Here is a 52,763-nt window from a genome sequence, read left to right as displayed (position 1 = left end):
TTTTATAGGCATTCATTACGTTCTCAATTCAAAATGTTTGTGTACCCTCTTCCGTCATGGCCTGTTTAAAGCCGTCTTCTCATTTTAAGCACAGGATTTGTTCTCAGAGTTACAGTGATGGGTGAGAAGTTTAATTACATCATCATCATGGATGTCGTCCATTTTGGTTATTTGATCAAATTTTTTTCCAGGAATTCCTACTTACAAAAACAAGAGTTAAGTGGAAGCATCTCAGCTTTCACAGAATTCACTTAAATGTAAACCTATTTAAAGGGCAACTTTAACAACTACCAAGTTCCTGGAAACTAGAATTTAACCTTGATTGTGAAACAACTAAAAAAAAAAAAAAAAGACTGAAAGATGTTTTTATTTTCAAATGACACGACCATCTTTATGCATCAACATTTCCTTGTCCAAAATGACAGAATACACAAATTACCAAATGTTGACTGTATAGCTTTTTTTGGTGCATTTCATATATAAATATATGTACAGTTACTTCAGATCCACATGATGCTAAGATGCTGCTAATCCGTGGGATTAGCAAACTAGTGAGCCATAAAGGTAATAAATAACCTTTGATGAGAAGATCTCACAAATTTATTTCACATTTTCTTTTGTCGTAACCACCCTAACATAAAAAAAAAACAGCATGGCCATGTTGGAGAAGTAATGAATAAAAAATAACATGCTGCTTCAATCAAAATACAAATGAGTTTTTCAGAAAAACAAAGGCGTAAAGGGTACGAAGCATAAAATACTATACAGTAAAAAGCTAAATCTGCTGTGCAGGTTTTAAGAATTTAATTCTCAGAGTCTCTGCAGGTTGTCCGATTAGCGAGCTGAGCCCAGGTGACGGCGTATGGAGAAGAGAAGCTAAGACAGAAAACAGCATTGAAAACGGATAACGAGCCATGAATCTAGTTTGTTATACTCATTCAAAAACCGGTTTGATGAGTTCTCTAAATGCTTTGTTTGCCAACCTTTTGCAATCCATATGTTGACTTTTTTTTTTTTCTTTGTTAAATGGCACCGTTTGTCAGACGCCAGAGCCCGCTTGGCTGTTATAATCAGTGGATTCCATCTTGAGGATGTAAGGGATGATGCTGTCAATCTGCACATTGCCGATGAGCCCGGCGAAAAACAGCTCCTCCGTGACAGCTGCGCTTATTAGCCTGAGGGCCGGAAGACGCAGCAACAGCTTGGATAACCTGGGAGTAATGAGGCAGAAAGGAGACATGGGTCTAAAAAACACATGAAGCAAGCACATCTGGGACAACATCATCAATCTGTCCCACTTTAAAACAGGCCTGGCATTGCTGTCCGCTTCGCGGAAGTACAAACCGATAAGAGTCCTCGGGGTACGTCCTCGTAACGTAGTCCTGCAGCTCCATGTACGCTTTTTCCTGGAACATCTCGATCTGCGGGATGTTATCTATGCCGGGGTGATCTGGCACAAAAACAGCGCGTAAGAAAAAAGGAAGGTACTAAACATGCATTATTAAAAACGCAGATCAAAAGAAGAAATCAAAAAACAACTTGATTTCACACACCAGGGCTGAAGAGAACAATAGCTTTGAGGTAGGCATATTCATAGGAATCCGGGGACAGCTTGGACATGCTGTTGCAGAACTCCTGCATCCTCCAGATGTGCTCCATTACCACTTTTCCTCTCTCCGGGGACAGCTTTTCTAAATACAAGACAAAACAGACAACTGCGTTAAAACAGAAGAAGAAGAAGAAGAAGAAAAAAAGAACTAAAACTCAGCACAATGAAATGACTTCCCGTTTCAGACATTTGACTCCGTTAATGGATGCTTGCAGCCACTTGCAGAGCCCTCCTACCTTCCTGTAAGCTGGTCTGCAGATGGTTGATAATGGCACTTAGAATGGTACCAACATTCATAATGTTGGAGCACTGTGCCAGGCCCAGGGCAAAAAGTTCATTCCAGCAGGCTTTCATCAAGTTAATGTCATTGTCTTGACCACTGCAAAAGAAGAAGTCACAGACTTATGCTTAATAAAGTGTGGGCAGAGAAGAGGAGTCTGATGCATTTTATTAGGATTTATGCATTTTCCTGGGTTGATGCACTTCATGGAGCGAAGGTTTAATATTCCTAGGGAATTATTCACATATTTTATTCTTTTCATCTTTTATCTTTCCTGTCAGCAACCTAAGAGGTTCCTGTTTTGTTATATTTTATAAATATGTCTAAGTTTATTCATATTGGAAAAACAGGTTGCTGTTTACTCAGTCAGTATTTAATACAGCTGACACAAAATAATGTTAAAATGTGTTTTCTTTTTTTAGCATCTTATAAAAATGTAGCCCTTTATGTTCTGGAAAGACGGCCGACCTGCTTGATACAACAGAAAAGTCAGGTAATTAAGAAAATGGCACCATATCAATTAATCATTAATCGGCTGATAAGATCAATCAACTTTAGATTAATGCAATCAACGACTTGCTTCCACGTAGCATTATGCTGCCACAACCATGTTTTACAATAGATGGCTGTGCAACAATATTATGTTGGCCTCACAGCGCATTGTAGACGGAGACCAAACCGTTTAATTTTGCTCTCTCTTTTCACAGATGGAACCGATTCACCACGTGGGTGACTGTGACACAAAATACACTGAAATTTGAACGAATTAGGGCCAAATCGAAACAATTCATCACTAAAACAGAAGACATCATCTTACCCTAAGGCTTGAAAGGCAGGTATGGAGCGTGCCCAGTGCATAGAGAGAAAAAGTAGCCGGGACGCGGACTCGCAGATGTAGTTGACATTGAGGTACTCTGGTACCGGCAAAGGCATCATAAGCTGGGGAGAAATCATTTCGAAGCGTAAAGGGGGAAAACACGACGACATTGTGCGTCTTAAAAGCAAAAAAAAAAAAAAAAAAAAAAAAAAAAAAAACTGGAGTGAATTTGTGTTGACACGAGCAGGAGCTTCAGTGCAACAGTTCTGCTTGTACCTTGAAAGGAATGTGGCTCTCAGAAAGCAGAGGCCCATCCAGCTCCACCACCGGACCCGACTGGTCCCCCGACATCAGCTGCATGGTGGTTTCTAAAGATTCCCCGGCTGAGCCGTCGTCAGGATGTAGGACTTTGGCCAACGTGTCGAAAGCTCTGGGCATAAAAACAAAACAAAATAAATTCAAGAATAGGCAGACGTTAAAAAGATAAATGTTTGTTTCTTACATTTAGCTTAAAGAAAGCCTGTCATTTATCATATAAAAAAAAGGCACTGGAATAGACACCCCAATACAAGATGGAACCTTTTGGGTAAAGCCATTAAGATTCATATGACTGGAGTCAGAAACCACAAGGCCCTGGAAGAAACTAAATTAAAGCGTCAAGAGCAAAAATAAAAAAATAAAACAGGCTCTGGTTTCACTCCGGACGAATCCAGTCATTACATTCAGTCATACAAACAACGACGACAAGCATCAAAGGCATCTGACTCTCACCTGGTGATGTCACTTGCAGTGTGATCTTCAACTTTGATGTCCGTCATGGAGCCGTTGCCGTTGCTGAGCGTTTCGGCTCCCATCGCGTCGTTCCCGCCGTCGCTCAGCTCCCTGGTCTTGTTGAGGTGGGCGAGTGATGTCACCACGTTCGCCAAAGTACCAAGGTCCCCTTGAGATAGATCATCCTGTCGAGAAGAGAGACTCTTCCACTATTTTTCTACATAGATGTCTAATAAATAGAGAAGTTACCTATGAATCTACTGCACATATTTCCAGGGTACCCAAAAATTGTACTCAAGTAAGATTTGCTCTACTTCAGTATATTTTTTGCTCAAGTAAAAATAAAAAGTAGCCATCCAAAAATGACAGAAGAATAAAAAAAGTATTTGGTAAAAAGGCGACTCAGTACGTCATCAGAAGAAGCAAAATGTAGCGTAGATATTTCTGGTATATTAAAAGACCAAAATGAAAACAATTCACGTAGTTATTACAAAATAACAAAATCAGGCAAAAGAAACATATTTCCAGATCAATTTCTTTCATATAAAACAAACCCAATCATGCCAGTAACTCAAACATATTAAACACTGAATGCTACCTTATCAGGGGATGCAGGAATCAGGATGGTGTTTTCCAGCTTAGGGAAGGGCTGCTGGATGTTGAGCAACATGCTAGACTCAAGCAAACTCGTGGATCTAAAAGTAGACGTTGATTATTGTTATTATTAGACAACCATATTGAATAAATTCAACCATATTGATATTCAACTATATCAGGGATTCCCCAGTGTATTATAAGCATGGCGGGCCACCAGGCTTTACTTGACCCTCCACCAGGCTAAGCGTTGTTTACTTATTTATTTTAACACCAGTAACAGTGATAGCAAAGACGGGTTTTACGCTAGATTTATAAGTAATAATGCATTATCAATCTTTAGAAGACAATTATCTATTTAAAAACAGATAATGGCATTTGGTTCTACATACAAAAACTACAGAATACTAGCTTTATTTAGTGCACCGCTATATTTTCTTTATTGATGTTTTATTTTTTTAAAATTCTGTAAATTTTTCCACATTTTTTTAACAACACAACACAGTGGGCAACTTGTAGGCTTCCCAAGCACCTTATCACCAGGCTTGGCTAGTTTGCTGGGGGAAACCCTGTATAGCAACTTTTTAAAATACCATAAACATTTTAAAAACTCAGCCGTTGCATTTTAAAATCATATTTGCTTAGAAATTTAAAATAGTCCATGTATAATATCCAGTTATTAAAGTCAAATTGAGTAATAAGAAGCTACAGCTGCTTAATAGTTGGGTGTTTGATTACATTCTGCTACTATTGTATTTAAATAGCTAAAAATAAACATGGAAAAGGAAGTTTTTAAATATGTCTCAAAACACGTTTTAGACATATCTAAACTATTTTACTTCTGTGTGCTATTCTGCTATAAATATGCAAACAGAACATCTATTGTTTGACATCAACACTGCATGTATATTTCAACGTCAACTGGACATATCATTACTGTGGTATCTTGGGGTGAATGTTATGTACCGAGCGGTTTCCTTCTCAGATACAAAAGTGGGCGTGGCAGCGAGAGGACTGCAAAGGTTCTTCCGGATGTAGATCTTTTCCGTGGAGGCCGCACAATTCATCGATTTTTCTCTGGTGGCGACTTCGACTGGCTTCCGTTCGCACTGCACAGCTGGAAGACGACACAGTACCGCACGGTAAGGCGCTGGAATCCTTGCCGACACGCTATCAAAGGTGAATAAGTAGTTAAAAAGGGTCTCTTACAATCCTGCTTCATGCCCAAAGCTATACAGCGCTGTAGTCGGCAGTACTGGCAGCGGTTTCGGTGTAGTTTGTTAATGGCACATTCTCCCGATCCCCTGCAGGTATACACCAGGTTCTTCCTAATGCTACGTTTGAAGAAGCCCTTGCAGCCCTCGCAGCTGACGGCTCCATAGTGACGCCCTGGGAGAGAAGGAAATGTTACAGCTTACTACAAACACACACAACGCTGGCTTAAAGTTCAGAAAAATACTGTCAGTAGTTGAGTAAAGTGTTATTTCTACCTGACGCCTTGTCCCCACAGACAACACAGTACTCCACCACAGGCTTGACGATAGACTGGTCCGAGCCGTCAGTCACAAACTGACAAACAAGCACAACACGACGGGATGATTTAATTAAATAAACACTGCGGTAGGTTTAGGCTGACTAAACAGACCCATGATTCAGTCATATGCTCTTCCAGAGGCTTGTTTATGGAAACAGAATCGGGGACGAAGTCGACGTGCTTTGGACAGTTACCTGAATCTGCTGTCCTGCCAGTTCGGGGGCGGCAAAAAGCAGCTGGTTGACCCCGGAGCCGTCCGAAGAGGCGAGGATCACCTTGTTAGGAGAGCCTTCCTGCTTGGCCAGAATCACCTTCCCGCCAGGGGAATAGTCGGCGTTCGCCAAGATGAACTGTTGCTTCCCGGGGGAGGATGGCTCAAGTGCTGTGACAATTTGGATCTTCTGCCCGGTCTGCTGATCAGTTACGATCTATCAGAGGAAATAACATACAAAGTGTAAGCGGAATATCTACGTTTTGTTTTTTGCAGCTAGAGCACACATTGATATGAATTGTGCAAAGGGCGGAGAGGCCTCTCGTTCACCTGGATTCGATGTCCTAAAGCCATGGTGTTGTCTGTTGACACAAGCTGAATCTTGTGAGTCTGTCCATCCATTCTAATACTGCGCACACCTTCATCCGCCACTCCTCACATCAGTGCCCCATGAGGCATACACACCTGTACGGCAGAAATCATCACAGTAAGAGACCAGTCATTTTGAAGTCCTATTCTGGTAAATAATGACATTCATACAACATATGCAGATTTGTGTTACTGGGATCTGGGGGAAACAGGCTTTTCAAGGTACAAATATTTTTATAATAACCTGATTAAGACTTCAATTTCCCATGGCTTTAAAATTTTATTGATATGTTGTAAAACTGGATTTATTATGAGCTATGAGCCATAATCATTGAAATAAACTTTGCAATACATAAATACACTTTATTGACATTCTAACTTTTTGATGCCCAGCAGCAGCAAGAAACAATAGATCCCGACATAAAGCAGCATGATAAACCAAAACAATGAAAGCACTATCTCAGCGAAAACAGATTCTGATTGCGTTACAATCAGACTTTACCTCCACCTTTATATGTTAGCATCTCATTCTCTCCCCTCTACATGGCACATGCCACATACTAAAGCATCGATCTGACTTGTATATCTGTGATTAAGTGTACCCTTGTGTCAGTTCATTCGAAATTGCCTGGGTCGGAAAGTATAAACAAACACTTGGTTTATTATGTTGGATGTCAGGGCGTGTTAATAATGTGGAGCCTGTGGGAAAGCAACCGAGCTACCGTTAGCCAAAACCCCGCAAAAACCGCTAAAGAGCTGAGTCCGGTGATATCAAATGAGTGGTAAAAACACTATAGTTACACATGCCACTGACAGCCGGCTACTTAAAATCTATACGGAAGATAAAGGTATTTCTTTTCCTGTCGGTGAAAGGTCAACATTGAAGGGTTAAAGCACACTAGGGTTCAAGGCCCGTGATGCCAACAGAGACAGTTCCGTTTGCGACAACCGGCCAAAATCCGTTTTGGGAGGCTTTGGATCTTCACCCATATCATCTAAATAACAAGACAACTGACGGGTTGACACCGTTAACTGTTGATATGACGATTATCTGCAATATGGATGTCTTTACTTAGGAATCTATGGAGCAGCGCTAGCACCGAAGGTAGCAATAGCTGTGTTAGCTGACGCTGCTAAGCTAACTAGCTGTCAACTTTTATCAACATTACCTTCGCTCAGCGTCTCTTAAAGTCCACCTACTGGTGCATGAGGCTAATAAAAAAGCATGACTTTGTAGGAGCATAGACATACCAGACCTCAGTGTAGCTCCAGACTATGGCAAGCTATGTTAGCTGGTTGTTAGCTAGTAGCTAATGGCAACTTCCTTCCTGCTTCTCCAACAGCGCGATACTCTCTCATGAGTCTCGCGTACTTTCGCAGTAACGAATGCCTCTTACCTTTTGAAAATCCGATATGTAATAAAATGTATTGCTTTCAATGCAATAATATTGGAAGTGTTTTCTGTAGTTGTCGAGAGGGTCAGAGTTCGTGACCTTTTTCATCCATAAAGGTTTGATGCGCATGCGCACTAACGTTGCTGCGGTTTATGTATGACAGCGGCTGCGGTATGTTGACGGTCTGTCAGCTCTGCATCTGACTGTCTCCTTTTACTGGCTGTCTATAAATAATGCTGCTGGCTCGGATTTAGAGTGTGAATTACAATAAAGGTAAAAATGACAATCTTGAACTCTACCTAGCTGTGTTTTGCTTAAATTCATTTTTAAATTACTTGCTTGAAATAGATAAATGTAGATTTGAGTTTAAGTTGATAATTTGTCCATCTAGTTTTTAAAAGTCTTAAGACACTTTTTAGATTTAGTGCTTACAATGTTCTTCTATAGGCTTCCTCTGAAATTTCGGATTGTTGAGTCCAATTGTTTTTTGTTTTTTTCAGGATTGTTTAACTGCATGTGTATTCCAGTAAGTTTCTGAATATTGTTTTGTATGGTTTAATGCAATAAACACTGAAACAGTGTAATGCTATATTCTAGAACTTCCTTGTGTTTGTATTGCTGTTGTAACTGCAGGCTCTTTTTAAGCCATCTAATTCACTTCAAATCACTGAAATTTGTTTATTCACTAGAAAAAGGACTTCAACATTTTTCTTCAGTTCTCAAAGTTGGAGCTGCAAATCAGCAAGTGTGGGGTCTTAATAGTCCCTTCAGAAATTAAGTCACTATTAATGCTTTACCATTATAATTCCATTTCCATTTTTCAACTATGAAAAACCCATTGACATCTGTGAGTCAGAAAAAGTCAAAAAGCCTATTAAATGTGGCGTAAAAATAGAGGAGCATTTCATAAAAACAATCAAATAATGGTAGTAGTGTGATGTTCTGTGTCTGCTTCAGGACTTGGATGATTTTCTGTAATTAAAGGAACCATAAGTTTGTGTCCTACACCAAGAAAACTCTAAAGGAAAATGTATATCTGTTCCTTAGTTTAGATACTTCTAGCCATTATTTCAAAATTCCCTCTGAAAAATTTCCAAAAGACTGGTTTTATAGCTCGAGATGTTGTGGACTGACCTAAAACAGACTCATGTTCAAAAATCCTCCAACATGACTGAATTTAGCCATTTCAGCAAACAAGAGTGAGTCATAACAATGTACAAACTACTACCAGATACCCTAAATAAAATGTAAATTACACAAAATTAGGACATATTTTCATAAATGACAGAGTATTCAACATGGTACTTTTCTCTTTTTAATAAACACCAGATGTTTACCCTTGCACATAGTGCAGTAAAGTGAAAAGCAGTGATACAAATATTCACAGACGTTTGATTTTATTTGCTTCTTTCTCAGTTTACATGCAAAATTTCATATGTGCGTAGTTTTAAGTGACTTAAGTGCAAAATATGTAAAATAATGTTACATTTTTACAGTGGGTGTTGAAAATGTGTAGCCTCTTACACAGTAACAGTGTGATGTCAGGGAACAAAAACAGCCGTTGCACAATTTTTTGGACCCTTTGAAGCTACAACAAAACATAGGTCCAATATTTTTCATAAATTTGCAGCTATCATTAACAAGTCATAAAGTGGTCCGAGACAAGAGCCTGACACTATTGAATACTCCTAGTACTCAATGAAATACCATAAGGAGTTTTGCTCATATATAAAAATAACATTTACAGAAATGTAAAAGAAAACCGAACAAGATAAAAATGGTGGGAGGGAGAGGGGGGGGAGTCGCTTCAACTAAAATGGTGCCTCCAGAAGACTTTCTTCTTCTTTGTAAAAGCTACGGAGCACTGAGGTAAAATACAAACCCCTCCACTCAGAGATCTTCAACAGATGTTACAACACGACTGCCTCTTTGAACGTGTCGATCCATCTATTCAAAAAAACAAAAAAGAGAAATTACTTTTGAAATCACAGCTGTCTCAGTGTGATTTCAAACCAAGCTGCATTTATCTTTTCTGCTGCACATACCTTTGGGCTGTTTGCACATCGTCTGCCCTGAAAATGTAGTGAAGTGTGTTTTTGTGGTATAGCTTAAACTGCTGCTTCTGAGAGGAATCTACTTTTAACACGAAGCCCAACAGGGGCAGACTCTCTAAGGCTGCCACATCCTGAAGGTAGAACCAAAACAAAGGTAAATATCAGGCTGGTTCACGAGTCTCTCTGCATCAGGTGAACATGGTGAGATGTGCATACCTCACTAGCGGCGTACGTGTACAGGACTTTGTCTTTAATGACAAACCACAACCTCTTCCCCTGCTTCTTATTGTGCTTGGACCTCTGCAGATAGCCACTCATGGAGGAATTATCCGTGTTTGCGGACACCTGAGACAAAGAAAAGTGAGTTTTTAGGTCTAAATTTAAAAAAGCTCTCGTGTTGTGACGGTATAAAAAGCTATTTTAGTGTCAGTCCTCAAAGGACATGTGAGAAAGTGAATATTTGTAATTGTGTTCTGCGTTTTCTGCAGAGTGCCCTTTAAAAGTATACATGCATGTGATTTATCTCCAACTTCCAATGCATTTTGTTGAAATTTATACCAGGCAATTCAAAGTTTAGGGTTTTATTTTGGTGTATCAGAGTAAAAAAGGCCTGATACAAAATGGGGCATTTTACAGATTTTTATTTGTAGAATTTGTGTAGTTTTTCTTCTACTTTGTATTGATCACAAGAGTGTAACTTGTGGCTCTAATGTAGTTTGTTAGGCCTTCCACACAAGCCCTGAATAACCTTGGATAATACTTATATTGTAACACATAATTTTTTAAGGTATACATAAAAAAAGAAAGGCTAGCTTTAGTAGTTTTTAGTTAATATATGCATCAAATACAGATTGTTCTTTTTGGATAATTCTTGACTGAAATGGAAGGAACTGTTAAGTTCCTCTCAACATTTTCTCTCCTTTGTTGTAAAAGATTTTTTCTTTGTTCTAAAACCTAAAAAGAAAAATTTAACCAAAAAGCAAACAGCTTTTCATATATTTGTATTTATAAAGCTAAAAAGTTAACTTTTTCTTCTTTAGCTTTATAATAAAACGGACAATATGTTAGGCTCCTCAGACTATTAAGGCTGCCGAGTTCGAGTATGTCACATGACTTTCATTGCAAGACATAATGAGCATGGAGCATGAATACGTTTGCAAAGCACTGTATGAATAAAGTGTCATTCAAATCAGGACAAAGCACATCAGTTACCTCTTTCAGGGCTGCAGGTATCCTCTTATGTTTTCTGTTAAATGCAACCGTTGCCTTGCTTCCAGGCGGCAATGTTGCTGCTGAGAAAATTTCATCTGTTGAACAGAAAGTGCTTTAAACTGTGAGAACGAGTTTATGAACCTCTGGTGTCTGCTTTAGGGATATACGACACCCTGAGAGTGTAGAAGAATATGCAAGAATGGCAATGTGTTGGTATCAAACAGTGACTCTAAACATGTTCAGGCTTACTTTTATGCTGAAGAACGTCGAAGCACTGGTCACACACTCGTGCTGACTGCTTCTTTAGATATGCAAGACAGTGTTTATTGGAGGAACAAGCCTGGCAAACCACCTGAGGGGATGAAACCACAAAAACATTTCGGTCACATGTTATAAATGCTAATACATAAACTTGTTTAGTTGTTTTGTTTAAGCACTTTAATTGTCAGTTCTGAAGTTTTGGTATGTTATTAACAGCAATAGTTCCCTTACATGTAGTAGAAAGATGTCATATCACAATTATTTGACTGGTTGCACTGTGTTTTATTTTGGAGCGTTAGATGATGGTTAAGAATGCAACACAACTTAGAAGTTCATTTGTAAACATTTTTAACGTGTCACTTCCTACCATTTCACACCTACACAACCTTTTTTGTTAAGAATGTATACAAATACTTTTGCAGGGCACTGCACATTTTCTACTGGATTTATCTATAGCCCTTATCTGTCAATAAAAAAATATTTCAGAAATCACACTTGTCCTTAAAGAGTAGAAATAAAAAAAAATTTAAAAAAATCCTGCATGTATTTGTCTGCGAACCTTTCCACATGCGCGGCAGTGGTGTCTCCTCCACGTCAGGGTAAAGTCACAAGTGCAGATCATGCACATGGTGGCCCGTGTGTCCGGGATCCAAATGGGGGCTGTGGATCCCAAAGGTGGACCATCAACGCATTCGCCCAAACATTCCTGGATGAAAGCAGAAATGATGCATTGAAGTTCCCACTCACTGCTGAATCATGCACGCTAAAGTCTGAGTGTTTAAATCACAGTGACGTAGGCTTTTAGATCACAAAACAGGACAAGCGTACGCTGAAAAATATTCTTACCTCAGCTGGCTTGTTAGAAGATATAAAGCTAATTTTCTTCTTTGTGTATTCACTGATGGCCGAGGAAATAGTCTTGAGCCATTCATCTCGCTCTGCGGCCGAACTTTAAAAAGAGAAAAGGTAAAACCCTCCACATAAACCCGACAGCGTGATCTCGTATCGGCGATGGATATTACAGTGATGAGAACAAAAAGCCTTTTTCAAACTTACCTTGCGGAGAGAATAAAGGAGCGCTCCACACTTTCTATGTTCAGCTCATTCTGATAGGCCTCTTGACTGGGTTTGCTAACCTGCAATTATCAGCATTGTGAACGGCGTTGGCAGCACGAAGCTCATCAAGATCACATGAATGTGATTACATGAAGGACGTAAGAAAAAGGCGAAGCTCTCACCTTCATCCCAGCCAGAGACAGCATGTTTTTAAGCTTGAACTGGCCATGCTGAACAGGGGTGGTGTACAGCAACACATCGCTAAGCTAAAAGACAGACAGACAAAAAAAAAAGATTCAGAACTTTTATGATGTAATACAGATGTAGCATAACGGATGTAGCAGTTTCTCGTTCTCTTATGTCACCACCGGGATTTGCAGCAGAGTAACTTTGGTTTCTCTACAGACTCAAAATAAGAAGAGCGATTCTTTTTTTTTTTCCTCCTCGCTGACAGATTTATCACGTGGAATCCTATTTTAGGACAAGTTAAAGTTTTAATTACATAGATAAATTATTGTGGTGCTCCATTTAATAATGTGATCCTGAGTGAATGACTTCTGAAACCTCATGCTTAAACACTGACAATCTTCCTGTTTGGATATGATTTCGGTTTGATGAATCAAAGACTTGAGGACTTTTTTTCTGATCTTATGTAGGAAAATATGTCTACCGCTTGAGGTTGTTATAAAATTCCAATATTGAAAGATTACATCATTTAATAAAGAGTTAAATAAATAATAATGAATTAGTTACTTATCATATGGTAATCTAATTTAAAATAGCACTAATCAACAAGACAGGGAGGAGAGGAATTAAAGGGAAGATTAATTTTAGGCTGAATGTCTGCGTGGTACTTAAAAAATAAAATAGAGTCGTTCTTTGTTGTGAGCTTTGATCTGACGACAGCTTAATTCTGACACATAAGCTCCTTATATTGGACCACGTTGTTACTTAAATCACAAAATGTTCTGCTGCATTTGGGGGGTAGGGGGAAGCCTTTCTTTCTGGACTGATTGTGGAGCTGGTTGAGATAAGTAGCACATTTGTACTTGCATTACTTTTTTTTAAATCCAAAAAACAAGAAATATGAAGGAGGTAGCAGTGAACTCTACCAGGAAGAACATCCTGGGCTGCATGACCTTCCTGGACAGTTTCATCAGGACGCCTTCTTTGATGAAGATCTGGAGCATAAACACCAGTGAAGACATGTTTATTTAATTTAGCTGCTTTGGTCCAACCGTTTTCAGTCATAAAAAGTCATCTGAAGACTAAAATCGATTCTTCAGTGCCTCACCCGTCCCGGCTGGACGATCTCATGGTTGCCGTTCATACGACACTGGACCTGAACCAGCTTCTGGAAGTTATCCTGGAATGAAAGCAGCAGCGTTTACAGGCGTTTCATATTTATCCAATTAAAATTCCCCATATGCGTCTTGGTGCAGCTCTCACCCCATGTTTCATGATGTCGTTGGCATGATTGGCCACCTCTTTCACAAGAGCAAGGGCAGCTAGTTGGATTGAGAAAACATGTTTATTCGTGTTTTCAGATGAAACACGTCGATTATCACGCAGTGCCTTGCTCTATATGATCCATTCAAAGCAGTTCCCTTCACAATTTGTCAAATAAGTCATTTTTAAAAAATACAAAGCAGGATGGACAGGGTTGATAGGAAGACAGTTAAAGCTGGCCAAGAGGCGATGCTCAGAGAAAACCTTTTAGAGCCTTTTACCTTTTCTAAACTAAACAAGTTATATTGATCTAGAAGGGTCCAAACCTAAATCCAATTATGAGTTTGTCTTAGACTTAAAAATTTATATCCACTGACATTTTCCTTCCACTTCATGATTATGGACCAGCACATAGAATCCCATTAAGAAACACTGCGGTTTGTAGCTGTAATGTCATTTAATGAGGAGAAAAAAAACTGTACAATATGAACACTTTTACAAAGAACTTAATTTTACATTACGCAATAAAACACGGCTGTGAGTTTACCTTCTGTGTCTTTGTAGTCCTCAGAGTCTGCTGAGAGATTTTTTAGGTAGTCTGCAAAAGAGGAAAAAAAAATTTTGATTCAGGATCAACAGCGAAGGCGCATGAAGAAAAAACTTGAATTTGCCACTCCGTGTTTCAACTAATCGCCTTTGGAGACGTCAATTCCAGGAACGTTGTGGAAATACAATCCTGGGCTAAAGGGTCTGTAGGTGCTTATGCAACGTAATAACACAACAGTGACGCCTGGAGCATTTTTCACATTTTTGGACTTGATCCATTTGACGCACAAAACACCTCGAAAGCTTCTGTTATGTCACTAAATCTGATTTGGGTAGATCCTTAATAATAGGTGGACTGTTGAAGCTAACTTTTACGTTTTGGACACTAGAGGGCAGAATGGGGTAGAAGATGAGACCTTGAAGGCTGGTTAGACACAAACAGTTAGGTATTCCACAACAGTGATAAGATTTTAAGCAAAATGAATGCACAAAGACCTTGTGACTCAGTAGCTGATGAAGATATTTGTGTTGTACGTACCTGTGAGCAGCAGCTGGTACTGAGGGATTCTCTGAACTGGCTTCAGCAGGTAATGCTTCACAGCCAGGTTGGCACAGCGAGGGCTCGCCTTAGTAAAACGAAAAAAAAAGAGACAGTTTTCAGGGGCAAAATTACATTCTTCTACTGTGACAAACAATGTAATGCCACCAACACGGCTACACCTCCCCAAACTGGTTTGGCCAGCGGGATTACCTCAAATTCTTTAACTACAGCGCCGAAAGCAGAGTTCTTCTTAGTCTGCTCTACCAGTAGGGTCACATTCTTGTCGAACTCACGGATGTAAGTGGAGTACATCTTTAGATAGGGCCCTTTCTTCAGGAAGATATCAGCCACCTGAGAGCTCTCATCCCTGCACACGAGACAAACCGAGTCAACTCGAGCTAATGAGGTGGCTCCTGAAGTTCTGATGGTTACCATTGTCTGCATATTTCTTTACAATCTCAAAAATTAAAACAAAAAAAAATGTTTGAAGATTTTGTTTTCCTGATTAACCCGATTTAGTATTTATCTGTTTATCTACAGTGTCTGAGAACTGCTTCACATATCTGTTGGACGGAGCTGACAGATCTTAGTCACCTGTAAGCCGGTATACCAGCCCAGGACGATTGGACCGACTCCCACAATTCCTTTGCAGTTCTTGGTTTTGCTTCAGAGCAAAACCAAGAGGCATCATGGTTTCTAGTTCCTTGACGTTTGGCCATTCTACAATGCCAATCTTATTGGTATGGAGACTATACATTGTTTGCTTGCTGGTATTTTTGAGGTTGTTTTGCTCAAATACCCAATCCAAACACACCAACTCTTCAGAGTAAAAAACAACAACAAGCCCTGTTCAAGTATTTTAATGTGTTTGAACTGATCCCTGATAAGCAACATACAAGCTTCATTGTTGAAGAAACACGTGCCTATGATGATACCTGAACCACCATTCTTCAGAGAAATATGGCTTTAAATCAATGTTTGGGGGGGTCACCTGATGCAGCCCTTGTCTCAAAAAAAAAAAAATAACAGTCTCGCTTTTATCAGCTGCACAGTTTCTCTCTCGTCCAGTCAGTGTGTTAGTTTAGAAATCATAACCTCTTAATTTTTTTCAACCACGATGGTCTTTCATGCTAACAACTTGGCTTAATTTTATACAAGTCAATTATTTTCTCCACTTGCATGTTGTTTAATGCAGTGTTTTCTAACCCTGGTCCTCAAGGCACACTGCCCTGCATGTTTTAGAAATGTCCCTGCTTTAATCCACCTCATTCTGCTGATTGTAGTTCAGCAAAGACCTGCTAATTGAAATCACCTGTGCTGAAGCAAGGAAACACCCAAAACATGCAGGGCAGTGTGCCTTCAGGACCAGAGTTGGGGAATACTGGTTTAATGCCTTCATCCTCAGACAATGGCCACTAGACTTGGATTACTTATTCATCATGCAGGGATATAATTGCAATCAATAACGCCTGACTAATCTGGTTAATGACTTCGGGCTGTTATTGTCCAGCTTCACTGACCAGGTGTTGGACAGTAGGAACATCTATGTAGCAGCAACAAAACTGCTGCTGTAAAGCCTGACTTTTAGACAAATTCACAGCTTTGCGTGGGTTTGATATTGAAGGGACTCGCATTCATTTGTGCCTGTAAAAATTAATAAATATAAAATAACTTTATACCAGTTGGCAACTCTCTGCTCCAGCTCTTTAAGCAGATCCTGGTTGAGTTCATAGAGCTGAGGGAGATAGTACAGGATCTGACTGAGATGACGTTCCTCAATCACGGGCTTCCCATTCTGAGATGCCTTGTGCACGGCCTCACGGAAGTCCTGTTGGTCAGAGACACGGATAACATCACATTCAGGAAGTCACACACACACACTCATAAGACAGGATTATGCTGAATAAGGCAGTTGTAGTTCTGGTTTGAGTTACTATAGAGGTTCAGGCATTGGACGTCCTGAAAATCACTAACCCTTGCCTTAAAACTGTGACTCAGCCATACTAAAGCTTTTGATTTAAAAGAAGACCAAAGAGGAAGTCATTGGCTGCATCTCAAGCTGATTACACATTAAGAAGTCTTACATTTCCCAAAACTATGACTCAAGGCTGAAACAAGACGGCAGGAGAAGCCAGAGGTGCTACAGAGCAAATCTTTCATACGATGTGGCGTCTTTTAAGTGGTTTATAGGCCAGGTGGTAAATAAAACTGCTTTTTCGTCGAAGTGTCAGGAAAAACAACAACTCCTGTGGTGAACATTTTCTGCTGCAACAGCTGATGCAGAAAAAGTTAGGTCATATGGAAATGTTGTGGCAGCAAATTAGGGAAAGGGGATAAAAAAGGGACGAGTCTGCAGAGAGAACAGATAACAGAGTAATTAACTCTGTTAAAACTGCATGCAGCCCATAACAGGGCCAACAAACGGCTGCGTTGTTCTTTTTGGTGGATTTTGATTTTTTTTTTTTTGTTCTCCAAACTGAATATGTGACTGTTCTGCATTACTGGACATTCTTCCTCCGCAAATATCAGGGATTTAACCACTTCCTGTTCATGTGCACATGATTCAGTCCAACTATGGTCTCATTTCATGACCTTTTTTTCCCTGTAAATATCAACTACGAGGTTGCATGTACGTTGTAGAAAATAAGGATGTAAAAAATACAATAAAACAATGGGGGGAGAAGCAAGTATGTTTGAGTTTGTTTTTTTTCTGTTCCTAAAAAGTTCAGACTCAACGTGAGTCAAAATAAATTTGTATGAAATGAATGGTAAATAAGTTAAAGGTTTTTATTTAATTAGAAGTAAGAAAATTGTCCACTGTGACATTGTGAGGTTTAGGACTCGCCTCCATTTTGTCCCTTCCTGGATGTAAAACTACTCGCCTGAACCCGTGTCTATCAGTTTATATTTCTTTGTATTTCAGTATCATTGTGAATTGTCTAAAATGCTCAAATCTCATGTATAAATTAATTCAACAGTGTGTCATTTTCAAAGGAATTTACAAAACATCATATTTCAAATTATTCTGGTCCCGATTTTCATTTGGATTACTTGACTCTTATGACTGACAAACATTTTATTAGAGATGAGCTGATAACTGGCATTAACTTAAAAAAAAAAAGAAAAAAAAAGATGGTTTGATACATATTAAACTTTCCATAGTTTAGAAGCACTCAATAGTTTGGGTTTAATTTCTTTCCTGGAACATTTACTGAATGTCTCACTTCTCTCTAACACGTTTTCTAGTTACTGAACTCTGAGATAAAGGCCACAAACAAACAAACTAACAAACAGAAGAACTCTGAGCAACCTTCTGCCGGTAGATATTATATATTAGAGTTGCACATCTCCGATGACAAAAACAAACTAAAGCATGGTCAATCAGAAACATCCTGTGGCAGGAAGCTGCATTTTGTGGCTGAAAGAGTCGAGTACGAAACAGTCAAAACTACAAAAAGGCATGAAGGGCAGAGGGGCGAAATGACAGCACTCAAGACGTTCTCAAATCTTCAGACGGAGCTTCAAGACTTTGGTGTGCCGGATTCTATAAAATGGCCATTGAATTTCTGACCATATAGGTTTGTTTCCCCTTCACTTAAAGAAATCACTATAATGTGACAAATATATTTGTTACTACAATGTAAGCTCTGTCTACCAGATGGCTTAAAAAGAAAAAGAAAAAGTTATAGTTGTTCAGCTGTTCTTTTGATTGTGGGAGGAAACCAGAGTACCCAGAGAGAAACCACACATGCATCAGAGAGAATAATCAAAACTCCATGCAGAAAAACCAGAGGCTTCGTTTCAAACCCAGGACTTTCTTGCTGCAACAGCTGATACAGAAAGACAAGGGCTTCCCATGTGTAGCCCTTGTTGATAGTTAAATCAAAATATGCTTTTCATGGACCTAACAGAATCAAGGCATGGAAACCCATCAAGAAATGGATGCAATGCATGCTTTTCTTACATTGTACGCTTTGCTAAGTTGTACATTTTTGAAAAAAGCTCTTCAAGAGTCATTTTTGTGGGGAAACCCCCCCCCAAAAAACAACTTTGTCCAAGTTGTCCATTAGTTCCAAATCCAAAGTGAAGATCTTCTAGACATCCAAGCTTTGCAGTAAGACAGACCATCGCCACTGGTGCATGTCAAAGTGACCTCAGTGGCTTTCTGTTTCCAAATGTGTCTCTAAGACAAAGAGACAATTAAAAAAGGGAGCCCAAAGCCTGCGAGGGTGCAGCTGGTCACCAATACAAACAATAACAAAGACAATGACATGTGCTGAACTCAAACATACACTTTGTCCTTGGCCTAAGTGGACCCTAATGTAAATATTTAGTCAAAACATATGGTACTAGATGCAGCCAGCAGCTTTATTTAGCTTAATCTTCAAGTCACATTTTAGTTTTTTTATTGAACATTAAATCTGTCTGTGTCAATTCTTGGTGTTGCAAGTTTCATTGAACACTTTTCTTAATTAAATAAATCGTTTTCGTTTCGTTTCGTTTAAACAAAACAGGGCATGAGTTAAGACGCGAGGCATGAAGGAACAGGGCTGGGGATGTTGTCGGTCAACATATACAAAATACCTGCATTCTTTAATGTGCGTTGTCACTGGCAACAAACACCTCACAGGAAATGTTGTAGAGGAAACTCATAATCATTTGTCTGTGCCTTTGATTAAAGATTAAATTCCTCAGAGGAAAAAAGAGGTTTGTGAGTCTAAATAACGCATTTCTGCCAGATATGTTTACTGAGAGTCTGGGGAACACCGAGAGGAATGTGAAAAAAACAAAACTGAGGGCGGTTATGCTGCTCAGGGAGTGCCCCCATTTCTTTCGCTAATGAAACGCATCTGGAGACGCTGAGCTCAGGCAGCTTTGAGGCGCTCGCTCTGACAAGACTCTGCTATTGTCACAACAAAAACAAAGGTGGTTCTAGGTGGACAAAAAGGCCATTTTGGTCGGACGTGTGGTTACTTACAACATGGAGCAGCTTCAGGACGTCAACAAACCTGCGAGAAACAGGAACGGAGAAAAAGCAAATGAGGCTACAGTCAGCGAGTGAGGAGCTCATTGTTTTAAAACTAAACATGTATTGGAAATAACCCAGGCAAGTATTTCCCTGTAAAGACTGAGCTAAATGAAATGGTGTCTGTTGGTTCAAAATTATACATCACATGCATATTTATGAAGTGAAACAGCCTCAAAATTGAAATAAAATTATCTTCTATTGATATTATTTGAAATTTTTGTTAAGTATCTGCATTTTGTTTCCATTTAGTCATTTCTATTTAAAATATACTAATCCAGAGGAAGACGTATATCTCAAAACTAAACTAAAAATGAAACCAAAGCTATTAACTAAGGTTGATACAAACTCTGCAAGTTCCATACCAATGCTTTAATTGCCTTTTCAAACTTTGTCCCATTACGGTCACTAATGATGATGCATTTTACTTGCATAGATAGGCCAAGTAGGACAAACTTGTTAACTCGAAGGTAAAATTAAAGAGGTTTTCAAATCTGTCAACAAGTAAACATCTTAAAAGTGTGGCTTGCATATGCACTAAAGCAGGTTGTCTCTTGCCATGTGTCCCAGCTTTGCACATTTAGAGACTGAAGGTGTGGAGCTTTCTGCATTACGAAAAAGCTCAGCTCAGTCAGAACAGATGGAAAATGTCTGTCAACATCAATTTTCAAGTTTTGCCGCAGATTCTTGGCAAAACCTGTTATGTGGAGTGTTCAATTTTCAGCCCCACATAGAGCTTACATGTGGGCAAAACAACTCTGAACTAATGAGAGCATAATCTGGCCTTTGTCTTTCTACACAAGTCCGCTAGATTCTCATCTACCTTCACTGCTCCATCTGGGTTTTCTCTCATTGAGCTCAATTTCTCAGGATGAATTTCATCTGGGCCAATCAGACCTGAATGAAATTCAGAAGGAGTCGTTGTGAAAGATGTCAATTTTCTGCTCCATTTTAGATTTGCAGCCTGTTTATGGTTGTAGTTTGTTAATGTCAGCAAAGGAAGTGAACAAAGCCATTCAGCCATGCTCTTTTCCAACAAACGTTTTCTTCTTGACAGTATTTCATGAAGGCCAGGTTTATAGAGTGCACAGCTAATTGTTGTCCTGTCCACATTTTTCCCACCTGAACTCTGTCTCCTGCTCCAGAGTTACCATGGAGTTATTGTCTGTCAGCTGCTCTGATTTCTGGTTTCCTTGCTTGACCTGCCAGTTTAGGTAGACATCCATGCCTTTACTCCTTTGTCATTGTGATCCTGTTTGTTCACTAATGTACTCTAATAAACCTTTAAGGCCTTCACAAAGCAGCTGGATACCAATTAGGTGACCCATGAAAGAGAATTGGTTGCACCATATTTTAATTTGGATGGAATGAGAGTAAAGTATGCTCACTACAAATGCAATCTAAAAAAAAAGCTAACTTGGAAGTCATGTATTATTATGCATTGATAGTTGACACTCTGCACCTATCAATGCTACTTTGCATTAGTCTGCGACAAAATATAAGCTTGTGGTTGTAATGTGACAAAACATTAAAGAGTCCAAAGGAGTTGAATGCTTTTCCAAGGCACATAACCTAGACAGCAGTGAGAGAGATTAAAATCATTTAACTCACACACTCTCGGAGGTCATGATCTCAGTAGCGATGTGTTGTATCTTACTTTTCTTCTGTTCACTCTGCACCTGTAAAAGATGCAGAACCAGACTTTCACTCAGCACATTAACATTTCTGCGTTACAGACAGTGAGCACATTCAAGCAGATCTTCCATTTCAGTGCTGAAGTGAACAATGAGAAGAAGAAAGGAAGGACAAATGCTGTGAGCTGATTCTCGATGCACAAACCTACCGACGTCAGAAACTCACCGTACTCTGCGATGGATGCTCAGTGTCGTCTTTGCCTGAATTGACACTGCTATCATCTTCATCCTCCTCATCGGAGGTGTTGACTGCGATGTCATCGTCGGAGAAAGTGTCACTAATAAACGCCGCCTCCTCATCAGCAGAGTTTCTGTTCAGATTGCAAACGTGAAAATGTTAATACAGAATTAGCAAACTCTGTATATAACACACAAACATATTTTGAAATGCGGTTAGCAAACAGGAAAGCAAGCTGGCTTAAAATAGTGACTAAGCGAGATAAGAGGGAGTTTAAATTTGCAACGCTTGCTTAAGTACATTCTCTGATGACTCGTCCCCTTCAAAGAAAGCTTATTCTATTATATATATATATCATGCTCAAACTGAAAGGAAGTTTTACAAACAAAAACCAAGAACAAAGTTAGCATGCAAGAAAAAAACCCCTCTGAAATACAAATCATCACTTCTGTCACCAGTCCAGCTGCTTGTATATAATCAGTGAGTGTTAATTTGGATTGACTCTGCCAAACCCAACAGGTGTCTTGAAAACATGAACCAGGTATAAATTACAAACCATGACAGAGATCAGTAAGCTTGCAGCTTACGGTGCTCAAAAAGATTACAGTGGAAAAAAAATTGCTTTCAAGATGTTTCTAAAATTCCACAATTCCCTCAGGGAGCGCTGCAGCTGAAACAACGGCACCACCCTTAAAACAACTGCACAGAAACACTACAGCATTTAGGTCATCATAGCTGTCGCTCTTACCTATGAACCGTTCTTTGAGATCTGCTCAAAGTGCTTTTATCACGTATCTGTAGCTCAGTTTGAACTACAAAGACGAGGGAGGCATGTTTGGCCGTCCAAAGCAGAAACCCGACAGGCTTTTACCGTCTTCATTCTTCCTATTTGTGTGCACACATGTATTCATAGCAATACTAGTGCAATGTGTAGACAAACAGTACAAAAACACAGAGATACTGTTGTCCTCTGAAGCTATAACCATATTAAATTTGACATTTTCTGCCTATTAAAGGACATAGTCCTCAACAATCCCTGTGGAATACCTCAAGAGTCCTTTCCTCATCTTGTAATTTTTCTATACGATTCCTTGAGGATCATTGTTTTTTAATAATTCAGTTCGATCCACATTTCTTCAACAATAGCTGTGCTTACCAAAAAAACATTTGAGATACACAAATATAAGTTCCCATTTTACAGCCAAGGTTTCTTGCACAGTTATGGAGTTGGACATTTATATTTTAATTATATCTAGTTTAGATTACTGCAGCTCTTTGTACATTTGCTCTTGATTGGTCATCATTAATGTTTTTGTAAGCCGTATGAAAGAGTCAGATTCTGTCAGTAACCAAGTATTTTGTAGGTGAACTAACAGTGACATCATGCAGCACACATTGATGAAGAGAACTGAAGCTAAGTTTACCTGTGGTATTCTGCTGGTGTCTGATCCTGTTCTGAGTTTTTCCCAAGAGAGAAATATGGGTCCTGTGTCTCATAAATCCCCTCATCGTCATAAGGAGATCTCGGCCAGCCTTCTGTTTGGAAACCTGGAGGAGAGCGAGCGTGTCCCACATTTACATTCTCATATTGTGAAACATCGTCATATAGAGGAATGGTCTCGTAGATGGGAGACTCCTTGGGTTCAGGGTAAAGCTCATCTCCATCAACACTCTGTTCAACGTCGGTTTGTGAGTGATGGAAATTGTTATCAGTGCCAACAAATACTGGGAAGTTCTGCTGTACATAACGATCCCTGTGAGGTTCTGGTATGGAATCATTCGCCGTGGATTCATTAGTCCGGTCTGGTTTTGCCGGCGTCTTTGGTGACGTCTTCTTGACGAGCTGCAGTTCTAGCATTTTCTTGAAGGAATTTCCCCTCTGTGCTTCAGAGCGATTGCGGTCAGCAGAAGAAAAGGATTTGGCTTTCTTTTTGGCGGTGCTGCTACGAGAAGGCTTATTGTTTCCAGCCGTTGCATGATTTTTGCTGGGTTTCTCGTCAGGAGTTAAAGGCAGTTCCCGTCTCATCAATTCCTTCGATACTCCATCTGGTACAGTACTGGCTTGCCTTGCCTCAAAGTCTTCTAACTTATTCACACCTTTACCCTCGAATATTTCCTTCTTCTGAATCAGTCCCAATGAGCTGTTGTTTCTACGATGCTTCCTTGCCATTTTGTTTTCCATCCTTTTATCCTCTGCTGCCAAAATGGTGGTTGGAAGATCTTTGAGTTCAGGTTGTTTAAGCAATGTGTGAAAAGGTAAATGGTTACTTTCTTCCTGATCATCCACAACTTTCTTCTGCATCTCGTCAACCTCACCATCAACACATAACTCCATCTCATGGATGCCGCTGCCCCTACTTGAATCGTCAACGCGCATGTCATTAGACGGAGTCTGCACAGAAGGGGAAGGTGTGTTCAAATGGTTAGACAGCAAAGGCTTTTTCCTGGAAGGAGGGACTGGAGGTGGACAGGCTCGCCTTGCAGACAGAAACACTGGCGGCCTGTTTTCATTGCCGGGTTCGCTGACGGATAAGGATGAGCATCCTTTTCCGTCTGTTGATACCTCTACCTCTTTGACACTTGCTTCCCTCTTTTCCTGGACAGCAGTTTCATCCCTGTCCTTCTCCACCTTTTCCTGATGGGCAGGGACACCTCTCCTGGGTTTCCGTGGAACAGGGACGGGGTGAGGCTTCCTAAGGACTGGTGGGGGACGTTTGGGTTGTAACGCACTGGTTTGCTCTTTGCGAAGACCACAAGCCTGTTGTCTTGTTCCACGCACATCTGGACGTATTGCACTGGTCTCTATAACTTCACTTGATGATCTGGGAGATGGCCCAACACCATTTTCAGTACTGAGACTGTAAGAGTCAGAGTTGTGGTTTTGGGTCCTGTTGACTTTATCGTGATTAATGATGTGACCATTGCTTGATAAGTTGTTCATCACTTGGGACTTGGTATAGTTTGTTTTCCCTCGGTTGTTATCCTGAGACCCACGAGGTATAGGAACAGTCTTTTGATTTTCTTCTGTCTTGCCTACCTGTGATGATTCAAAGTCTTTTCCGCCCTGCTCAAGTTTCTTGTTCTTGACACATGCGCAGTTTTTTTGGTTGCAAAGGCAAATGGGAATAACATAATCCCAGTCCAGCTTCTTACTATGTGAAATTCCATTGTGAGAGTTAAGAGTAGTGACTCTTTGATGGGTTTCTAAAGCAGGTTTTTGATGCACGCTCTTCCAAATTGGGGGCTTGGATTCTGTAGGAGAGAGAAGTTTAGCCAGGCAGGGCTTGGGGGGAAGCGCTGGTCTAACCTTTCTTGGAGGGCCAGGGGACAGAGGCGAGAGGCCATCTCTTCTGGGGACTAGAGGAAACAAGACTGGCCTCTGCTTGGGAATGAACTTTGGCTTGGGGGCTACAGGTGGCCTTTCCATGCCTGGGGACATAAAAGTAGACAGGAAGCTTAAATGACAACACCAATCTCAAAACTGGAAATAAGTATGCAAATAATTTAAGAGAAAGATATTGCAGATATGTGGTTAAATCAATGTTCAACTCATAGCTAAAAGTGTTAGAAGAGTAAAGCCAATGTCTTTAGTTTTATTTTGGACATAAAAAAAAGTACAAGAACAATATTTCAGCTTTTATTTTTAAGTATTTCTATCTGTATCTGATGCACAACTCTGAATATAGCGTTATTTGTAATGGAATACCAAATTTGTAGGTGAGGAACAATATTTGAACATGTGACAGGCAGGTGTTGCCAAGATGTTTCACATTATGCCAATTGCTCAAATAAGAAGAAGCGATAAATGTCTTTTCTCAGTTGCGGTTTGCCTGTGGAGACTTTTTAGCTGAAGATGTAACAGCATAAGAATAAGCGAGCAGTCTGTAGGTGGAAAAAAAAAACATCAAGAAAACTGAGTCAGTGCATTGACATTACCAGTGAACCAATTGAAATGCTCTGAAGAACAAAGAAACCACGGGTTTACTAAGTCAGAGATAACAGCAAGGAAAAAATAATAATTAGAACAACTTTTAGAGGCAGCAGCAACCTCCGTATGGGAGGAGCGAAGGTGCCATAATGTGTTGTACTGTTCCAAGAGGAGTTATTTACATACAGTACAGCCCTTCTGGCATGTTCTGGGTCTTTTCTCTGAGAAAAGCCTCCAAAGAACAGGGCAGAGGAAACACCCCATCAGTTGCAAACATTCCCCATCGTCCGATGATGTAGCTCAAAGTTAAGGAGGGGCATTTCCTCACCTGAAAATGTTATATGTTGGTGTTCTGTTACAAATAATGTCTTCTTAGCTGTGTATCAGATCCAAATATAAGTACCAGATAATATCAGTCAAAATGTTGCGCTGTCAAACCCTTGTTTGGCAAAATAAATAAATATTGGCCTCACTGCTCATTCTGTAAATCTACTAATCCCAATTACTAAAGAACTTAATATACAACCACCTTAAGGGGCTCCAGTGAAAGGAGTTTAAATATCACATGGTTTTCTTTAGCCACCCCACTCCACAACACAGTAATCCCACTAATGACTCATGTCAACAGACAAAGGAGGAGGAGTGGAAATGGAGGAAAGCTGAAGAGGAAGGGGTGCAGGGAGTGTCAAAACAAGCTTGCACATCTGGCTGAACTAGTGTCCCAGAATCATCTGTGGCAGAAAAACATTCTGCCATGTTGACAGAAAGGGATGTAGCTCTCACAGACTTCCTTGTTTACAATGGCACATTGGGAACACCTGAATTAGAATAAATCATTCAGGAATTAAAAAGAAAAAAAAAACTACATGTGTGTATTTAAATAAAGAAAGAAACGCGGTCATTTGCTGTTGATAGTTTAATTCTAACAGTCTGGTAAATTAGAGAGATAATTACACTTCAGAAGATCGTTCAACGGGATTGTTTTTTAAATCTTAATTTGCATGTCCTCGCGACCCCCACAAGGATAAGCGTGTAAAATAACAGGTAGCTAATTTCCAACTATAGTTAAGAAAACACAAGATTCCAAAAGAGGCGGGGAAACCACTAAAACTTGTACTCTAATTTCTCAGCTGTATAATATTGATACAATTAAGCTGAGCAGTTAATCTTTTCGGGTTGTACTGGCTCAGTTGAACCAGCTGTCACAATCAAAGCGTTACCAAAAAAAAAAAAAGAAGTCAGTCACTTACCTGAGTTCAACTTCTCCTCATTCACTTCGCCTTTAAAATGAAAACTGGAGCCCAAAACAAATCCTTCATGTCCGGAGACGCTTCGCGGTCGGCTCAGCGGAGGTTATCCGAGTCAAACGGTGACATTTCTATCTGTCTCTGGATCGAACAGGACTCGTAATATTTCGACTCGGTAGAATGGACCCGCTCCTGTCACCTGAGACGCGTTAGTGAACTTCCTTTTTGTTTCCCTCCACCACTAGGGGGCGACAGAGGGCACATAATTCAGCAACAACCAAAACAAAAAGTGACTTTGGAGTGAAACTGAGCTCCTATGAATAAGAGGCGTAAAGAAATCAAGAAAGTAAAAGAAATTAATTGTATATAAGTAAAATAAATATATATATATATATATATATATATATATATATATATATATATATATATATATATATATATATATATATATACTGCTCAAAAAAATAAAGGGAACACTTAAAAAACACAATATAACTCCAAGTAAATCAAACTTCTGTGAAATCAAACTGTCCACTTAGGAAGCAACACTGATTGACAACGGGGACCCTCGTCATATATATATATATATAAAACGTAACGTTATTTTCCCCTTTATGTAACCTACAGGCTCTTCCTTGTCGTATTAGGTTACTTTCTTTAACATGACTTTCATCTAGAACATTGTTTCATTGTAAATTTCCAGCCTCATATCTTTCCACATAGATCATCAGTTCTAATATTAACAGTATGACTAAGGAGCCACAAATATGATTGGAATCAGACTGGGTGGCCTCATCTTCATTTTACATTCTACTTGAGATGTGGGAAGTAGAAAGTGTTTAAACTTCTCTTCCTGTCAGAGCTGTCGTCACGTTGCACAGCCTATTTGTCAGCAGGCTGATCAGTTGGTTCAAATGATGTACAGGAAATAAAACGACAGAGTGGTAAGATCAGAAAAGACACTTGTCAAAGTGAAACAAAAAAGATCCGGATAATTTATTTTTGAATAGATCTTCTTAAACTTGCTAAAGTAATATACCCCCTTAAACTTGTATACATGTTGCCATGGGCAGCCATCTAATTCAAAGTATTTTGTTGTGATTATATGTCATTTGCCAATTAAAGTACCACATAATTGAAAAGCAAAAGAAAAATTATGCATGATTGCATTTTTTATATCTAAAATGTGAAAAATAAAGTTTTTATTGTCTCTACTAACTTTGCACATTATTACTAAAAATGTTTGCACTTTCTTATATTTAAACCAGCTGAGGTTCAGTCCAAGTAGAAGGAGATAATTTGTAAACAAAAATGACCAAGTCTTGACAGAGATTTTTAATTAGACCTACGTCTGGACTTTGACTGGGCCACAGCTCTGCCTGAATGTTTAATTAAGGGTGTTGTCCTGCTGGAATGGCACCTTTGACCCAATTTCAAGTATTTTGCACTATAGCATGTTTTCTTCCGGTATTACTCTGCATTTGGCCACATCCATCTTCCCATGTACTCTGACCAGCTTCCCTGTCCCTACTGAAGAAAAGAACTTTACGACATAAAATGTATGAATGTTCAAGAAAAACTATGAAAACTAACAGCTGATGCAAAACGACTGCTTTGTCATTTATTTTCTGTGGAGCATACATGTCGAATACAAATTGGAACAACAGGGTGCTACTATTGGGATGGCTCATTAATTAACATTTTTTCTTAAAAAAAAGAGAGAACACAGTAACTAATATCACACCTTTATTATATATCCACATATTGTGTAGGAAAAAAACACAGAATGAACTAAAAAAAAATAACACTAAGTATATTGAACTATTTTTGAAGCTTTAAATCTGTTAAATAGATCAGTAGTGAGGAAGAAACTAGTTGCATTTGCTTGAGTAACTTTAAGGAACAAACATACTTTGGGTTTAGTTTTACTACAGCACCAACACTAAACCAAAGTTTTTTACCTTTTTTTGAATAATACTAGTATTTAGTATCGCTGCTGTTTCTTGAGTAAAATTAAGCAGTCAAAACCCAGCAGAATGTAATCATGTTTTACTCTAAAGTACAGAAATATCTCGGAAGGACTTTTAAAATCAGTATTCGCAAAAGCCAAAATAGAGTGTTTTAGAGGGGGTAGATATTTGCATAACACGCCCAATTAGCAACATTCATTAGCAGAAATGAGCAGTAGATGAAATCATGTATGTTGCAAAGTTCCTTCTTCCTCAGTAACAGCCATCTTGGAGTCACATCCTTCTGCCTCTGACGAAATCTATGCTTCTGTGGCTGCAGGAGTTTTTACCACGTCACTGTGACATTAACAAAAAAAAATCTTACGTTGGTCAAAATGTCATGTGCTTTAAACCTGTCTTTTATTTATAGCTTAAACTGACATAAGGCCACATTTTCTGAACAGTTCTCTGGAACTGGTGATGAATTGGAGTGACTTCTCCTTCCTTACTGCCAGTCAGGGTGAACGCGGTTGGCGCTAAGCGATACCTGAACTTGTGGTCCGCAGGGAGACTCAGACCCAGCCTGGAGTCTCTCCTGGTCCTGCAGATTTGCCTTTGAAGATCCACGGCAGAGCAGCTGTCACCTCCGAGTATGTAGTCCAGAAACAGCAGTTTCCCCTGGAGGTACATCTATGGCGCACACACACAAAAATAAACATTTTTTATTTTAATATGAGCTTTGCAAATTTTCCAGACAAGCAGCCAACAGACCGACGGTAATTTGACCTTGAGTGGCAACAATTACTATGGAATGGTTTAGAAAGATGTTAGAAAAGTCCAGTTCAACTTCAGGATTAATGAACAAAACTTTGAGACTCAAAATACATTTTCACACCACACACTTTTCAGATTTTCATTTGGACCAAAATTATACAAATTTTGGTACAAACTCTGTGTTATTTTTTTCCCACTTCCCAATCATGCACTACTTTGTCTTTCACATAAAATCTAAATATAATAAATGTAATAGCACAAGAATAATACTAAAAAGAAAATCTGTGGATGTAAAGATTTTTGAAAGCCACAGTGTATTTTTAATGGGTTGAAATACATATATGAAACCATTAGAACTGGTCAATATAAAAAGTTTTTATTTTCATCTTCATTTAAGAGTCTATAGCAGATTTGAGTTTTTTTCACAGTGTAAACATGTTTAGATCTCGTGTGTGTGTGTGTGCGTGTGTGTGTGTGTGCGTGCGGGGGTGTGTGTGTGTGTGTGTGCTAATAGCAGTTCTTTCTAAGGATAAGATCCCTTGGGTTGCAGAATTTAAGTGCTGGTACAATTTCATGCTGCGCTGACTTTGGTCACTTTTGTTTGATTCATGGAGAGAAGAGTCATTTTTCACTGCACAGAAGAAATCATTCAAGCAGATATCATGACTTTGGGCCAAAGATTAGCGCTGTCTTTAGTGATTAAGAGGCAGCTCTTCTTAATGCTTGTCAGCTCAAAGTATCTTCAGGATAAATGTGACACACCGCTTCATTACTGCTCCCTCACGGGAGCTGCTGCTGCCACCACGTGGCAGCCACGAGGACTTGCAGCGCTCGAGCACGCCGCCGCCTTGCTGCAAAGTCTGCAGTGAGCTTCACCTACCAGGAACATCCCAGGAGCAGCAGCATGTCGCTGCTGCAGCAGAACGTTCTCCGGCCCACAGCCCGCCATCCCGTCTGACATCTCGTACCTCACCAGGCGAAAAGAGTCCATCTGGCACTGGGGTTTGGAAACACGAAACAACCTGTTACAGGGCTTTTCTCTAAACTGCTGACTGATCTGTGCGTCAGTATCTGTTCATTTGTTTATGCAACACAGCTTCTATCCTTGAAAAAGTGCATCAGCGTCAATAAAAATTCCTGCTGATTGAACTGGATGTTGACAACAGTGATGCCACCTGATGGTGACGCATGCCCTTCTGGATAAATTAGAGACTCGGTTTGGTATTCATGTGCGATCACGCATGCAGCGCATTTATCTCCTTTTGACTTAAGGCACTGCAGCGCGTTCTCACACCTGGGTGCATGGCATGGTCCTCTGCTCGTTCCTCCTCCTGTAGAGATCCTCCAAATCATCCCACCTGCCTGCTGTGTGTGTGTTAACCGGCTGCTGAGGTGCGGTGACACACATCACCAGTATCTGTTTGCTGTCGAGAGGTTGGCCCATAATGAAAGCATCGTACTCCAGGTCGGTGACCACTGGCATCAGTGTTGCACTGCAGCAGCACCTCCTCCTCCTCCTCCGCCGCTCCTCCCCCCGCAGGGCAGCTCTCAGCAGAGCGGGGCACGTTGCGAGAGGGACGCAGGGAGCAGCAGGCCCCCTGTCTGCAGGACCACAGCTAGTTTCAGGCTCCAGGCTGCGAGAGAGAGTCACTGACCTGGGAGACGATCGACGACCAAAATACGGTTGAAACCAGATGTTTGCATTCGCTTTGTGCAGAAACACACACCAGATCTTAGCATTTGACATTAAATCGGACTCAGTGTGTTTCCGGTTTTAGGTCAATTAAGATCATATGTTTGCTGCATTCCTAGAGTAATAAAAGAGGGATTTTTTTTTTCTTAGAAATGTTTACTTGCTTTCTTCAAATTCTCACTTTTGCTGCATTTCAGTAAACCAGAAACACACCCGTAGACGTATTTTTTTTATTTTCAGGTAACGACTCAAATGCAAACCGCACAGAAACACACAATCTTACAAAGTATTTTTGGTCTAGTTTCTGGTGCAAAATTAACTTACAAGTAACTTTTCAGCAAGAGATGTGAGCTTGTTTTGAGACAAATATTCCTTAATATTGATATAGCTATAGATGTCTTGTTAATCTACAAGATTAACAAGACATTTTTATTAGTTATCTGCTCCACTGGCATATTATTACTTATAAGCTAATACTTTTTGATCAGTATTAAAGAACAGTTGACCTAAAACAAGCTCATATCTCAGTAAAGTGTCTCTCTGATTCTTCTAAGATGGAGCATGTGGAGATATTTCTGTTAATCCTACCTGACCTAAAACAGTACACTTCTGTCCGATTTAATACCAAACATGAAAAATAATTATCTTTTTTAAACAGTTTATGTAAAGAGGGTCTTACCCTGGTTCGATGTTGCCATGGATTCGAAGGGGTCCAATCTGTGTGACAGGAGTCTCCTTTCTGCTTTCCTTAGGTCTCCTGGAAACAAACAGGTGTGAACTGTAAAAGGATCGTTTGTTGAGGTTTGCATGCCTTTTTGCATCAAGTTTTGTTGTTGTAGTATTTTTTTTTTATCCGTTCCCTATTTCTGGAGATTTTAATACTTGGATTTAATTTAGGGGTATCATATTAAGGGGGCTAACAGGTTGTATAATTTTCTATTCACTTCATATGTGTTTGAATATCTAATTAACTCTAAATAAAAACAAAAAAACAAACACTGAGGCTTTTGATAAAGTATGAGATGGTTACTGAGGTTAAAAACAAACAAAACGTTTTAGATACTGTATTTATTGGCCGAATCTTACCGAAGGTCACCCTGATGATTTATTAATGAGCTAATAGGACACCAGGACAACTCTCTACATCAGTCAGCACCTCTGCATCTGGACGAGGCGATCCTGACGTTCCTCTGCCGAGTGGCATCCTTCGTGACTCTCTCCGAGCTCATCCCTCCTGCCTCTCCCGGCACGCCGCGACGCAGTGCGTTCAGGTGAGTTCGGGGAGGGGAGGGCAGCCGACTGCGGCGCTCGTCTCGGCCGGGCCCGCAGCGGGGCCCCTGGCAGTCGCTCCGCGTTGGGACACTTGATACCTGAAGGAGAGGGAGAGGTCACTGACGTGCGCTGCCACCGAGTGACACGAGTGACCGTGAACAGGATCCTGATGGAACTATTCAATAATGTTGAGTTTGCAGGATGAGGTGATACTGGAACGTTTTAGCTTCAGCAAACTACTCCTTACAAGCCCACCAGCTCGGATTGGCTCAGCGTTCAGTTTCTGCACCAGGGAAGTGCTTTGTGAAGAGTATTATAGACACATTATAGGCGCAAACAACCGTCAAGTACTGAAAACGATGACTAGAAATAATTATCCCGCCATACTTCTGGCACCCCGTCTAGTGTGGCACCCGTATGTGTTGCATAGCATTTCATGCTGCCTTGCACCATGAAATGTGTCTGGCGTTCAGCATCCTTGTGCCACGTTGTCATGTAGAGATAACGTGTGGATGAATTCAGTTTGTGGTTACCGACAGCAACGCGATAGTAATCCAGCCAGCCCTCCGCAGCATCCCGTACTCTCTGCTGAAGCCTCTGCAGCTCCCGCACGGCGTTTCTTCGTCGTCTCCACAGAGCAGACGGCTTCACCTGCTGCTCCTCCTCTCTGACCACCTGGTGAATGGAGCCGTAGAAACTGAATTCAGGCACTTAAGGGAGATGTTCATGTCAAAGGTATTGATAAAGAAAACTGTGATTTTGATCTAAAATCCCTGCGTTCTAATCAGAGGTTTGTAAAGTACCCAAAAATTAAGTAAAGTAACTTTTGCTGTGGTAAAAGTAAAAAGAGGCAGTCCAGAAAATTACTCCAGTTAGAGCAAAAAAGTATTTGATGAAAATGGTACTCAAATACTGAGCAACTGATCAAAACATACATTTTTAATACTTAAAAATGAAAAAACTGTATATTTTAAACATTATTACAAAATTTTAAAAAATCCGGCAAAATGAATAGATACATTTCCAAATCAATTTCTTGCAATACAAAACGTGTTAACTGTTGTTAAAAACTGCTGCTGTGTGTCTGTGTCTGGTGAATGTTTGGTTAAAACAAGCTTGTTGCTCAGGTCCAGGAATTTAACTCAAGTAAGAGATACTTCATGATAACTTACTTCATAGTAAAGTTTTAATCAATTTAAAAGTAAAAAGTACAGTGGAGTAAAGCCACTACTAAAAGAATGTTTTTTTTTTCCAAAAGGGTATTCAAGCAAACGTAACTTAGTAAACGTAACTATAGCTACTACCCCACGCTGGTTCTGGTGCAGTAAATAAAAGATCCTCACAGGTGTTTTCCTCAGGCTCATTTTGTTCTCTGAGACGCCAGCGGGACTTTTTTGCTTCTTTAGCAGACGAAGCTCCTGAGCAGCACCTGAGCTGAATTTGTTCTCCGTCTGCAAACAGGGCTGCATGAAAAGCAGATTTTAGAGAGGAGAACCTTTTTATTTTTGTAACTACAGGAGAGTTATGATCTCACCACTTTCTTCATCTGGCTTTCATTAGCGACAAAACGAAGAGGAAGGTGAACACTCTCCTCTTCGCATCTGAAGCTGAGGAGGCCAGACTTCCCACTGAGCAGCTTCACTGAGATCTCCTCTGAGACCTGCAGGAATCAAAGAGAAGAGCAATAAAATAATATGCAGTATGCTGAATGAACCGGTTCATAATCTGATGACCAGAATCTCACGGTTTGTGGTTTTCAACGACCACTAAATCTACTTGATGCATCAAGAAATCTCAAGACAAAACGCAAACATTTCCGTTGCGGTTTCTACAACATGTCTGTGTGAATGCTTCAACAACATCAAGGTTATTACTTCACTTATGGTGTTATTTCGTTTTTACATGGAAAAAAAAACAACAAAAAAATCTTTGCTCATCTTTTGTTTATTCAGCTGGTAATTCCCACCTGCATTGTAATATTTCTCCTCAGCGGGCGATATGTCGGCCAGCTCCACTCCTCCGTTGTGTTTCCGTAATTGTCGAACCTGAATCCTCCGGCCTGATCCCACACGGCCGAGATGGTGGAGCTGCAGGAGCAATCCAACGAAGTGTGCCGTCAGAGCGATAGCAGGTTTTAAACTTTATAGTACTACTTCTGTATTTATAAATACAGACAGAACAAATAAAACATTTAAAATTAAAAAATAATTTTCCGTTATACAAATAATGCTACACAGCTACATTATTACACTGAGCTGAGAGAATAATTACTGACTGTTAAACAAAATCTGAATATTCAGTGATTAAGTCCAGAAACATCAGCACCAGAAATGTTTATGAGACTTGAACAAAGAAATGCAGCTATAAAAAAGTTTGAAAAGTAAAACTAATAAGAATAGAAAGCAAAAAATAAATAAATTGCAGGTCTGAAGTGACCTGACAGCGTCTGTGACTGCGCCGTGTCCAAACGCCGTGATGGTCAGAAGAATGGCGGGACGCTGGCCGTCGCTGAACACGTTGGTGTAGAAACCTCCGTGAGGCAGACCGGAGCGACTCTGGCACACCGCCACGCAGCCGGACGGGTAGCTGAGGCAGCAAGGTCAAGGGGTTAAGAGGTCAACTCCTCTGACACATTTTGCGCCGTGTTTACTTGGACCGCCGCCTGACATAAGACAATTAGTAAAGGATACTAAATGAACGAGGAGCCGTCGTTGTTCTGGTAGTGCAGCTTCCTCTGGACCGGACTCTGCAGCTTCACTTCTGGTGTCTGGGGCAAAACGTCAACCAGAGGGGCAACCGCCATCGTTCTTCTTCTTCTTCTTCTGTCATTAGTAAACTCACCTCCTCCATCACCATAATGATGGACAACAGGAGCTGTACTCGGATCTTGCTCAGGTGGAGGCAGATTTCTACACATTAGGCCCATAATCTTGTTTTAGCTACAGTGCCTTGCTAAAATATTCATACCCAAGTACTGCAGAATTTTAAAATTCTGCAGTACTTTACGTTGGTCTTTGCAGTGCAGCTATTCCCTTTAGCTTCTATTTGTAAGACCTGCATAATGTACAGTAGCGCCTCACTGGCCACACAGTTATTGAAGCTGCAGAAGTAGAGAGTAAAAAACCCACTGTGGGTTCCGGGCCGCCCTCAGTCGCTCCACCACCCACCGGCTCACTCTCGCGCTCTCAGGCTCGTCACAGCGGTGCTGCTCTGGCTGAGTGATCCCACCTGGACACACACCACATCCCGCTGAGTGCAGCAGAGACGCAGTCAATGACACCAACCCTGCAGCGCCGCGTCGTACCTGCGTCCTCACAGCTCCAGACCGAGACGGAGATCCTGACGGCTGTGGAGTTCGGAGAGGGAATGAGTAGCTTTGTCATCCTAGCGGCCCGGTGTCATTTATTCACACATGTTAGATTTGTATGAGCACGAAAGTCAATGAGCCAGGAGTAACTCGATAGCCTCGCCATCGTCCATTAACAGAGAGGAGGGCTTCTGTGCTACACTCACACATCTGATCTGGTAAACCGACACCTTCGCTTCCACAAGGCTGCACTTCCACAAGCGGCCCTACAGGAGCGTTTACAGCCACAAGCTCTTACTGAAAAGTTTGTAAATTGGCAGTGGAGTAAATACTCAGATTTTAGTGATGCTATTTATTTCAGCATGACTTTCTCTGTGTGTGTTCGAAAGATACTTGACGCTTGTCTGGTTTCGTGTTGTTAAGAGGGAAATGCTTCCACCCTACTGTCGCCACATGCTTGCTCAGCAGAAGGGATTGTTGTAAAGTCAGTGTCTTGATAACAGAAATCTGTTTACCAATTAATCAACTGAATCTGGTGTCAGTATGTTCCAACAATGACTTACATTTGACTACCGTATGTCTAATTAGATCTGAATACGACAATATGAATATAGTTAATCTGGTTTTATTTGAACCGGATTGTGACCAAACATGATTCCCGTAGCATTAGGTAGGTATGAACTAACTCTGCTTATCTGGTAAAATGCATTTATGTCTTGTTGTGATTGACAATATGTAATTTATTTCAATCAAATGAAGGGCTAATTATCCATTTAATACTGGAAGAACACTTCGCTATTAATCACATAAAAAAGTAACATGTTCAGGAATGCGTCATTGTGGACAAACCTTATGTCCACAAAAGGTGCATTTTTGCAACTAATTTGAATAATCAAAGGAAAATGATATTTTCATCATTTTTGCATCTATTTTCACGTCTCCATCTGTACTTATTGGATTTATTTTTCTCATCCTGTTTTGTCTCAGTTTGAACATTCTGTGGTAAAATAGGTGTTTTAGGGACTTATTGTGGTCACTGTCGGTGTTTCTTTGTGTCGACTCCATGCCACTTCAACTAGTTTGGATTTATTTGTTTGTCGTTTAAAACTCTAGCGACATTTTTTTTTGTCTTGTTTATTATATATTCTCACTACTCTGTCATCAAATGTCACAGTTTATCTGCCTCAAGACAACTGAATTATTATTTATTATGTTTGTATACATAATTCTTTAAGGCCTAAATTCACCTCATGCTAAATTTACCTCCTTTTGAACTTCGCTTTTCCTTTCTTTCACTCTGATTCGCTGTATCTTTTGTGAGAAATGAACCAGCATTTCTCTCCACGCCAGAGTTCCTCTCTCCTGCTTCCTCCCCGGCGCCGTCAGACACCCCCCGGGGTGTTTTCTGCGCCTTCGGGGATTCTTTGGACCTCCTCCGGTTCTCTGTCATCGCCGCTGGCCTCCTCAAGCGGAGCGGCGCCCCTGCAGTCAGATCGTGCCAGGAGTAATTCAGGATATTGACAACGCCGCGGGGGGCGCGGCCTTCCTCCGACCACTTATGCTGTGAAAGTAGACGAGCCAAGTCGTTTAATAAATGAGGGGCTGCTCGCCTGTAGGCGTCCATCGGATCCCTTGGCGCGGCGCTGACAGATGATGATGATGAAGGCTCACGTTCTTCATCCTCACAGGCTATACCTGAGGGGTTCTGGCTGCTTGAATTGTTACTTCCACCTTTTTGGTCCCCCTCTTGCTGACTGTGAGGAAATGGGTTGATGTGTTAGACGCACAGCTCAGCAGTAAAACTTAACCGGAAGGATCTTACCACCTCAGTGGTTCGTCTTCCGGCTGTGGTCCCGCACTTCTTATCATGAAATGTAAAATGTTGCCTTCAATCCGACTTCGCCTTGTTGGCTGTGGGGAGGTAAACAGTGAATGTGGATTGATTTCTTTTAAAACACAGCCTGCAGAGTGAATGTACGGAGGCCCACCTGGTCAAAGAAAAACACGGGACCAGGTCTGATCGCCTGCGCGCCAGCAGAACCCAACATCTGAAGGAAACAACCCGAACTTAAGCAATGAAATTGGTGCAAATATTTGAACACCTTTTATTTAGATTAATCAATGACATTAACACGTAACAGACACTAAAATAGGCAATATTTGTCAGTTTATTAATCAGCATCTGCAAAAAGCCACAGCTGGATTCAATAAGATTTCAGTAGATTTTTTATGTGTCTTAAACACAAACTATGTTTTTATTCATTTGTATCAAGTGTGCAATGTTTCAGGGTTGGTTTGACTACCATACGACGTGTCTCACTTTAATACAGGCGGTGTAGCTTAAATACTAATAGACAGGCTATTGAAAATAATCCTTTTTATGTTTTTTTTTTTTAACAGACTGAAAGTTTCTTGACTATCAAGCCGTGTCTTAAAGGGTCTCAGCTCAGCGTAGAACAATTTGGGTTTAAAGAACAATCATACATTGAAAATGTTGAACCTGAAATGACCAAAGGAAGAACAAACTGATTAAAAATGGTGAAATCAACCTTTAGCTTAGCAGATGAGAAATGCACAGATAGCCACTGTGTCTTTTTCATGGCTATGCAACCCAACGTTATTGACCTGACAAGAAGTTTATTTGCAATCCAATGTCACGACAAACAGCTCAAGAACTACTTCAAACATTTTGCTAAGCTTAATGCCTTCGTGTTTAGGGTTTATAGTAATAGCTTACACTTGGTCACACGCTGGCAGCCACAACATTTATACGGATAAGGATTGTGACTGAAGTGTTTCCATCCAGACCAACAAACTGGAAGTTTTCTGCTCTTCTTCCCTCTACATACAGTGGAAAACCTAGAGCAACAAGACACCAAGTTTCAGGAAGTCAGCAGGACTTCAAAAGCTGGACCCGCTCCATTCAGAATTTGAAGAAGAACCAGAACAAAGGGAGAAACCTGAAGCTCTGCTCTAACAAAGCTGAGCTGTAACACCATCCAGTCGGATCACCAGATGACATTTCTTGTTTTAAAATCCGAATTTCCAGGTTGTAATATCGACTTCATCAACGGAGAGCCTGGTTTTCTGTCTCTCTGTTGCCTGAGGACCAGAAAGTGAGGTGGTGGGCTATTTTCCTCTGCTCTGTTAATTCTTATAAGATACAGTAGAAATAAGATCTTTTTGTACAAAATCCGACGAAGCAATAATCATTTATTACATTGAAACAATCAGACGCAGCAATCTCCCATGGCATACCTTCATTTGTTTTTTACTTTGCGTTAATTATGTATAATTGTAATTACAAAGTGCATTTTTAAGCTGATATTGAATACCAAATAAAAATTCCCTTTTTTATTCCACGTGCACTCGTTACACTCAGTAAAAACAAAACAGCAAGAAAAACATCTTCAGACCTACCTCTTTCCTATACTGTGCTCACCTTGTTGCTAGGATACGGACTCCTCTGCTCACGTCTTCTGCTTTACGCATCATCGATTCATCAGATGCAAAGGCTATCTGTCACAGTGCAAACAGGAAAACATCATCCCGGATAACGGTGAGGGCCCTGAGACGTTTGTAGGCCCGCGGAACAAGAACCGTGCTGGCCGGGCTGCCGCCGTGGCAGTCAGGTGTTCGCCGCCAGGTAACCCGAAACCCTGACGCGCCTGGAAGCTCAGAGAAAGTGATGAGTGCAACTTTGGGAGGCCACCTGTCATGAACACACACACACACACACACACACACATCTGAGCATTTGAGCCGGGACAGGCTTAACGTTGAACTGGGGACCAAAACAGGGTTTGACTTGAAGTCCAGTCACTGTTTCCTTTTTTCTTCTTAGTTTGAACTTTATGGATTTCACTATACTCACTCAGTGTTATTCACACAAAATGTCATAAAAATATGATTGAACTGCAGTAGCAGGAACAATGAGTCTACTGAGTCTTAATATGTTTTAATTACATTTAAAATTAGTTATTTACTAATGTCAATGATTTTCAGTTTTTCTCGATTTCTCAGTTTAAAATTTTAATTCTCGTCCCTGTTAGTTTAACCTCTTCCACATTCAGTCATTCGTGAACATCATGATCATATCGTTTAACTCATGTCATCTCGGTCCAAATGAACTAAACTTGTGAATGCCGAATAGTCATTCCATATAAAACAAACAGTTCTCGTATGATCTCCAATGAAAATACTGAACTAGTTGTCAAAATCTCTTTCTAGTGACGCCAAAATCTGAAACAGTAAACTGTAATGCTGAAAACAAGGTTAAAACCAACAGACTATCTTCATAAACAATGTGTCAGATAGATACAATAAATGAATCGCCCGTTGGAATGAATACAGTTGCCTGGATCGGAATGTGAATCTGAACAAGTTTGACCAGGATAATCTTGATGACCAATGAGCAGCTGCAGCATTCCTGGCCTTTAGTGGACAGAATCTATCAATGGGGGTCTGAGTATGGGGCAGTTCAGACCCAAAAGAATAAACCCTGATCTGCACCTTGAACAAGTTTTCTATGGCTTCTATGTGCGTGCGGTCGCTTTCCTACTGGACCTGCCAGGGCCGGATTTACAAGCAGCGTGGTTCTCCTGGGCCGAAGCCAGTTTTGGTGCCCTATCATCAAGGAAAATGTATTTTATTAATGCAAATTACAATAAATTGACAGGTAGTTCTATACATAAGCAGATACGATTTGATGCATGAACGGTTTAATATGCCTCCTAGCCAATAACTCCATGTTGTTCCCAAAGAAATCAACTATAACTTCATAATTTTAAAATATTTGAATATTGTTTATCCTCATAAAGACCCGAAACTATTAATGCAACTCACCTAATTTGACAACATAAGCTGTATATAAAGTTTTTTTCCCCTCCAACACACATTCATTGAAAATAATAATAATAATAATAATAATAATAATAATAATAATAATAATAATAATAATAATATTGGAGTAAAAAAATAATATAAATATATATTTGCAGTGGGCTTTAACCCCTTTAAGGCAAGTCTGGCTCTGGCTCAGGTACCACTGATGGAAGAAACAGTTCTGAAATAGCAGCGTGGTTCACTTATGCCTGTGGCCGGCTCTGGTTGCAAACCTACTACAGTTTTGACCCAAAATATTGTTTTGTAAAAGCTAAAAAAAAAAAAAAAAAAGGAAAAAAAGCAACAAACAAAACAAACGCAATTTTCTTATTGGTAACTACAAACACGCATCTCCTCCCTCTCACCAGGTGAAAGTATCGTCAATAAGTCATTACTGTCCACTGACTTTTTTTTTTTTTTATCCGCTTCGACCACTTGGAGGCTCCCAGCAGCCTTACTATGCGTCACTTCGCCTCTCTCAGTCCTTGATCATGGCGGAGCCGGAGCCACAGCGCGAAGTGGAGCCTCAACTTCTCAACGGGGACGACTTGAACGACGAAGAAAGAGAGGACGCGGACGCCGGCGAAGCGGTGAAGAAAAAGAGAAGGAAGAAGAAGAGGAGCCGGACGAGCGGGCCAGGTGAGGAGCATCACTTTGGTAATCTTCTGGGTTGCGGGTTGGGATTGGGGGGGGGATTGCAGCGCGCAAATGTGCTCCCCTTCTCTATTTCTCTCTGGCTAAAAGAGCGTAAAACACTGGAGAGTTTCCAACCTGTCAGAGGGAATTTTTCTTTCTTTTTTTTTCCTTCTTCTTCTTATAGGCTGCAACTCAGTTTGACAAGAAAAAAGAGCGATTTTTAGAAAATGCTTCAAAGTTGTCCTGTAAGTATAAAACGAGGGGATTTCATGTTAATTTAGTTTGATTTCATTTAATGGGAGCAGCAACAGTTCAATGCAGGAAGATTATGCAAGAAGGAAAAGAAAAGAAGTCACCACATTATGGCTACTTATTTATAAGAATGAAGCACAAAATCCTTAAAAAAATGAGAAAAAGGCTGAGGTGCTTTTGCTGCATTATATATAAGCCATGTTTATACCACAGCACTTAATGTCATAATGCTGCAAGATACATATGCCCTTGAGGATAAAGACTAAGGTGTAGTGAAGGAATTATTCACAATGTCTGCCAAGTTCAGAACATAGCGGATACACTTTCTTGGGATGAACCACAAATAATCAACTCTGTGTGTGTGCGTGTGTGTGTGTGTGTGTGTGTGTGTGTGTGTGCGTGTGTGCGTATGTGTACGTGTGTGTGTGTGGATGTGTGTGTACATGGATGCACAACAGTATGTGACTTTGCAGCAGGGACAAACGAAGCCGAGGGAGACTCTGGAGAAGCCGGAGGTGTCGGCGAAGTGGCAGCGCAGCTGGAGCAGCAAACCTTGGAGGAGAAGGAGAGGCCCGAGGATGCAGAGGAAGGTATCGCCTTCATCTCCCACAGTCATCCTCACCTGCAGCAGTGGCGCTGCTGGAGCTCAAAGTGTAGTAAAAGTGCCACTGCGAGACTCATCTGCCCTCGTCTGCAGCGCGATGTTTGATCCCTGAGCGGAAATGCGCCTGCATGGAGGGGAGATGGGGGCAGGGGGGGGTCCATCAATAATATTTCCTCGCTTTAATAGCTGTGTCTCAAACTAATGGTGCCTTCAACAGATGGCGATGAAGGGGAAAACTCAGCTGTCAAAAAGAAGAGGAAGAAGAAGAAGAAGAAAGGAGGTAAGGCGCTGCAAAATGAATCAGTCTACAACCAACCGGTCGACAAACTTACTCAAACACTCAAAACTTATCCGCATTTTGCCATGTGATAACTTAATTTTTTTATGTAGCTCTTTTTTTAAGCTTTAGTTTATATGACAGTCCAAAAACATAATAGTGTACAACTGTGAAGTGGAAGAGAAGGGATGTGTCGTTGGAAACATTCTCAGTAAATATAAATGTAGAAAGCTTAATCAGCCCTCTTTACTCTGACACTGGCAAATAAAATGAAGTTATTTGAAAGCTTTTGACACGGCGGTGGCAGCATTGTGCTGGGGGAATGTAGGGACAGGGAAGTTGGTCAAGACAGATGGAAATAGAAAAAAAAAGGCTGGAAAACAGTTAAAGACTGGGGTGAAGACCTTCCAGCGAGCCTCAGCAAGCTTAAAATGAAACCATGTTCAAAGAACGGCCCAGTTAAAGTCCAGACCTAAGCCGAATTGAGACTCTGTGGAAAGAACTTGAAAACTGACGTTTGCAGAGCTCTGTTTCCTACCTGAGGTTAAGTCTGTTTGCACAGAAGAAACGGTAAATGTTTAAGTATCTACAGGAGAAAATTATGTGAGAGAGAAACCATAAATCAGAGAGAAAGGCGGATATACTCAGGGCGCTGAGCACCGACACCAAACAAACCCTGAAGAAAATGATTTAGCAAAAACAAACAATGTTGAAAACCACAGTAGCCTTCCTTTCACTTCATGATTTTACACTACTATATGCAGTGGTGGAGAAAGTACTCAAAAAATTTACTTAAGTAAAAGTACAAATACACAGTCAAAAATGTACTTAAGTAAAAGTCAAAGTACCACATTAACATTTTACTTAAGTAAAAGTAAAAAAGTACTGGCTTTTAGAAATACTTAAGTATTAAAAGTAAAAGTACTCGCTGAATGCATTACCTAATCGCTAATATCATTAAGTGTGCCGATCGTATTTAATTTTAATACATCAGAAATGTGCCATTTTAATGAACACTACCACAGATTAAACATGTTCTTATTGTGTTTCTTCTCTGTAACAGTTTAGACTTAGATATGTGATTCTATGAATCATAATTTCAGGGATGGAAACATTTTGTCTCCTGTCCTAACATAACATGAACTTCATTAGTCACATTTATTTAGAAAGAAATCTAACTGAAAGGGGATGTAAAGAAGGTGCGGGCGGGGTGGAGGATATGCAACCAAGGAGCCATGTAGCAGAGTTGTAGTCAAGACCACCGAACCCGAGACCAAGACCAGCGCCCCGCGCTAAATGACACAATAACATTAAGTTTACCTATCAAAATTGGTTTTCAGATTGATCTGAAAGATCCACATTCCCATAAAAACACCTAGATATTAAATACTTAGTGCTGAAATATATTTAACCAGTATCAATTAAAACTCACTTCATTCTGTTTTGCTTTCATCGCTGTGCTACAATCCGCAGAGGTCTCCTGCTATCCCTAGAAAAATAACGCCCTGGGCGGTTGCCCATATTGCATATGTCAGAAACCACAAATGAAACATCGCAATTAACGGTAAATAACGTTCAACTATGAACAGTGTCCAACGGCGCAACAAGTAACTAAGCAGAATGAGCATCGTGACTGTTTTCATCCTCCCTCCCACTGCGATGTTTGCCACCATGACAGGAGACGAAATCAATCAATGAGCAATGAGCATGCTCTGTGTTCATACGTTCAACTTTTACTTATTCAGCGATTAAATGAATGTCTATATATATATATATATATATATATATATATATATATATATATATATATATATATATATATATATATATATAGCTACCGCAGTGTACACAAGAACAAAGAACGGCTCTCAGTGAGGCTTCAGTCCTTTAGGACTTAGTAAAGATCCGTCCAGAAGAATCGGATCGTTCCTTAATGTCATATCACTATATTGCAGACTTTGGTCACAGCGTTGTCCCATATATGCGACACCTCAGTCAACACCTCCACACAATAATTCAGCGCATGAGTGACAACTTTTTTTCATCAGATGCAACATGTCTCAGTACAGCTAGCTTTGCTAGCACAGATCTTACCTTTCTTTAAGCTTTCCTTCCAAGTGACGCTAAAAGTTGGACGAAGTCCCACCGTCTGTGAAAGCGAAGCGCTGATGATTTTACATGTCGCCATATCAATTTATGCAGCGCTATTATATTATAGACAAACATCTCCTCCCGCTCAGAGGAAACCACTGCGCATGTCTGGAGCTCCGCGTGCGAGTAAAGGTGGAGCCGATGGGTGATAACAGACACTAAGTTACGATATTGCTCGGATTTTACGGCGCCACCTTAAATCCCTGAACTTCACATTTTAACGGGCAAAAAAGGCAACGCGACTTGGATGTAACGAGTAACGCGACACTTTTGTAGAAATGTAGTGAAGTAGAAAGTACAGATACTTACTGTAAAATGTAGTGGAGTAAAAGTAGAAAGTCCCCATTATTAAATCTACTTAAGTAAAGTACAGATACACGAAAACTGTACTTAAGTACAGTAACGACGTACTTGTACTTCGTTCCTTCCCACCACTGACTATATGTTGGTACATCACACCAAATCCCAATTTTTATGTAGCTCTTTTTTTAAGCTTTAGTTTATATGACAGTCCAAAAACACTATTATGTTTTTGGACTGTCAAAACACTATTAAATTAAAGTGGCAAAATGTGCATTTAGCATGCATGCAACAACAATAAGCAATATAAGAGACAGCAGATGCCTTCCTTTAACAGCAGGACAGCAGGATTTGTGTCCTGAAGTGTAAATATCTGCTCATTAACTTGTTTTCCTGCCCTGTATCCTTCTTCTTTCCTGCGTTTCTACTTTCCTCTATCTGGGCCACAGCGAAGGGACAGACTGACCCTCCCTCAGTACCTATTTGTGAGCTCTATCCCAACGGGGACTTTCCAAAGGGAGAGGAGTGTGAATACCCCCCATCGAAAGACGGGTGTGTGACCTCCACACTTGGCCAGAAGTCTCCTGCATTCCAAATTTTTTTTCTCTTTATTTAGGTCCCCACATAAACCTTGAATATGTCTATCTGCAAAAGTGTGTCTTTTGCTCTTTGACACCGCATAACCCTCCCAGGCGCAGCGCCGCGTGGCGGACCACCAGCGAGGAGAAGCGGGCGATGGACCGAGCCAACGAGGAGATGTGGACCGACTTCAGGCAGGCGGCCGAGGCCCACCGACAGGTGCGCTCCTACGTCAGGAGCTGGATAAAACCGGGGATGGCCATGATCGATATCTGGTTAGAAACGAGCCGCAGAGCTTTCTTCAAAGCCTTTTAGCGTTCGTGTTCTTCGTCCTTCACCGTCCGTCTTTTCCTGCTCTCTGTTTGTGGCAGCGAGAAGCTGGAGGATTGCTCCAGGAGGCTCATCAAGGAGGACGGGCTGAGTGCCGGCCTGGCGTTTCCGACGGGCTGCTCCATCAACCACTGCGCTGCCCACTACACCCCCAACGCCGGAGACCCGACCGTGCTGCGCTACGACGACGTCTGCAAGATCGACTTCGGCACGCACATCAACGGTAGGCGCTCTGTTCCGAGCTACGCCAGCGTGTTTCACGCTCAGTGAGGGAAGAGGAATGGCTTCAGTGTTTCACTCTGGTGAGAAACGGCTTTCGTGAATGACTACCAGGAGTTTTAGTTGTTTGTACCCAAAGCATTTTGTAGCACTAGCACCACATTTTAATTGATACATCAACACAAAATATGTAATTGCAAGACGGCAGGAAAATGATACAAGTTTTTACAAACTAAAAATATTGAAAGTTTGACATGGATTTTGTAATGAACCCATTTTACTGTAATGTCCCTCAATTAATCAATTCATTGCAAGCAAACAGTGTAATTCACAGGGGGTAAATGAAACATGTCCTTTTATATGTGAACAGAAGGTAATGCTGGGATATTTTTACAAATTGCGCCTTTAAAGTAATTATTGTTTGAAAGAGGCAACGAGAAATCCACTGCTGAGTGAAGATCTGAATATCAGAGGCTACAAAAGGCTTGGAACCAGGTGGAGGTTCACCTTTCAGCTGGATAATCATCTTAAAGCCACCGTCACATGGTTTGGAAAGTGTTGAAAGGGTCTAGTCAAAGTCCAGACCTAAAATAAACCGAGACTCTGTGGCATAGGCTCTCCATTCTTACATAGAGGTATTTAGGGAAGCAAAATGGGAAAAATGTTAGAGCTTACAGATGTGCACAGCTGGCGGAGACAGCTGGTCCGAAATACTTACAGAGAAAGGTGAAAGATCAGACAGGTTCTGCAAGGTATTGACTGAAGTCATGCCACACTTTTAAGCTTTTTATTTACTTTATCTTTTTTTTTTAAGTGTAATTATGCAAATTTTTCTTCCCACTCCACAAATTCTAATCTACATGGAGGACAAAATAGGAGAAGAACAGCATGTGTTGACATTTTAGCAAAGTGACCATTTCACGCGATGTGAGAACGAACATCTGAATGGTTTCATCTTTCAGGTCGAATAATAGACTGCGCATTCACCGTCACTTTCAATCCAAAGTACGACAGACTGCTGGAGGCTGTGAGGGATGCGACAAACACCGGCATCAGGGTAACGCCGTTTTTCTTCCTCCCCTACTTTTTTTTTTTTTTATCACTTTTATAATAAGATACACAATTTAGATACAATAAATTAAATTAATGAGAGTCTATGGTTGCCGTCTTCCAGGCATTTTCACAGAAACCTTCTTACTTAACCAAATAGCGATTTAACCTCCAGCGTAATGCCACGGTGCTCTTGAGAACGTGCTTCAAAAGGCTGATTCAGAGGAAAAACATCGCTGGGTAAATATGAGCAAATGTAACGGAAAAATGCTCTGTAAGCAAACGCCGTAATTCACAGGGGGTAAATGGGACATGTCCTTCTGTATGTGAGCAGAAGGTAGCGTTGGAACATTTGTACGAATTACGCCTGAAAAGTAATTATTGTTTGAAAGAAACTGGAATAAACGGGACCTTTGTTACCTTAATCTCCTATCACATCATGTCACTTTATTTGTAAAACACTTTAAGCAGTAGCAAAGCTGGCCACAGTGCTGCACAGCATTGGAGGATCAGTTCATGCAGAAACATATAGTTACGTCTCGGCTTAAATGTCTTTGGGAACATTTGAAGCATCTGGTCCACTTGTCGGAACGAGACGATTCATATTGGTGGAGCAGCTCAGAGGGAGAAACGGAGACAAACAAGAAGATTTTTTTAACAGGAAGCCGAAGTTGGTGAGAGCTTCCAGTTAAAAATCAATCTACTGTGTTTTACTGCAGTGGGAGCCGTAGTTTTAGCTGGGAGGACAGCACTGCAGCCATCCAAGTGAGAGGTAGCAGAAGAACGCATATTATAGTCTCCTGGTTGGTTTTGGGAAAGGACAGGTTTCATTTTTGACACTTGCTCTAACAGAGAAAGAGAGGTCCAAGAGCAGAGCCGTCTCTCAAGAGATTTTAAGTTGGATTCTTTTCTTTTTTTAAAACATGGCAAACACTTTTTAAGTCTTTAAGAAGACTTAAAAAAAATTGATACAAACTTTCTATTTCAGAGCCAAGAACTGAAACATTTAAGAGTTTCTCTGGCTTCTTGATAAGGGTGACGCTTTCAAAAGTACCAAATCAGCTTTTAAATCCAACAGGAGAAGCTATTCTAAATGATTTCATCATGGCTATGCAAACCCAAAATGATTATCTTCAACTCGTTACGTGAGGTTAAAATGAAATGAACCCTTCAGTCTTAAGAGTAAATATATTTCACGCACATATCAGCTGACCCGGAGTTCTGGATCTGTCCCAGTGTGCAGGAATCGATGTGCGCCTGTGCGACGTCGGCGAGACCATCCAGGAGGTTATGGAGTCTTACGAAGTTGAGATAGATGGAAAAACGTATCAAGGTGAAAAGGAGGCTCACGTTTTGCCTTCTCTGACCCGGCCAGCCTCTGGTGTGAACGCACCAGAGGCTGAATGAAAGTTTTGTTTTGTTTGTTTCCTTTGCAGTGAAGCCAGTCAGAAACCTGAACGGCCATTCGATTGGACAGTACAGGATACACTCAGGGAAGACTGTTCCCATCGTAAAAGGTGGCGAGGCGACCAGGATGGAGGTTTGCACTCAAATTAAGTCTTTGGCAAAAGTGTTTGTTCCTAAACTCTGCCGCATAAGAAGCCAAACGCTGCTGCTGCTGCTACTGTAGCAGCTGAAATGAGGCACTTCTTGGCTGTTTCACTTTGTTAATAAACCTTTTGAATTTTTAAGTGTAATTGGATGAAGATTCGGCTGGTTGGGCTACAAAAAGGTGTGGGGGAGGCCTTCCGCTTTGTTGCTCCGCAGTCGTGCTCATCATCAGCACTTTAATCTTACATCTCTAATTGAATGCCTTGCCAAAGGATTCATTCTCATCGAGTACTGCCTTTGGCACTGACAAAGGACCGCATTTAGCCTGCTACATGCCAATAAATACCAGCATTTGATAAAGAAGTTTCTGTTCAGATTGTATTTAAGGAGTCCTTTATTTAAATGTTGAAATCTAATCCATTGGGGGGAAAGTGGAAGAAAAACAATACATGGATTTCTGGCTATTTTGCAAACAAATTACTATGAAATCCTTGAATGAAATCAAGCCCAGCTTACTTTGCGAGGACCAAGTAGAGCCCTATGCAGAATTTAATCACAGTATTACTTATTTATTCAACTTTTTAAAACAAGAAGAGATCAAATTGGGGAATTGGGGAAAAAAATTAACTCTCCACATGTACAGTGCGGGTAGATGGACTCACAAGATTTGCCGCTATAATTGTTGCAAAAGGTGATTCTACAAAGCCTTAAAACTGTTCACATTTTTTAATTTCAACAGTTCTTTTTTTTTTTTAAGGATAAATTTCCTCCCAGCTCGCCGATCGTGCGCCGCGTCACAGAAAACCCAACAGTCCGCACACAGGCCAAGTTCTGCCACACAAAAAATCCAAGCCTCCTCTAAACACAGCTGCAGTAAACAGCTGCATTTGGACAGAAGCAAGCATTTTTAATTGGCAAGTTGCTGCGTCAAGCTTTTTACCTGAAGCGCTGCAGGAGGAGAGGAACAGGGAGTGGGGCAGTGGGGGTGGGGGGTCGGATGCTGATGTGGCACCTTTTGCACATTGTATTTTTAGCTGAAGTGCGTCGGTGTAACAGGGCCATTACCCCCGCTATTGTGATCAGAGAGTGGAGTAGCAGCTGGGCGTGCCGCGGGGCTGCGAGCACTTTGACTGATTATCGGTGCAGCGACAGAGGGCGGCGCGGCGTTATCAGCTAATACCACGGGGGGACTCCGACATCAACCCCGGGACGACAGAGGCACAAAATGTCAGCGAGACGCAGCCAATCAAAGCCCAGGGGTCGCTGCCGTCCTTATTACACCTCACGTGAATAAATCAGCAGCTCTGACAACTGGAGGTTTCAGTCAAATTTACTCTGTCATTCAGCCCGCCTGCGTCCTCTCGTTCCTGCCCTTTTTTTTTTTTTTTTAAGTTTTCATGCCAATTTTTCACGTCATGTCAGCAGAGTAATGAGTGCCTCTTTCGCTGCCTTTCAGGAAGGTGAAGCCTACGCCATTGAGACGTTTGGCAGCACCGGACGAGGCGCGGTCCACGACGACATGGAGTGCTCTCACTACATGAAGAACTTTAACGTCGGACACGTGCCGATAAGGTTCAACCTTCGCGTTTAACCTTCTCAAATGGTCCATTTTTTCCCCCAGTATTTTACCCGTGGTTTTAAAAGTCACAACACTGTCAATTGTTTTCAGACTACCAAGGGCTAAACACCTGCTGAACGTGATCAACGAAAACTTCGGCACACTGGCTTTCTGCCGCCGCTGGCTGGACCGCCTGGGTGAGAGCAAGTACCTGATGGCGCTGAAGAACCTGTGCGACCTCGGCATCATAGACCCGTACCCACCTCTGTGCGACATCAAGGGCAGCTACACCGCCCAGTACGAGCACACCATCCTCCTCAGGCCCACCTGCAAGGAGGTAGTGAGCCGAGGAGACGACTATTAAGGCATGCAGCTATGGAGACCCTCAGGTGAAACCCGGAGGAGCATGGCAGCTGAGCGACGCCCAACGTCTCCAGACTGACAGCAGTTATGCAGCATCCCTCTGCCCCAACTTTCCACAGCTCCAGTCCCTTTAGGTGCAGCGTCTAGCAAAAGCATTCATGGCTCTCGGACTCGTTCGCGGTTTGTCGTGTTACAACCGCAAACTTCATCGATTTGGTGAACAGGAATGTTTACCAAATAAACATCTGAAAAGAAAAGAGCGGTGTTTTTTTGGGGGGGTTTTTTTGTTCAGCTATTGAACCATCTTTTTGCAGCTATTGCAGCTCCAAGTGTGGCTCTACTGGCTTTGCACGACTACAGAATAACATTTTTTGCCCATTTTCTCTGCAGATTAGCTCAGGTTCAGTCAGACTGGATGGATAATGTCTGTGAACATGAAATTTCAAGCCTGGCCACAATTAAATAATAATCTGACCATTCCAGCTCTGGCTGTACATATATTGTACTGCTGGTGTTCAACTAATAATCGGCCATGATCAACATATTTTCCCATATGAGCTCTGGATCTCTGCAGCTCCTCCAGAGTCATGTCTTTGATTGAAGGGCTTTACATACTCAGTCTCACAGCTTGTTCTTGCCACTCATTTGTTCCTGATATTAAATTGGACGGAACTTTATTCAGTACTTTGTGAAAACATTTGCACTTGACTTTATTTTGGGGTTTTAGAGTAAATGGGGACAAATACGAACATATGCCACAATCTTCTTTTATTTTATTTTTGAAAGAAAAAAAAACAACTTCAAAGCCATGCATAATTTTTCCTTCAGCTTACCTTGTGTTGGTCTAACACATGAATTCCCAATAAGTAGATTGAAGTCTGTGGTGGTGATGTGAAAACGTTTAAGTGGAACATCTGTATCACACTTTAACTGTAGCAAAGCAAAAACCTCGTATCACGAAGAGAACTTGCTAGCAATTTTGGTTTTCTTTTAAGGATCAAGCCAGCAGAAAAAAGGGTGTATCTTTAATGAATGTAGCATTGCAGGCGTAGTTAAAAGTGCTGTTTTTAGAAGATATGCAAAACTACTTTATGCAACCAAAAAAATAAAAGAAACGAAACATTGATTAGATAAGCAGCTGTCCATAAAACACATCCAGCTTTACTGTCATGTTGAGGAAGAAAAAAAAAACTGCTATAAAATATTTGTATTCTAATATTCTGCTGCTTTGTTTTCATTTGATGTATTTTTTCTAAAATAAATAAAAAATAAATTGTTATAAATCTGGAATTAGCGGTTGTGCCTGTATTTTGGTTTGTGGACATTATAAAACCCTGCATTCATATCACTATGCTGCACTGACGGTTGTTCAGATTTTTTTTTTAAATCAATTAAAGAAATGTGGCATCCCTCCCTTTTACAGTCATTACTGTAAAAACCTCTTACTGTTACACAGAGTTTTCCCACCTAGTCCTCTGTCCTGTTTGAATTGTGGATAAAAAAATTATTGTAGTGAACTGACTTCTAACTTTTGTTTTTTCAAGGACTTTTGAAGGGTGGCTGACCAAAAAAAAAACAGAACACCAAAAATATTTGGTAGCACTGGCTGAAATTGAACTGTTTAGTGATGTAACACTGAATTTAAAAATTGTAATCTATCGTACATTTAACCACTTAAAAGAATCAAGAACACAGAGTCCCACAATCCGACGTGAAAATAATTAGTCAATTAAACAGATATATATGATGTAGTTACTAAAATTGTAACAAATATCTTTAATAAATGAAAAAAATTCATGTAATAATTAACTGTCAAAAAATACAAATAAATTAAAACAGATATTATAAAATGATGAGTATATTAGCACATTTATATAAATGTAGGCCAATGTGTATATTCATTTCTATTCCAATACATTTGTTTTACATGTTTGACACAACAGAAGCTGCAACCCGAAAAAATTAATTAAAGGATTTCTTATTATACTTTCATCTAACTGTTTAGTTACTTTTCTTTCTTTTGGTTGCATTTTTTACTTAGTGTTCTTAAAGTTTACTAAAATGAAGTATAAAGAAGTGTTGACCGTCTGGGAGCGTTTTGTTATCTCCTAACCAAAAGAGGGCGGTAATGAGCTACATGTGAAGTAAACGCATATTCTGGATATCCGTCCTTCACAATCGTGAACAAACAAATAAAAAGATGACAAAACATATGAAGGAAAGAAAACATAGATTATGGAACA

General features: G+C 40.5%; 4 protein-coding genes across 13 annotated transcripts; 1 reads left to right on the top strand and 3 right to left on the bottom strand.

The window, feature by feature from the left end:
* Nucleotides 1-351: 351 nt before the first annotated feature.
* Nucleotides 352-7,732, bottom strand: nr2c1 (nuclear receptor subfamily 2, group C, member 1). 5 transcript variants are annotated; one of them, XR_014087841.1, is made up of 15 exons: nucleotides 7,583-7,732; nucleotides 6,147-6,281; nucleotides 5,800-6,033; nucleotides 5,562-5,640; nucleotides 5,281-5,460; nucleotides 5,038-5,188; nucleotides 4,076-4,172; nucleotides 3,478-3,662; nucleotides 2,983-3,136; nucleotides 2,707-2,828; nucleotides 1,846-1,988; nucleotides 1,554-1,691; nucleotides 1,345-1,450; nucleotides 984-1,211; nucleotides 352-876 (listed from the first exon to the last, which is right to left on the bottom strand). XR_014087841.1 is itself a non-coding variant. In XM_008411842.3 (14 exons), exons 2-14 carry the CDS (start codon nucleotides 6,216-6,218, stop codon nucleotides 1,040-1,042), a joined length of 1,833 nt encoding a protein of 610 aa, XP_008410064.2. In that variant the 5' UTR covers nucleotides 6,219-6,281; nucleotides 7,583-7,732; the 3' UTR covers nucleotides 352-1,039. The 5 variants fall into 5 exon arrangements, 4 of the variants coding, with proteins under 4 accessions (XP_008410064.2, XP_008410065.2, XP_008410066.2 ...); XM_008411842.3 differs by having other exon boundaries at nucleotides 352-1,211; XM_008411843.3 differs by lacking the exon at nucleotides 7,583-7,732 and adding an exon at nucleotides 7,437-7,563 and having other exon boundaries at nucleotides 352-1,211.
* A 1,227-nt stretch (nucleotides 7,733-8,959) lies between these two features.
* LOC103466338 (FYVE, RhoGEF and PH domain-containing protein 6-like) lies at nucleotides 8,960-27,029 on the bottom strand. Its single transcript, XM_008411846.3, has 21 exons — nucleotides 26,775-27,029; nucleotides 23,021-25,025; nucleotides 21,585-21,729; nucleotides 21,336-21,403; nucleotides 19,677-19,707; nucleotides 16,378-16,526; nucleotides 14,909-15,065; nucleotides 14,696-14,783; nucleotides 14,159-14,209; nucleotides 13,612-13,670; nucleotides 13,457-13,528; nucleotides 13,275-13,343; nucleotides 12,345-12,428; nucleotides 12,163-12,242; nucleotides 11,953-12,055; nucleotides 11,666-11,812; nucleotides 11,095-11,197; nucleotides 10,846-10,940; nucleotides 9,850-9,978; nucleotides 9,625-9,764; nucleotides 8,960-9,526 (listed from the first exon to the last, which is right to left on the bottom strand). Exons 2-21 carry the CDS (start codon nucleotides 25,021-25,023, stop codon nucleotides 9,490-9,492), a joined length of 3,810 nt encoding a protein of 1,269 aa, XP_008410068.2. The 5' UTR covers nucleotides 25,024-25,025; nucleotides 26,775-27,029; the 3' UTR covers nucleotides 8,960-9,489.
* Nucleotides 27,030-27,980: 951 nt separating this feature from the next.
* LOC103466367 (uncharacterized protein C3orf20) lies at nucleotides 27,981-39,818 on the bottom strand. 6 transcript variants are annotated; one of them, XM_081607914.1, is made up of 20 exons: nucleotides 39,209-39,818; nucleotides 38,727-38,868; nucleotides 38,504-38,625; nucleotides 37,755-37,814; nucleotides 37,589-37,677; nucleotides 37,030-37,520; nucleotides 35,764-35,805; nucleotides 35,588-35,687; nucleotides 35,150-35,368; nucleotides 34,896-35,045; nucleotides 34,426-34,546; nucleotides 33,994-34,119; nucleotides 33,803-33,922; nucleotides 32,993-33,134; nucleotides 32,344-32,557; nucleotides 31,867-31,944; nucleotides 30,789-31,149; nucleotides 30,375-30,491; nucleotides 29,268-29,410; nucleotides 27,981-29,077 (listed from the first exon to the last, which is right to left on the bottom strand). In XM_081607914.1, the coding sequence occupies exons 4-20, from the start codon at nucleotides 37,812-37,814 to the stop codon at nucleotides 29,041-29,043; spliced, it is 2,610 nt and encodes an 869-aa protein (XP_081464040.1). In that variant the 5' UTR covers nucleotides 38,504-38,625; nucleotides 38,727-38,868; nucleotides 39,209-39,818; the 3' UTR covers nucleotides 27,981-29,040. The 6 variants fall into 6 exon arrangements, 5 of the variants coding, with proteins under 5 accessions (XP_081464040.1, XP_081464044.1, XP_081464043.1 ...); XM_081607918.1 differs by having other exon boundaries at nucleotides 35,627-35,687; nucleotides 38,727-39,818; XM_081607917.1 differs by having other exon boundaries at nucleotides 37,592-37,677; nucleotides 38,727-39,818.
* A 1,276-nt stretch (nucleotides 39,819-41,094) lies between these two features.
* On the top strand, nucleotides 41,095-52,370 carry LOC103466339 (methionine aminopeptidase 2-like). Its single transcript, XM_017305542.2, is given in 12 exon segments — nucleotides 41,095-41,136; nucleotides 41,139-41,289; nucleotides 41,997-42,128; nucleotides 42,360-42,422; nucleotides 45,320-45,422; nucleotides 45,563-45,724; nucleotides 45,821-46,002; nucleotides 46,961-47,055; nucleotides 48,285-48,381; nucleotides 48,485-48,588; nucleotides 50,056-50,171; nucleotides 50,269-52,370. Coding segments are annotated over 12 exon segments (1,485 nt in total). The 5' UTR covers nucleotides 41,095-41,109; the 3' UTR covers nucleotides 50,522-52,370.
* Nucleotides 52,371-52,763: the final 393 nt, after the last annotated feature.

The sequence above is a fragment of the Poecilia reticulata genome, chromosome 6 (assembly GCF_904066995.2).
Source record: "Poecilia reticulata chromosome 6, P_reticulata-male-v2, whole genome shotgun sequence".
Taxonomy (NCBI): Eukaryota; Metazoa; Chordata; class Actinopteri; order Cyprinodontiformes; family Poeciliidae; genus Poecilia; species Poecilia reticulata.
Note: the sequence above shows the minus strand (reverse complement) of the source record. Positions and strands in the feature narration are given on the sequence as shown.

Excerpts from the sequence above, each read along its gene's own strand:
- LOC103466367 (XM_081607914.1), bottom strand. The coding sequence starts at position 37,814 with ATGTTGGGTTCTGCTGGCGCGCAGGCGATCAGACCTGGTCCCGTGTTT. Across the intron at positions 34,547-34,895 it reads GCAGTCACAGACGCTGTCAG|CTCCACCATCTCGGCCGTGT; the intron begins GTCACTTCAGAC and ends TTGCTCCTGCAG. Across the intron at positions 31,150-31,866 it reads CATGGCAACATCGAACCAGG|GTCAGTGACTCTCTCTCGCA; the intron begins GTAAGACCCTCT and ends ATCGTCTCCCAG.
- LOC103466338 (XM_008411846.3), bottom strand. The coding sequence starts at position 25,023 with ATGGAAAGGCCACCTGTAGCCCCCAAGCCAAAGTTCATTCCCAAGCAG. Across the intron at positions 12,056-12,162 it reads TCCTTTATTCTCTCCGCAAG|TTCGGCCGCAGAGCGAGATG; the intron begins GTAAGTTTGAAA and ends CTCTTTTTAAAG. Across the intron at positions 9,765-9,849 it reads ACACGTACGCCGCTAGTGAG|GATGTGGCAGCCTTAGAGAG; the intron begins GTATGCACATCT and ends TTCTACCTTCAG.
- nr2c1 (XM_008411842.3), bottom strand. The coding sequence starts at position 6,218 with ATGGATGGACAGACTCACAAGATTCAGCTTGTGTCAACAGACAACACC. Across the intron at positions 3,663-4,075 it reads TTCCTGCATCCCCTGATAAG|GATGATCTATCTCAAGGGGA; the intron begins GTAGCATTCAGT and ends TCTTCTCGACAG. Across the intron at positions 1,451-1,553 it reads TATTGTTCTCTTCAGCCCTG|ATCACCCCGGCATAGATAAC; the intron begins GTGTGTGAAATC and ends TTTTTGTGCCAG.